General features: G+C 27.1%; 5 protein-coding genes across 6 annotated transcripts in view; 3 read left to right on the plus strand and 2 right to left on the minus strand.

The window, feature by feature from the left end:
- The window catches only part of LOC112598342 (protein stum), a 22249-nt gene extending 5751 nt beyond the window's left edge, over positions 1-16498 (plus strand). The window contains exons 2-5 of the mRNA XM_025344768.1: positions 2427-3120; positions 10486-10609; positions 13609-13803; positions 16410-16498. Of these exons, the coding sequence (XP_025200553.1) occupies positions 2427-3120; positions 10486-10609; positions 13609-13803; positions 16410-16486 (1090 nt within the window). The 3' untranslated portion in view covers positions 16487-16498. The remainder of the gene's footprint in view (positions 1-2426; positions 3121-10485; positions 10610-13608; positions 13804-16409) is intronic.
- An 8360-nt stretch (positions 16499-24858) lies between these two features.
- LOC112598340 (UPF0489 protein C5orf22 homolog) lies at positions 24859-28793 on the minus strand. Of its 2 annotated transcripts, none has more exons than XM_025344763.1 (2): positions 26787-28792; positions 24859-24947 (listed from the first exon to the last, which is right to left on the minus strand). In XM_025344763.1, exon 1 carries the CDS (start codon positions 27956-27958, stop codon positions 26831-26833), a length of 1128 nt encoding a protein of 375 aa, XP_025200548.1. In that variant the 5' UTR covers positions 27959-28792; the 3' UTR covers positions 24859-24947; positions 26787-26830. The 2 variants fall into 2 exon arrangements, with proteins under 2 accessions (XP_025200548.1, XP_025200549.1); XM_025344764.1 differs by lacking the exon at positions 24859-24947 and having other exon boundaries at positions 26568-27966; positions 28058-28793.
- Positions 28794-35086: 6293 nt separating this feature from the next.
- LOC112598332 (cell division cycle-associated 7-like protein) lies at positions 35087-43740 on the minus strand. Its single transcript, XM_025344747.1, has 6 exons — positions 43103-43740; positions 41355-41542; positions 37079-37184; positions 36855-36994; positions 35961-36087; positions 35087-35891 (listed from the first exon to the last, which is right to left on the minus strand). The coding sequence occupies exons 1-6, from the start codon at positions 43196-43198 to the stop codon at positions 35325-35327; spliced, it is 1224 nt and encodes a 407-aa protein (XP_025200532.1). The 5' UTR covers positions 43199-43740; the 3' UTR covers positions 35087-35324.
- A 12940-nt stretch (positions 43741-56680) lies between these two features.
- Positions 56681-60712, plus strand: LOC112598353 (small ubiquitin-related modifier 2-like). The gene is made up of 3 exons (XM_025344778.1): positions 56681-56838; positions 58047-58163; positions 60171-60712. The coding sequence occupies exons 1-3, from the start codon at positions 56827-56829 to the stop codon at positions 60309-60311; spliced, it is 270 nt and encodes an 89-aa protein (XP_025200563.1). The 5' UTR covers positions 56681-56826; the 3' UTR covers positions 60312-60712.
- Positions 60713-67555: 6843 nt separating this feature from the next.
- On the plus strand, positions 67556-71074 carry LOC112598316 (mannose-P-dolichol utilization defect 1 protein homolog). Its single transcript, XM_025344724.1, has 5 exons — positions 67556-68048; positions 69844-69909; positions 70039-70171; positions 70256-70460; positions 70527-71074. Exons 1-5 carry the CDS (start codon positions 67952-67954, stop codon positions 70776-70778), a joined length of 753 nt encoding a protein of 250 aa, XP_025200509.1. The 5' UTR covers positions 67556-67951; the 3' UTR covers positions 70779-71074.
- Positions 71075-72089: the final 1015 nt, after the last annotated feature.

Consider the following 72089-nt stretch of genomic DNA (forward strand, 5'->3'; position numbering starts at 1 on the left):
TAGAAAAAATATATATATTTTACAAGATAATTATAATGAATTTAAATAGGTAATTATTTGCAGTAATCGGTTACAATTTAATTATGAATTTTAAATAAGAATAAATTTAAAATAGATTTATTTTTTATAATTAATATAAATTATGTAGAATCAAGAGAAGCTGTTATAAAGAACATTGAATACATATTTACTAATTCATTTGGTGGGTAGTGATTTTCTTCATCTAGTAAAAATGAAAGAGATGTAATAATTTTATACTTTTTTTTGCGATTTGTTCATTTTCTTTATATATTTTGGATAATCCGAAATATTACATTTGTCACCCCGTGTAGACTAATAAAAATGAAAAAAAATAGTGCAGTGTCCTTTTATCATTTCAAATAAGTAGGTATAGTTAAAGAACATATTTTAAATTATTAATACTTGTATACCATTTAAATTATATTCTACACGAACTTCATTTATTGAAAGAAAACCAATTTTTATTATAAATTGTTTAACAGATGATTTTTTTTATACAAATTTCGATATATATTTAAATTTAGATTTGAATGAGCGGTGTCAAATCAGTATCAACATGACAACATGGAAAAGTTTTTAAAAATAATATTATCACGTGTATATTTAGAAATTTCAAAATATTAGAACTTGAATAAATTAATTATCAAAGGAAAAATAGGGGTGAGCATATTCGATGAATTCACCCGTATATAAAACGAGTATGAAAGTTTATTGTGTAATTTAACTAAAATATTATAAACATATTTACTTCGCAAATGTAAATAAGCACTAATGGAGGACTTACTTATACTTTTACGTACATTTAAGAATTTAAAACACTCTTCATAAACGTTTTACGACTAGGCATAAATTTTATGTATATTATGTAGTGTTAATAAAATCGTATTACGTTTTAACGTTTATAAACAATTTTAAATATTAAGGACACCACATATCAATATAATAATATTAATAATTAATATTTTGTCCATGGGCACTCTTAGAAACTAGAATAATGACCTTATGTATTGTTAAGTTTATATGTACAGTATAGAGTTAGTCAACGTGGCAACATCATAACATTTACATAATATTTAAAAACTGCTATTTGAAAGTTTTATTTGACATTTTTATTATAAAAACATACCAACAACTTGTATTTTATTAAATTATAAAAAAGTTTTGAATAACCATTTATGTTTTAGTTCAGTTATTTAATATTTTTCTATAATTCGTTATTTACTGCAGTAGATAAAATCTGGTCACGCTTTTAAAAAAAACATTTTTTAAGCTTAACCCTGTTTAGAAACATACAACCTTATTGTATACATAATGCGTTATATCGTGAATTTCTGCATATATATAATATATATATACATACTAGTTTTAAATTCGTGTGAACCCGATCGATTTATTCTGTAAAATAATACAAAATTTCAAGATGATTTAACTTCAAAATAATGGTTTCAATGGTTTTGAAGAAAATAATGTACGGATATTAATATATTAAAGACCTATTACTTTATATTTATTTTGGAGATCAGATCGCCAGCCTGTAAATTTGTAATTTTTATATAGGAATGTATTACATTTTTAATTTATATCTATCACTTCAAAAACAATACTCTATTAATATCGTGTATTATAAATGTTTGTACGATAAATTACAAAATTCTCATTCTCAAGAAAAGTTTTTTTTTTAAATTTATTTCACTTCCTACAGAACTTTCTTGAACCGACGGCCAAACTGTTATTGACTCTTTGAGTTGGGCATATAATAAACATAAGTATTAAATCCTATTCCATCCTATTCTAATGACCCTATCTGTGTTCTGTACATATAATATTTTAACGACATTTAAGGGAGGTGGCCGATTTTATTTGCGGTCCATTAGCAAATTGACGTTAACTTTGTGTATCCATGCAATGTATATTAACTATATTTATAGTTCACATCACCCGTTTTCAAATGAAAGTGAGTAAAACTTTGCGTGATGTTGGGGGGGCTGTTAATAGCCGAAAAGCCGCTCGTAATACTATAATATATATAGGTATATGCGATGGCTAATATATTAGATAGGTAAGACATTATATGACGGGCGTTTACCCAATCGCTGTGGATTAAAAAAAAAAAACCGATTTAAAAAAGAGCTCGTGTGTTATGACTCATGAAACAGCCAATAAGTACTCAATAACCCTAAATTCGTGTATATAGATAATATACGAATTTTTTTCACGGGTATACAAAAAAAAAAAAAAAACATTTAAAAACTAACAACACAATAATTATAAGTAATAAACTAAATGCAATTTATTTTTTATAGTCGTGAATATTTATAAATATTTTATTAAAACTAACTGCCTTATACGGTATGCATACGTTTATATTATATTATAACGACTTTACCTCGTTTTTTCCACTGCAGGCCATCCGAAAAGATCATCGTGCCGGCGGAAGTCCCGCGGTCGGCCGAACTGACGGTCACCAAAGATCCAGCTTACAAAAGGTATGCGCGGAAGCTGTGCGGCGGCGGTGGTGATGGCGACGAAAGCGGTGGCGGCGGCGGCGGCCGAAGTGGACGTCGACCAACCGTCGCCCACGTATCTCCGCCCGCCGCCGCTGATGGCCGCGCTTCAAAGTGCTGGGCGGCCGTATGGAAACGGCGGCCGCGGCCGTGCGGCAAGTGTTGTGGCCGAAAAAGGTCGGCCGCCGTGACGGCGTCCTCCGCAGAGGTCGCGTCCGAAGGCCAACGACGTCGGCTGCAGTGGTGGCGGCGGTGCAGCGACAAGTTGCACTGTTGCCGCGGCAAGCGAATTGCCGCAAACAAGAAGAAGCTCGCGGCGGCGGCGTCGTCGTCGGTGTCCGACCACTCGGTCGGTGCACTCGGCATCGCTCCGCCGACCGTGACGGCCGCCGACACGTTTTGCGGCAAGTTGAAGTGGCGGTTGCGCCGGTGCTGCTGTTGCTGCAGTTGGTGTTGCGGCTGGTGCACCGTACCCAATTTCATCAAGCGGATCTGCTGTTGTTGCACCGGCTGCCGGGGCAAGCCGACGGCTCCCAAAAGGAAGTCGGCCGACTCTCAGAAGCGGTCCCCGTTCAAGTGCACCGGTTGCTGCACGGTAAGCTGCACGTCGTATACAATTATAGTATAGGTACCGTCGTACGCGTAATATTATGTTTAGACATTCACGCCATTTTCACGCCGCCACGCGTGTCACGTCCGATTTTACCGCAGAGTCGTAGAGCCACCGATCAGTGCCTCGAGGGTCCCACAAGAAGAACCTTGTAAAAAAAAAACATCTTAATATTGTGCAGGCAAACATTTAAAATGACTATTTAATGTCACTTAAAAAATATATAACATACAAGCCGATTCTACTGCACTGTGTTGCCTGTGGATTTGCCACTTCTTGATCTCTGTTAAATGTAAACTACACAGATTTTTAACACAGTCGTTTGGGTTGTTTTTGCTAAGTATAAAATACAGATTGAGATTTTATTCAATCGTGATAACAATTTTATTTTCTATAATCAATAGCAATAATAAATAAATACAAAACTATGATAAATTTTCGTTAATCAGCTATATATGTTATTCAACATATATAAGTTGAAGAGAAAAAAGTAGCATACTCGTATAAGGCCATAACAATATATTGTTTGATGACAATTTCATGAGAATTGATCGAAAACTGTGTATTTACAAAAGAGTCATCCGTTTTAGGCCTTCGTTTTTATGTAATACTAGCTAACCTGGAAAACGATTTACACGCATATGATCGTAAGTTCATAAGTAAATCCCATCAAAAAAAGTTCACTCAGTAATTCTCAAATTTTTCAATTTTCCGGAAAATTTTTCCAAATTTATCTTTTTATAAAAATGTTATTTTTACGACTATTGAAAATAATGAGATCAATTGTTTTTTTGAACCTATTTTAATAGGCGACCGTTCTTATTAGACTGCAAATAAATCTATGTCATATATAGATAATGTTATTTAGGAGGGTGACTTAAATCACAAAATTCGGTAATAGGAACATATGCATAACATGTATCTTGTCAGTAAGACGATAATTTTGATGTTGTATGTAGTTCACAAATACTTAAACGCAGTGTTGTACGTGAATAAAATGAATAAGATTTCTTATAAACACAATAGGCACCTTCCAACAATCATTTCCGAACCTATTGTAATGGTGGACCGGTCAGATTAAAATAGAATTATTATGCCTATATAGATGTTGTTATTTAAGAGGGTGACCTAAAGTGGAAAATTTGATACTAGGGCCATATCCGTAAGATGCTTCTTTTTGCAAGAATATCATTCCATCGTTGACTGTAGTTCTCCAATATGTCACACCATGTCCTATTTGAATAGGACGTGTGTAATTTCTATTATATACATGGTTTTTGCTGTTTTGCCGGACGAAAACGATTTTTTTTTAATACTTTCAATAAATAATTTCCAAACCTATGGTAGTCGGCGGCTGGCAGATTAAATTGAAGATATACCTATATAGATGTTATTGTTTAAGAGGGTGACTTAAATCGCAAAATTTGGTACTAGGAACATATGCGTAACATGTATCTTGTCAGTAAGACGATCATTTCGATGTTGTATGTAGTTCACAAATACTTAAACGCAGTGTTGTACGTGAATAAGATGAATAAGATTTCTTATAAACACAATAGACACCTTCTAACAATCATTTCCGAACCTATTGTAATGGTGGTCCGGTCAGATTATTAATAGAATTAGTATGCCTATATAGATGTTGTTATTTAAGAGGGTGACCTAAAGTGGAAAATTTGATACTAGGGCCATATCCGTAAGATGCTTCTTTTTGCAAGAGTATCATCCCAGCGTTGATTATAGTTCTCTAAGATGTCACGCTATGTTCTATTTGAATAGAACGTATGTGATTTCTATTATGCACATGATGTTTCGGCTAATACAACTAAATAGAAAATGTTTTGTTTCTCACCAAACCCGGCATATTGAAATTTAAAAAGGAATAAATATTCGAAAAAATGTTTCATAATTTTTTTAGTTGAATTTAACAAATATTTACTATAAAAAACTTATGAATAATAAACCGTGTATTACATTTCATGTCCAAGCTATAAAAGATACTTATCAAATATTTAATAGATTTTTAACTACAAAATAATTTGCAAATTTTCGTGGTTGTATCAATTTGGTCAGAATTTAATAAAATGTTCATAAAGTAATTATACTTATGTATGAACAGGTACTGTTGGATACAAAATACCATTTGAAAGATTCCCGCTGTGTTATCATTGCTATATTATCACGTAGCAACGTCCGTCGATCAAAATTTATGAATACGGAGAGCGGCGAATCGTTATCACCGCCGTTGCCTAAGACAGCGGCCGGCGATAGACCGTTTGCCCATACTTTTTTGTTCGTGTGCTAACTGGTGCGTCGCCGCTGTTAAAATCCGTCGCGATTCCGTGCCTTTCGTGTCGTCATTGCTTAACACAGCCCCATCGTCAATAAATTGTCGTTTCGTCGCATTCACGCCACGCGATTTTCTCTTTGGGATTCGACATACTGCAAATCATAACAAAACCTTGGCAGCCGATTAGAATAAACTACAGATATTATACCTATATAGATGTTGTTATTTAAGAGGGTGACTAGGTGACTAAAAACGGAAAATTTGGTATTAGAACCATATGCGTAACATGAATATTTTCAGTAAGACGATCATACCGACGACGATGTATATAGTCACAAATACTTTAACCCAGAGTTGTACGTGAATAGGGCGAATACGATTTTTTTTCAATACCATCCATAAATCGTTTTGAACCTATTTAGCAGGTGGCCGGTCACATTATAATGTGGATAACTATATAGATGTTGTTATTTAAGAGAGTGGCTTAAATCACAAAATTCGGTATTAGGAACATATGTGTAACATACATCTTGTCGGTAAGACGATTATTCCAATGCTGTTGGTCCATCTGTTTTTCAAATGTTGCGCTTACCAACCAATAGTATTTAATTTGTATACTTATAAATTAATATTATAAATATTTATTAATTATGGCTGATTTCGCGCGACATTACACGTGATAAATTAACACATACAAACTCACTACACAAATATTGCCTTTTATATTATAAAAGATAAATATATAACCAATAATCTAACTTCTAAATATGATATATATTTTATTATATACTTATAAATATTATAATAGGCTCGTAATATAAGCCATGGAGTACTCATGTCTCATAATATGTTCACGATAAAATTAATATTGAGGAAAAATAGTCTAAAACAAATTGATTTTAAAATTGACCCTTGACATTTTTATTTTATTCATAAAAACAATCTTAAATTTTAGAAATATACAAAGAAAGCCAATAAAGTCATTATAGAATGACATTGAAATAATATATGAAAATTAACATGCATATGACAAGAATAGTGTATGCATTTTCACGCCTAAATATGTGACCCCCTCTCTGTTACAACTATCCAATAAGTCTCTGCTTAAAACCTAATCCCGAATCCTTCGTATAATGTACGGTAAAGTACACATTTCAACTATTATTAACTTTTTGTGACATTTTTTTTTTTTTACAAAATTAAAAACTTAAAAGTAATTTTATTCTATCCAGTACCCTTATTTTTCCATACTTAATCAAGTTTTTTAGTTAACCCATTATCCATCACGGAGTCTTGATTTCAAATGGAAACTTTTAATTCTATAGTTTAATGTTGAAATTTTCATTTAAAGTTTTACAATCACTCTACTATATTCACTTTTAATATTTATATATTATTTGTTATGTGTTAATAATGTACAAAACCGGCGTGGAACTATGCATAATGCGTGCATGAAAGTATTATTGTTACGTTCTTATATCATGCCATATTAATCAACAAATATTTTTAAAACTTAATTATTATTATACTATTATTCTATTTTTACTATTAAGTGAAATTTTTTCATATTAAGAGCCTTTTTTTAATGTTTATAAATTATAATATAATAATATTAAAATACTTATTTGATCTTTGTCTTATATATTTGGTTCAAAAATAAAAGATGTAAATAGGTACCCTAAAAAATCTAAACTCAATTTGCTATCTACTAAGAACCACTTTCAAAGTTGAAAAAATAAGCATTTTTACTGCTCAAAAATGTGATGATTCACACAAAAGAAACTCATATCATTGAAAATCAATACATTAATCGCCCTGTTTAGAATCTAAAATATATATTTGTGTTATATTATTACATATATTGTATGTAATATATAGTTTGTGTTAAATATAGATTTTCATAAATTAATTTCATTAATTTGTTTCTATATGCACTTATAAATATTATCGTTAGTGGCGCCAAGTGTTTATTTTATCTTGTTTTATCGATGTAATATGACTTTAGGTCAATATAAACATTTATTCATGTCACAAGTAATTTAGCAAAAGTGGTTAAAACATTCGATATAGTTAAATACTGTTAATTATTATGGTTAATAGAGAATATAATTAAAGTGATTCTATACCCATGTGGTCGAATATCATACTTCTATATTGTTGGTATTTTGTCGCATGAGTTTCACATTACTTCGACACCACGGAGTTTTTAATTTTTGTTAGTTTCAACTCATACGCTTGTGGGTGCTGATGAGGTCGCGAAAAAATAAAATTTATTGCCACTCCACACACTCATTGATACATACTTCTACATAGTATAAAAGCCATTAATAAGTACGCGTTATAAGATTATTTTTTAATTATTCACTATTTTTTTCGATATGCCGAAAGGTAAACATCCATTGTTACGTCAAAAAAAACGTATTTTATCAAAATTCCGTACAAATGCGTTTAAAACCAATGGTGCAATTATTGTCTGCGCAGTAAACAAGGTAAATAGACTTTAATTATAAATATAAATAATAATTCGTATTAGAACAAATAACTATAATATAATGTTATCTTAATAAAAAATGGATATTTTTAAAACTTATTATTATTTATAGTTTCTTATTGTTATAAAATATAACAAAACACTTGTATAAATTTGGTAAATTTTACAAAACGTTAAGCTCCAAACTCGAAATGTATAATATTATCCACGAACATGAAACGTCCCATAATAGATAAAGTTTATATTTAAAATCTGAAATATTTCACGAAATCGTGAAACATTGAATTCTGAAATTATTGTTTATATACTATACTATTTTTTTTATAAGTTATGAGCTATCAATTAATATAATAAATTTAACTAAATTCTTATTAAAAACTTAGCTATATGTCTATATTTATTTTAAATGTATACGTACATAAGTATATAAGTATACTATGTGTCCCCATGCACTTTGTTATTAGTTAAAAAACACTTTTTATATAATGTATGCTTTATTCAATTCGTTACTTAACACTCAGTGTAATTATGTTTACAACTTTTAAAAAAATGATAAAATTTACTTTAACTTTGATTTTGATCTTTAACGCATTTTAGCACATTCTTTATACTTATTATATTTATAATAAATTAAAACTACAGTGTTACCTTAAACTTTTACTGTATGTCGGTCCATCAAAACGATGTCCAATGAACAAGCAGATTTTTAAACCTTACCTTACAACAAACTATATATTTAAAAGTGTCTGACTTAGAACAAGATGATAACAGACCCCTCCATTCCTCTTAAATTTTTGTCTACAAAAATTATTAAGAAAACTAGAAAAGCGAATTTTTTTGAAAATTCGAACACTGAAATGCCTCGCACATTGATATGTATTAAGCTTTACGATTCCCATTTAACAGACACATAATTTATTAATAAATATATGCTAGCGTATTATAACAGTATAAGTATTTTTTACAAAATAATCACATAATCGCTTATATATTGTACATACTTTATACCTAAATGGTAATAATATTGTTTAACATTATAATATACTGCAAGCTCTATAAACGATTGTATGATTAATATATTATAAAACCGTAAAGGATAATGTATAATGATGTATTACATTTCGAAACAACATTGATTTATAGCCTTTCATATTTTTAATTCTGTAGAAGTGAAGAATATATAAATATCTTAAAGTATAAAAGTGTGTTATTTGTATATTTATTATAAAATATGATTAATTTATTAAATAGCCCTCACGACTCTGCGGTTATTAGGAAACTCGACCTTTTTGGATACCCGTTAATATAAGTGTCGAAAGGACGTCGACCCGTCGTTTATATAAACCTAACACTAGTAACACCCACATACTCTATATGGGTACACTACTAATACACTAGCTATTACTCATTAGTTAGACAACACCTATCATTAAAACTGACATAATATTATACCGTTTGGCCTGTTTGGGTCTTGGATGTATAAAACCACAACAGCGTGTATACATCTACTACCCATAAGACATAAAAAAAAAAATTATTGACGCACCATTAAAAATACATCAAATCAATAAGTACACTTGCGCCATTTAGAATACCAGAATACCTAATATGATGCTGATGCATGCGATAACATACGTTATTATATAATAACAGGTACCTACCCTATAATATAATTAAATTAATATTTATTTGTATTAAATTAATTCTTAACTCAATTATTGTTATCGAATATATCAAGTATATGAATAATTATTAGCGAAGCTCAAAACTAGCTGTAGTTAGCTAGATATAATATATTTATGAGTTATCAATTTATCTATATAGATGTATACATCAATGTATCACGCATAAATTGCAGTAATTTACATAAAACTATAGTAATTATTTATAACTGACTTATATAGGTTGGTAGTTAGTACCTTCGGCATTTTTTTGTGATTTAAATTTATTATTTTTTATGATATCAACTTAACTTGACATAATTTCCCAATTATATCCAAATTTCGTTTGTAAACTACAACACTAAACTTGCAATAGCAATGTTTTTATAATATGTTTCTATTTTTTGTTAACATTATTTTAATTTATGTAAAACCTAAAGACTATAAGTGCTCATGAAATGGGTTATAATTATATACTTATTAAATTTATTAAAATAAAAATATCGACTTGTTTATTTATAATTTAAACGCACACAACAATGTATAGATTCCAAATAAAATATGATTGAAATTATTTTTTAATCCGATAAAAGTGCCTAATATAGGTATTTAAAACTTGAGTGTTAAGGCATAACTCATAACCTTTCTGAACTTGGTAAGACTAGTAAGGGCTTATTTCTAAAAGTTCTGCAAAGTTTAATGAATACAAGCACACTAATTTTTAATATAAAGACGTTTAACCTAGTTTCTTTTATTTATTTTATATTCTTATTAGGTAAATGTACACTTTGCGTGTATTGTATAGACTTCGCATTTTTTTTCTTTTTTTTTTTTTACTTTCCTTAAATTTAATGTAATCATTGTACATGTACTTGATGCATAATGTATTATATTTGTTTTTACACTAGAATATACCTAAATTGGATGCAGTTTTCGTCGATCATTCGTCCGTTATGAAAGGTGCTATACCAGTATTACCAGTAACACTGGCATGGTTGTGTTTAGTGTTCAACGTGATTATTCCAGGAGCAGGTAATATTTATTTCAATGTTATTCAGTAGTTTCTAGTCAACATAATTAACTTTAAGATTTTTATAAAATGTAAATGCAATGATACAAAAATAATTATAAAATATAATAATCATTTGAGTATATATGCGTGAGATATACTTACAGATAGGTTATAGAGTGTTATTATAAAATTAAACTGTGTAAGAATATTTTCCTCTCCTAATATTTTCATTCGAAATGCACACTAACCGTATTTTTTTGTTGATATTTTTAAATAAAATAAACGTAAATAATGTTTAGTGGCGCATGTAATATGTATGGGCCACAGGGGATGAAAACACAAGGGGTTTTTGCCCTCCCACCACATTGTTATGGCTAATATGGCAATATATTTTTTTATTGTTACAATAGTTGTTGTATTTGCATTTATTAAATATAACTAAAAACATAATAATCTACGATGGACTTTGAACTGCAATAAAGTTTTTTCTAGTAGTTGAGTACTTATATATTGTTTAGAACAACAAACACGTTATAGCCTATAGGTCAAAACTCAAAATAATACCATTTTTTGGATAAAATGTCTAGTAGAACAAAATTGAACGCTTCGTTGTACAACAAAAGTACGTATCGGTAAAAATAACATAGATTTCATTATTAAAATATTTGGATTATTAGACGAGTGATGATTGAATCGAAAGAGTACTGATGACAGCTAAAACTCGAATATCATATTTTTTAAGTATTAAATATCAATACGAGTGAAACTAATTTACCAAGATACCTACTTAAAAAAAAATATTTAAAAATGTACTATAAAACGTCAGTCATGTACTGTAAATTTACCAATGAAATAAATAAATTTGCAATAAGTTAAATCGATAACTTTACTTAGGTATCAGCTTTGACATATTATTTTGGCATATTAACACAATATAGATTAAATGCACATCGCACCGTTGTCGTCAAATTAATATTTTACTGTATTCTGTGACGGTGACAATAAATACTTACACAAAATTATATTGAATTTTATAATCTATAATATTTAAAATTAATAGACTAAAATGAATCACTTTTATGTATGCTTAATATGCATACGAAAATCAATAAAATGTGCATTTTCCCCCTAAAATATATGCAAAATGTAAATTTTAAATTTTCTATTTTTAAACTTTCCATTGTATAGTTTTAATTTCTAGCGTGGTCTACTATATAAATTGAGAGCATATAGAACAATATGTAACTCCTATAACTTTTGAACCCTAGTCATAAAAATATGACTCATAGGTAATAAGATTTCTATTTTCGATTATTAGTTTCAATACCACAACTTTTTAAAATTTAAAAATGTTCACATAAATTAATAATTTTAATCATTGAATCATATAATGATAATTCTAGTCGCTTACTGTATAGGCTATAGCAACGGTTTTCAAACATTTTTGGTTCACGCATTCCCAAAAATCAAAAAATTCAGTCCCGCCTCTCTTGAATAAAAGAACCAAAAACTTGTATTAGTATATAGCACTATATTAGTACTTATAGTGTATATTATGTACAATATCAATATTTATATTACGCCTTCCAAGTGAGTCGCGTCATACAGCTTGGGAATCGATGAACTATAGCGAATATATCAGTGGCGGTTTGACAATTTTATTTCATCGGAGTAAACCTAAAATATACCTCTCACCCATCCACCCACCCACCGTTACACAAATTTGATATTTAATCAAATAAAAAATCAGTTTGGCCGAGTTATCAGTGCTTTAATATTATAATGTATAAATATAATATATTATTTACTCATAATACAAAGATATTAAAACAAGAAATTATATACTAAGATATTATATTTTATTATAAAATATAAAATATTAAAACTGAATTATTCCAAAAAAGTATAATGAACCATGAGAACTGAGTGTAGATACAGGTCGCCATTCAACTGTGGTCTGTGACTAGTGTGACTATTTAGTGTTTACCGTTTACTAGAGATTTGTCATTACTCAGTTAACACTGTCAAAAATAGCATAATCTTATATTATTATTAACAACAAAAACAATATGTATATCGACTTATCGTATATTATGTATTTTTTATTTTAATATAAAAGTATGCAGTGTACTAGTGAGTATGTGTTTGTTGAATTTCTTATCGAACAAATATCTAAAAATACATAGATTTTACTAATTTCCAAATAGATGTATTTTTATGATACTATATTAATTTAAAAATCTTATAATTTTAATTATTTTATGCTTTTTCTTTCTTATATCTATTACCATTGAATATATATATACTAATATACTCAATGCTATTACCTACCAATTTACAAATTAAATATTTATAATAAATTATGAAATATAATATAATATTATAATATTGTTATTATTCGACTTTTCATATAGGTAAAGTAAATACACCTATTTTAAGAAAGTGAAGTGAAAAATTCAAAAGTATCATAGTTAAATAACTTCAAACTTGTATAGTAAAATACTAAAATAAATTTCATTTTCATCGTAACACTATTGACTATTATATTATAGTCTCTACTCTTAATTATACAATGTTCATTCATATATTTGTAGCATTAGAACAAAATTATTACGCTACGCAAAAATTTAATATATTCTGGCGTTTAATTGATTTATAATGATAGAATTATCAAATGACAATCTAATGATAAAAACTGTATTGAGACAACATCTCTTTACGTCTTGTTATTAGAAATTGTCATAAAATATTAAAATATATCAAAATAATAAGTTATAGCTATTTCAAAAAATTTCAATATTATTAATGATGACCACCTGACCCATCCTAAATTTTGAACGGGGCAAAGCTTCGGTATATATATATACTATATCATTTTAATATTTCGAACGTATTTACATTTTACTCTTAGTTATAACTTTCGAATATTTATATGAAATATTAATTATTATGTACTACATAAATATTATCAAAAATAACAATAAATTAAAATATTATCGATTTTGTTGATGTTGTATAGGCACATTTTCCAGTGGTATTCTATGCCTGTGCGTCGGCAAGCCAAGATTTACGGTCAACGATACGTTCCAGTCCAGAGTAGGCGCATTCTGCGTGAACTTTGTTGTGGCCGCTGCTCAGCTGTTCACAGTGCTTTTCTGTTTAGTCGGCTGGGGATGGAGCATATGGTGGGGTGTGATAATGCTCAAGATGGCCAGTAAGTCAAGTTTGCCACTTGTAGAACTGTACAAAAAAAAATGTATACACTTTATTAGTTTATTAATTATTTGTATTAAATAGTGTGAATTTAACCACATTAAATTTATTCTCACTTCTTAGATTTTTTTTTATCATTTTTTTGCATTCTTATTCTACAAATTATTACTGTATTGGATGTACACGCTTTTTTTTATTGTCTACCAACCTAAACTCGATTTTTGTGTTATTAAGAATACTATTGATGTAAATTACGAATTTTATAATATGCTTGATTCGTTTAATATTTAATGCGTATAGGTCTTCAAAATCCCACATCATGGTATGCCCACAATGATAGTACAGAAAATAAATTAATTTTATTATTTATTGATGTTTGGAATGGACCTGATTCAATTTTACATTTTGTGTAAATTACTATTATTTTTGTTAGTTATTTATTATTACTAGTTATCATCTAGAACTTTCGAATCACGGAAAACATGTCAATACACAACATAATCGTTGACACGCCCTAGTACGAAAATAGTAAATTTTTAATTTAAAACTTTATAATTTAGGTCATTTTTTACTTCCTTATTATTTTGATATAAATGTATTGAAATATGGTTAAGTTTTAATTATAGTCATTTGCAGTGTGCGAAAAACAAAGTTTAAAAACCTTTAATTTAAAAGTGTAATTATAAGTTTTCTTTATACATTGTAGTATAGATTAATTTATTATTATAATTTATTGGTGTATTTAATCTATGACTGTAGCAATTACTTTTCAATAATTTCATTATTAACACAAAAAATAAAATTTCCAAATATTTTAATATAAAATTTAATACTTACAAGTAGCTGTCTGATACAATACTAGTTAGAAAAAATTATTCTTAAAAAGATGAGAAAAAATTTCATTGGTCGAAATATATTCGTAGCTATAATATACACTTAATTATTATTACTTATAAATTGTCATACATTACAATTTTTACTAATTTAAAGTTATTTTGCATCAGAAGAGTAAGTAGAAAAAACCTTTGAAATTTATTAAGTGACCAATATTTAGTTTTAATATTTTAGATGGGTACTGGGTAGTCTATAATACTAAATACTATCATGCATGGTTATACTCACGTCACTCACGATAATTTTAGAACAGATTTATAAAATTGTTACTATACAATTTTGTTTTAATTTATTTTTTTAAATTATTAATGATTATAAATAAAATAAAATGAACAATAAATATACATTTGTACCTAGCGTATACTGTATAGCCATTAACTAGAAACAAAGACACCAAAGTGAACACTAATATTTCGATTATATTAAAACATATCTCACTTCTCATAGATAAATTAGTATTTGGTCGGTAGATAGGTACTTACCAAACTTTTTATTATTTTCTGGAAATATAATATTATAGTGTGACTAGTGCCAAAAGCAAACGTCTAAATACGTAAATAATTATTTTTCCAGTAGGTTAAAGCTCGTATTCTTTATGTAGTATTAATAATTTAAATAATATGTTCCTAAAAATGTAATTATGTTATACTAAAAATAATAGTAAAATTACTAATTTAAGGGTTCAAATAAAAGAATATGCTTGGGCCAATTGGGCCTAGCTGCAAGATTAATGATTATAATTTTTAAATAAGTTGTTTCAATTAGTTATCAATGTTATAATTAATTAAATCTAATTAAACACTGCGAGCCTTGCTAAATAGTAGATATACATATACAGTTTAATGATATAATTTGCAGTTATGATCTATTGACTATACCTCATGTGTTTAAATCGTACACTCAATATGACAATACCTTAAGCTTAGAGTTAAAAAATAACATTAATAACTAATTTATGCCTTTTAATGGTATGATTAAAAATGGATAATATACATTTTTTTATTTTCTAAATTACCAATGAATTTAATAGAAAAAAATCAAAAACATTAAATCCATAGGCAATAGTGTCCTAATAATAAAGTTAATCACACTTTTAAATATCTAAATACCTAGCTATGAATTAAAATAGTCGATTTTAAGATATTTTATCCAAAGTTATATGAAACTAATAGTAATTACTATTTATTCAACATCAACATCTTTATTTTCCAAAAATTATTCTACTTTAGAATTTTAAATTAATTTAACATATTATCGTTTAATAAATAAGCGTATATAAATAATTCAAAAGTGCGTATTTATAATGATATAGCATCATATTGATATTATAATTAAAAAGTAGAGGAAATGGAATTTTAAAAATAAAATATTTTAAGCTACGAATTATTCAATGTAGACACCTATACATCTTAGGTATCGTTTTAAATTTATCACCCGGTATCAGTACCTATCGTAATATGTAAATATTTAATATCATAATTCATGATCTAACTGCAACTAAAAATATAAAATATAAGTTTCAACATATTATAAGTTGTAAATGTTATAAATCATCATCGATTAGTTGCGATGCGGGTCCTGTGTACCTACGTCTGCGGGAGCGTATAAAATTATAATATAAAAAAATAATAATAAGTAATATTTTATGCGATATACATGACACTATGACAGACACTAAACACATGTCTAACGAGTAACAAATATTGTTCGCAGAGAAATATCAGAAAGTCAAAATAATCGATCAACCCGCCGAAGCGCCCGTTGCCGTCGACCACAACCACCAGATCTGATATGGACGTTTTATTGTTGGATCTTATAGCATAATTTATAATCATATTAAACGAAATTTTTTATCTCAATTCATATCGATTATATAGGATTATGATACTGTGTATATTATTATAAATCGGAGGTACAATATCATATCCATATAATATATTTTACTTGTGTTGAAAGTAATGCATACCTAGTGAAATAGTATAATAATTATATTATAATAAATAATATAGTCTTTTGAACATTTTTACCCACCCATAATATTGTATTAGTTATAGGTACCTAGATGTAAAAATATAAATCATAATATTATATGTATGATATGTGTATGTTTTTACAGACTTTTCGCAGTATTTCCAGACTTCAAACGTTATACATTTACAATATCTATTTTCAATAATATATGCAATTAGGTAGAAATTATGCAGTGAGCGTTTTATGGACACAATAACTGGTGACAACATCGGGATTTGCCAACTATATATTGATATAATACCTTAAGAGATTAAACGATACAGTGTGAAAATCGTAAGCGTGATGTTTTAAAACTATGAGGACTGATGAGGTATTATATATACTCTAACCTAATTAGTAATTACATACTTTAAAAAAAAAAATATACAATGACATGATAATTAGCATAGAATTATTGACTAATGATTGTACACGAGTAATTGTGACAAAAATATATATACGTAGGTATATAAACAAGACTGGGCATTAACGAGTTAAAATGATAATTTAATTTTAACTTTTTAACTTAACTATAGTTACTTTTGAGTTTCGGGTTTCCATTAGTTTAATTGATGATTTAACTTAATTCGTTTTTAATTAACATGAAATCGACAAATTAAATTTTCATTTTAAAGAAAAACTAATTTATTTTAACGTTTCAATCAATTTTATTTACATTTGAAAAAATATTTCTGTCTTCGGGCAGTGTTTAGTGAAAATTGTTTTTCTTTAGTAACGAGAAACTTTATAAATATAAAAATAATATATCAACATTACAGTGAAATCTCCCCTAACGGACACCTCCCACTAGCGGACATATTTTCAGGAACGGGGATATTTTCACTACTTTTTAATGGGAATACCTTCGAATAGCAGACATGTTATATCATTACCTATTGTTAAAAATAATGACAAAACGGTAACAGCAAAAGCGGTTTTTTTTAGGCAAAAAACGCATTAGGTTAAATGATAATGAACTCGTTCAATAACTCGTTATCGAACGATAAAATAATATTATGACGACTAACCACGATTATAACGAAAATATAAATATTTTGACTGCTAATGTTTCGTTTGTTTTATTAATCGGTGATTACTATGCGACAAGTAATTAATGACTAATGAGTGAGTACGTCTTTTCGCTAATGCGAAAGAAGTTGTCGCTTCGCGAAAAAATCGAAATTCTCGACTTCTGTCAAAACAACGGAAACGTAGGAATTCGTACCTGTAGTGGCAGAAAAGTTTCTAGTCGGAAAACTCAGATTGCCGATATCGTGTCAAATAAAGACGAAATTTACAAAGCTTGAATTTAAAATATTATTAAATCCTTAAAATTATTGTGTATATACATCAATAAATCTACATAATTATTAATTACATTTATATTGTATACGTTCATATTATTATCGTATCACATTCTTATAACATTAAATTTAATTTAACATAGCGCAAATGTTTTTATTTTACACATTACCCTTTATAAATTTCAAAAATGTATCCCTTCAGAATAACGGAAACTTTCAAATAACGGACAAAAATTCGGTGTCCGCTATTCAGAGGTTTCACTGTATATAATTTTTAATTGACAAAAAATATAGGCTATAATATTTTAAATTAAATAAAAATACACTTTTTAACTTAGATAATAAAAACTTTAAGAAAATTATGCATTAACTAAGTTAACCAAAAATGAAATAATCTTTTCATTTTAATGCATATTAGCATAACTAAATTTAAAAAACAAATTATAAACTTGCCCAGCTTTATTGTAGCTCATTATTATACAAATACTTAAATGATAATAAAATCTGAAATGCATATTATATTGTATTTTGTCACGACATAAATAAAATTATTAAAAACATAATTTATACAATATACTCGTACAGGTAAATTTTATGATTGTTATTAAATTACTGTGAAAATTGATAAATATTGTATATCAATCGGAAACGATGAAAACTATTATCAAACAGTTTCCAACTAAATTCAATTCAAAGGTAACACAATTTTTTAGATTATACTCATTAGTAGGCATATTTAATTAAAAATTCCATTTGTAAAACCATTTATATGACACATGTTATATTTACTACCTTATAAGTTATAACTAAAACACGGATTTTTATGCACTAAAAAGTATTTTGAAATATGCCATATAATATTATGCAGTAAATATCATAAAAATATGCAACAAATACGCAAGAAAATTTTTTTGTTTACATAAAATTCACAAATTAAACAACTTACAACAATTAATTACTTAAATAACCTAAGTATATGAAAAAATTTCGTTTTAATATACAATATATTTCGAATTTTGTAAAAATATACAAATAAATTTCACCATTAGATTCAAATTATTATAATTCGTGATAATAACTAAAAAAAAATCTAAAAAAGTGAAAAAGAAAATAATAAGCGATTGCATATAAATTCGCGCTCTAGTTATTATTTAATTCCAATAAAATTATTTTTAATATTTCTTCTTGACAAAATGTTATTTTACACTATTTTTTTAAATTTTTATTTCAATATGCAATACATTTCGAATTTTGTAAAAATATGCAAAAATATGCAATAACAATTAAATATGCAGAAATATGCTAACAAAAAAAAAAATCACCATTACATTCAAATTGTTATGATTCGTGAAGATGACTGACAAAAATCCAAAAAAAGAGTAAAAGGGAAAAAATATGCAATTGCATAGAAATCCGCACTCTGATTACTTATAAGTTATAACACTTATAATTAATAAGTAATCATTTTTCTATCAGTTCTATCATACCTACTATATATTTTAATAACTCATAATTTCCAACTAAACTCCTGACTCCAATTTAACTAACTTATTACAGTCATTTCTCATCACTGGCGGAGGTCACCATTTATGGTATGCACACAGATTTTGGAGTGGTATAAAATATAAATTTATATTCAATACAACTCTCACGAATTGTATACAAATGATAATATATTCAATTGATTGAGATGGGCAATCGTATAATTTAAACAATAATTTGTACGAAAACAATTTAGCTTATTTTTATTTTTTGTGTAGGCTGTTTATATTAGTCATAAGTAGTCTTATAGTAAACACTTACCTACTTAGTTTTTAATATTCCTATATGTTATACTCCAAAGTCCAATTATTGTTAAATCTTACTATTTTAACGAATATGCATAATAAAACTGTATTACATATTATGTACTACCTACTCATTGATTGTGATTTAAATTTACTGAGATAAAAATAACTAGGTAATAAGCGTATACATATATTTATTTGGATTACCTTCTGCAGACTTACCCGCTATAATATATTAGGTAATCTATACATATTTATTATTGTATTGTCTTAAAATATTTTATTCCAATAAGTATTAGCTTTGTTTATTTTTATATTTAATGCAGTGAAAAAAAAGTTTAAGCATTCATATTTCATTTTATTTCTTTTTAAATGTAATACCTGTTTATTTTTATTAATAAAAATAAAGTTTTAGTCATTTATTTCTTTGTTCGGTGTAAGTGAAATTCAAATCATCATTATTAACAAATAGTACCTACCTATATATAGTTCTAAAAATAACAACATTTTTTTGCGAACCTACCTACCTACATATTTTCTTTTTAATGGTAAATTAAATTAATAACTTTTTATTTTTGTTTGAAGACAATCTACCTCACCTAACATAAATATACTTTTATACATAGGTAGCCGGTAGGTATCTACTTATAACCTAAGTACATAGATTAGATAGTACCAATGCATGTTTGTGAATTGTATTGTTATTGAAATAGACACCGACCGACGCAATTTAGTGTTGAAATCGGCTTAATGAACGAAAGACATGCACGTTTTTACTTTTAAAAAGTCGGAACAAATGAAAATCATACAAACACTGATAGGTCTATTACAGTGGTCGGCAATAGGCGGCCCGCGGACCATATCCGGCCCGCAAAGGAAAAATAATTGGACCACAAAAAATATATTTTTTAATAATTCTGGTTTTCCACACATAATATATATTTTATCTATTTTATGATGTATTTAGAGATTACGATGATGTTTATCGTTTATTGCTTTTTACAATAATAATTGCGATCACAACAATTATTAGCTAATAATATCTGAGTTTTTAGTTTTTACTGGCCCTCGTAATTTTTTTTTTTTTTGATTTTCCCCCTGGTCTATTATAAAACTAAATACATTAATTTTGGTGGAGATTATTTTTATTATTATTATCTAGAGTTTTCTCATATAAAATATAAATATTAAATTACAATTATTAAATATACAAAACCTGTAGATTTTCATAATATTCAAAACACAAACATTTTGCAATATTTCATTATTTAAAAATAAACGATTAATTATACCTATAGTACTATAGTAAGTAGATAGGTAAGTACCTATCTCCATTAAACTATAATACCATTAATACCTAAGTGATTAGAAACTTTTTTAATTTTGGTGTACCTTACAAGTTACAATCATAGTTGTATCAAGTTTTGGTATAGCTAATTGTTAATAGAAATATAATATCAATATTTATAAATCATAAGATTTTTAGTTTGTCACATACTATAATAATAACAACACATCACACTTGAAACATAAATAAGAAAAATGACTAGTAAACCAAGAGGCTTAATCAAACTAATGCATTTAAAAAAAAAGGTTTTACTTGATATATGATTTTAAAAATAGATGATTTAAGGCTTACACATAAATATTATTTAACATTTAAAAACAGTACTTCAATAAAAGGGGAATGTGGGGAGCAACGTCCTTGTTTTCAAAAAATATTTATGCGTATCCCCTTTTATTAAATACTAATTTATCTTTATTTAAATATTCAGTTAAGTTAATTTTTTTGTTAAGTTTTTGTATCCCCTTTTAATTTTTTCCAAGTTGATTGTTGTGTTTAACTTAAACCACCCCATAACCAAGTAGTTACATAATTTTTTCTTCAGTTTTACTAAGTAGACACCTTGTGTGATGTATCATTATAGATGTACAGAATTCTTTACACTTCTAAACTTATTCACGGTACCTTAACTCTCAAGTTAAAAAGTTAATTAATAAATTAATCTCCTCCCAAATATAAGTTAGCGTGTTGTGTTTTTTTATAATAACAGGTAGATATTTTGAACACACCTGAGCAGATTTTTTGTAGCAATAAATAAAAACAATGATTAAAAATAGTGTAATAAACATGTTTTTAAGTACTTAATATGGTATCTAGGTAATACCTATTTTAAGAAGACTCAAAAGGTTTTGTTGAATGAACCAAATAAAAATGTACTGTACGCTGTATGTATAATAAATTATTCTCTGGAAACAATAAGCAATGACAACGAGTGACCACTGTCATGTAGTAACCAAGCGTCCAAACACATTAGTTGTTCTTAATGCTGTTAGTTCAATCCTATTTTTAACCTAGAATTTATTTCCTTGCATTTTAATACAAAGCTTAATCTTATATAGTTAGAAAATATTATTTTATGTAATCAAACCTACATTGAGGTAAATATTAAATAATAATATTCAATCAGATTAAACTAAATAACAAAAGTACTTGCACTTGAACGTTTATACAGATACGGTAGGTACATTAATATTATTTTAGAGAAAACAGGTATTGTATAGAAATGAAATAAGTATTTTGTAATACCATCTACTTTTAAATTTGTATTACTAGTCATATAGGCTTTAAATTATAAATAGAGTTCAACCACATTATTATTTTGAACTCTACATCACACTTCTTAAGACATATCGGTAAACTTATGAATAATAATTTAACAATTATCATTAATGTATAATAGTGGTTCTCAACCTTTTTATATGACGACACCTTAATTTAGATCTATAAAAATGGTGTCACACTTACAACAAGAAAAGAATTTTTGAAGAAGTAAAAATTTCAAACCTTTGTATATTAGCACATTTATATGTTAGTATTTAAATAAACAAAATTTTTAAATTTACTTAAAATCTAAATGGTTCAAAAAAAATATTGGTTTATAAAGGAAATTAGTGTGATACTTTCAATTGGTGAACTGATTATAGGTCTTCGATTCATGGAAAAATAGTTGACAAACTTATGTGTAATTCAGTTTCAATATCATTAAGTGTAGATCTTTTTTTTGGTTTTTGTTATTTCTAATATCAAAAATTCTGATTCACACATGTATGATAAAGAAAAAGAAAGTAAAATTTGCAATGCTTTTTTGTTCACTCCAAGCATATTTTTTTTTTGCAAAGAAATCCAAAATGAATCATTTTCAGACTAATTTAGATTTTAACGTTGTATTTAATGATAATTTAAATAAATGTTCTTTTTTCACAGAAATGATGTTTATATTTCTTATATCTTTTTCTCTGCATGAACCATAATATCATGATATAATTATTATCAATATATTATATTATTTATACTTTGAAAGCATACAGTTTAAACTATTAATATTTTTGCGATACACGCCACAGTAATACGTGACATACCTATTGAGAACCACGAGTATACAATGTGTACATAGAAGCATATCAAAACATACAGAAAAAAAAAAATTAAAATTACTCAATTTATCTTATTTAAATATCATAAAATATTATTGCTTGTAGTAATTTTGTTTTACTTTCAATTCTAGTACATATTTACATGCTATCACAACCTTAGTAGTTATGATTTTGTTTTTAAATTTCCTAGGACGTTAAACAAAGATATACATAACATTTTTCTTGTTACTACCTAGGTAAAACGTTGTACTAGTTTCATTTTGATAACTTTCTATTTTTATTTTTTCATCCAAATTAAAAACAACAAAGATAACGAATAACAATTTTAAAATTATATTTAATAAATATACCATAAGTATCACATTTTACTTAAATATACACAAGATTTATGTGTCGATAAAATTGAACAATATTTAAAACAAAATGTACTAATTATATAATATTTGTCACATTTTTTTTAAACGATAATTATAATAATAGTAAAGATGTTTGGTGTAAAAATAAATGTACATTGTACAATATTTAATTTCGGTAACTAAATGAATGATTAATAAAATCAATACATGAGTACAAGTAGTACGTGAATGTAATAGATTTACATGAACATTTTATGTGTAAACTGATAAAATTAAATTATTAAAATTAATCTTATAGTTAAAAAATAAAAATAGATTTTTATCTAATACCTGTTTTCAATTACAAGAAATTCAAAAAATATTTTAGTATGTTATCAATAAAAAATAGTAAAAAAAATATGTATCTAGTTATAAAATTACAAATGACTTGTATTTTAATCACTATACTTTTGATTTGATATTTTAATATTGATTAATGCTAAAACATATTGCATTATTTATTTAATAGCTAAATGCATGCTTGAAATTTAGAACCTATACTATCAGAATATATCACTATTACAACGTAATAGCTGTCATAACTCACAGGAATAACATACAAGATGTTATTCATAACATATTTATGATTATCATACCCACATAAAATTAACAATTTAAAAAATTCTAAAAAAATATACCCATCACTTGTTGAATTTTGAAATTGTTTAACCCTTTTAAACTAAAAAGTTTAAGTATCATAAAAGAATAACTAGACCAAGGAAATTTTACCTTATGCTTTTATTAATTGTGGACTTTTTTCCTTTATTACTTCGTCTCTTTGGTTTAACTCGTTCGTCATCGCTATCATTTTTAGATTCATCATAAACAGTCTTAAAGCCTTCTTGTATACGCTGTCGAGCTATTCGAGAACTATTCCTACTACTATAAGAATAAGTGCTTTGGTGTGGATTCATACACAATGCTAAATGTTTTGATAATAAGAGACACTTTACAGGTACAAAACATTTGGGACATTCAACTTCCTGAGTTGATCTTGTGATATTAAAATATTCAGCCATATGTACTATGGTTGGAGTGTGACAGCGTCTACTATAATTATAACTAAATCGTCTCGGATCGAGAACTCTTAATTTTAATTCCTTATGAATATTAAATATAGTTTCACACAGCAGCTCATCAATTATTAAAGTTAACATCTTTCTAGATTCAAATGTAAAATTACTCAACAAAGACTTCTTTACAATTCTTAATTCTAAAATATAAGCACATTCTTCTTCACGGAAGTAGTCTTCATCTTCGTCGAATGATAAATGAAGCCGCATAGCAGTATTGTCCATCTATAATGATTCAAAGGATCTGAAAATTAAAATAACATTAACCTTTTGCTCATATTTTAATATTTTATAGATAAACCAATCACAGGAGTTGTAATAATTTGTATATAATACGTCTTATTTGTAATAGCTAATTATTTTAGTTAAATTCTTAAAAAACAAGTATTTAATCCTAAATTGTTAAAAAAATAATAGCTGGTCAATGTTACTTAACAGTATTTAAGTATTATAAAATATACCATTATTAAAGTTTCCCTGTGTAAATGTGTACCTACAGTCATGATTTTTGAATAAATAATTATCATTGCTACAACTTTCAATAACTTAAGAAACCAATGTTTAAGAACCAATTAGAATAATAATTTAAGTGTTTGGATTTATAATATAATTAAAACTTAATAAGAATAATACAAATTAAAAACTGGAAGTTACTTTTTACTGCTGATCTGACTATTATAAATGTATAATAATTTTGAATTTTTGAAAAAAATTCAATATCTATACCAATTATAACATGTTATATAAATCAGTAAAGGAATATGATATTTGATAAATAATTTAATACGTTAGTTTAATAATCGAATATGGTTTTAAAATATTATAGTTTAAAACTCAATACACCATAATTTGTTTGTAAAATCTCATATATTTAAATTTATAAAAATATATAGTATTAATAGAATAAAATTGAATTTATAGTTTTACAACATTTAAATATTTTTTAGTTCAAAAACAGTGAATCTGATACAAATGTTTACATAAAAATTGTTATTTTTCTTTTTTAAAACATGGATAAATTATCAAGATCAAGATCTTAAAAATACTTATAATAGTATCCTATAATATTACCAATTTGAGTTAAAATACAAATTCATTTAAATCTACGGTAATATTTTTTCACACTTTTAATTTTAACAAAAAATAAAAATATTTTGAAGTTTCAATTAGTTTTGAGTAATAAAATAATAATATTAAACTTAACATTTAAGTGCAGACATAAAAAAATATATTTATAAAAACCAATATTGTTTAAAAGATAGTCTATAAACGAACAATTCAATTCTGAGCCACCAAGACTATAATTTGTTTTATATGAATACTTTTCATAGTATTTAACATAGAAAAATATCTATTATTCATTACAGGGGTATTTAATCAAGCAATCACAGTTACATGGAAAATAAACTGAACAGTGAAAACGTGATGTATAGTAAAACAATTACTTAAATATACTTAGAACATTCAATCAACAAATTAGATCATCAATAATAATGACTAACAATTTAATACCATCTATATAATATTTGAAAACAAATTAGTAAAAAAGTAAAAAATATAATTTACAGCCTTCAGTGAAATGGTTAATATTAAATTGTTTGAAAATATACATCCTAAAATTATTGAAGTTATATTTTAGTTTTACATTTTTGAAAGTTTAAAAAAATATATCCCAGATTTAATTAGATTGGTTGTTCTATTTTAAAATCGACAGTTGATAAACATGTAAAAATTGTATTCATATAAGTACCTACTTAAAATAAATTTAATAAAATACTTTAAAAACTAAGCAGTGCTGTCATTAATAAAAAAATTATTATTATTTTTGACCGATACATTAGGTATTAAAAAACAGACATGAGACATAATATCATTAAAACAAACAATAGAAACATTTAGCGAGAATTTCTCATTAAATAAAATCTATAGGTAATATAATACTTAATACTAAACATTATTTTGTTGACATTTAAAGTGTATACATACTAATGCAGGTAGTAGGTTCTAAACAAAAAAATTAAAAATTTAAGATTACACTAGTTGTAAAAAAACATTATGTTGCACACAGAATGAAAAAACTTACTAGCAGTTAAAATTAACTTATACTTTAGATTGTATTTCAGTAATTTAGGAACCGTCAGTACATTTTTGAACATTCAGTTTATTATACAAACACTCTAGCTTTGCTAGTAATGATTCGTTAATAAAACGTGCACTTTCTAATGGACAGTAATCGTCACCTGTGGACAAAGCAATCGTAATGGCAGCTGGTTCATGTATTATAGGTAAAAAGTTGAATACAATATCCATAGATTTTGCAATATCAGCTATGTCTGTATGATGGTTAGGTAATTCAATATTGTCAATCGTGCAACCAGCATTATGCACTATCAACCAGTCAATAGTATCGTAATGTTTCAATAACTCATTTACAATGAACGTTAAATCTTCAGAATTTACGGCAGTTAAATTTTCAGTCGGATACTCATCTAATGATTTTCCATCATCGAGATGCATGAACACAGATTCTAATTCTTGCAACAATATTTCTCTAGAACGAGAACATTGAAGTAAGCTGTTAACGTCTTCTTTATTGGATGGCGAATTAAACGTGTAAATCTTATGTAGATTAGTATAGAGATTTGCTTTGTCGTACATGGATAGAAACGGATTGTTGGTAGAGAAAAAGTCACAGTCGAAATCTAAAATGTAATGAGGGTTTTCTCTAGTATACTCGATAAACTTATTACGCAACAGCTCGAATTTTTCCTCGCCATCGTCAAAAACCGAACTACACATGGTGAACACGAACAACTTGATGGTTTTTATGTTAATGAGATCATTTTCTAAACAGTAGAGGCCTTCGCTGAGATAGAAATCACTAGAATTGGTCAAACGTATGGCGCCAGACATCTTGTGCTTGCCGATACTGAACACGATTTCGCCTTCATTGAACTGCCGTGCCCAGGGAGGCTTTACCCAGATAATTTTATCGAAATGGCCGGCGTACGCAGCCGGCAGTATCCAGTTCTCGATGCTCAGCGAATCGAACAACTGTTCTTTTTCGTACACGTAATCGGCTGGCATGTCTTTTGGAATGGACAAGTCCGGATGCGAATCGAAATGCAACAAAACATTGCCGTACAGGGGCAAGTGTTTGGAACCTATCTCCCGGTAGATATACCGCAACGCGTCGTTGTGGTCGTCGACCACGTGAACGGGCATCGTCGAGTGTTTCTTTATTTTGTAAACCATGTCTGTCTCTAACAATTTATAAAACGAACGTTCAAAAAACGGTTAACCCGGTCTCTACGAGCGTAAACTGTAGCGCTGTACGGACGCGATTCTACTTACTATAGCGAACGTGCTCGTGCGGACGGAGTGACACAGTGTAGGACGACGGTAAGTACGCAACTGTCGTCGGGGCACGACTGGATTTCCAGCGGATCACCACACACCGCGGCGGTGCGACGTGCGACGACACAACGTTCAGGCCCGTTCGGTGGTCGGCGGCGGCGGCGGCGGCCTGGAGACGGATGGCCAAGAGCGGCGGGCGCACGGACGACGCCGGACTTGACGGGAAAAAAGGATGGAAAGTCTAAATCTTAACCCAAAACCGACGGTGTGACTGCCGCGATCGCGTGTCCGGGACGGGTGGTGGTACGTCCTGCGCGACGAGCGAATGAGGGAGGGGGTGCACGGACTACGAAACGGATAGGTATGTCAGCGAAAACCGTACACCGGTCGGCGTTGCGCATCCCCACTACTTTCCGCGCGTCACGTACCAAAAAACGTTTTTCGTGGGACAAACAATGGAGAGATAACAGGCGGTGGTTTAACGGATTGAGCGCGCGGTAGGGTGACGAACGACGGTAACCGGTCGTGATATCGGCAGCGACTGTGGATTACGGCGTGTTTTTGTAGTTCGTGCTCGGTAATATCGTCAATATCGGGATATCGTGTCACTACAGTTAACAACGCCGTGAATCGTGATAGTGCGGAAACGACAACTACAACTGCAGTAGTCGCAGTAGACGATAGTCGTTGTAGTGTCGAATGGTGGTGCCGGAGGTAGTGGTGGTAGCTGCTGTTGTGGTGGCGATTGTGGTAGCGGCGGCGGCGGCGGTGGGACTGTCGCGGTATTCGACGTTCGGTGTAAATGCCAACGACAAAACATCACGACGCTGCGCAGCAGTGGTACAAACGAAAAAATAAAAAACCGAATCGGAAAAATAATATTTGATTTACACGCCGCCCGCCGAACAAACTATTTGACGCAAATGTCTAATACCAGTAATACCTACTTGTTGCTCAAATGTATTATAACCGTAAAAATCCTAATCGCGTAATGATAATATCATTATATTGCATGGTAATATTTGGTATGAAAAAGACGAATATTCACGGTTTACAATTATTGAAATTGTTATTACCAAATACTAATAATAAGTCGTAGGTTCCATTCTCAAGTCTTGGTATTTTTACGTTTTGTCTTACAAAAAAAAAAGCCGTTTTTGTCGTTTAATCGTCCGTTTTGTTGTTATCTCCTCAAATAAAGTGTTTCGCCGAAAAAAACCTAACCTAAGCCCTAATAAAATCTATAGTTAATTACGGTATTTCTATATTGGGAGGTGTACGTACTAAATTAAGATCTCTTGCAAAAAATACAAAAAACTATTTTAAAAAAGACTCAAAATACCACAAAAAAGATTTATACAACATAAAATATATACTACTAGTAAAATAATATTTTACAAAACATCAGTTTCAGTTCTTTAAATAACTAAAAAGTAAAAATAATCTTATTTTTAAAGTACCAACTTTGTACAAAAAATTAAACTGACAGATACAAAACTTATAGCCAAAACAATATTATTACAACGATAATATCCAAATGATTTTTCCGAAGTATTACTAATCCAACTGCTATTACTTTGAATAAAAATATTAAGAAATGAAATAGCTACAGCTGAGTTTACATTTTCTAAATTGAAAATTATAAAGAACTATTTAAGGAATTCCATGAGGCAAGAGTGACTCTCAGATACCACGTTATTAAATAATATAGAAGCTGGAGAAACAAAATTCATGAACGTTTCACAACTTATTGATAAGTGATAACGAATTTAAAAGTTAGTAGAGTTAAATATTAACTATAAATACATATACAACTGTTATTTTTTAATAAATTATTAATGAATGTATACAAAACTATAAAAAGACTAATAAAATACACTATTAAGGTGATACTGCATACACCTAATTTTAATGTTTAATATTTAAACCGAATAAAAGAAAGGGGCCCTTTAACTTTATCGCGTTGGAGCTGAATTTTTATACTTACACCACTGGTAATAATAATTATAATTATAGTTGTATAGATTTATATAATATATTGTATTCTTTTACTGCATGATTCTATGTATATATGTATAATGTTAGTTGTTACAATAGGTATATATTATATGAATAACAAATATACATTTATATAATTACATTAATTTGTTTAGTTATACAGTAGACGCCGCAGCCGCTTATAAGACTCACGGATATAAGGTTCAATCGCTTATTGGACTCAAAATCGTCTGGAACGGTCCGGACGTATCCAAATACATTAAAAAAAAAAAAATCGGTTTTAAGACTCAACACTTCGGTTATAAGACTCAAATTTCGTAAAATAAATAGTAGAAAATAAACTTTTTTGGTTATAATTTAGAAATAAATTGGTTTTGAAAAATGAAATAATATTCGTGTTGATTATTTCTAGTTTCTGTTAGTACCTTATAAAGTATAATAATTTTTATCGCAGATAAAAGTTCACATTTATCGCAACGATAATTATAACGATTATAATTTTAGATTTTTATCGGGATTATTAAATTTATTCAATAATAAAGTATGTAATATTATGTAATATGTGTTAATGTATTAAAATCAAAGCAAAATATGTAGTAAAATAAAATTTATAAATACGTAATTAATTTTTTTTTTTCCACTTCGCCTATAAGATTCATTCGGTTATAAGACTCACTTTGTGCTGGTCCCAAAGTGAGTCTTATAAGCGGCGTCTACTGTATATATAAAAAAAATGTTATGTAATTAATAATTGTTAATTATATTATCTATTCATTAAATTTGTATTTAAAAATGTGAACTCATGGCCATGGGCTCTTATACAAACATGTTTATTGAAGATAATTATCTTTTTAAATTTCCAATTTTTATAGTAGAAAAAAATTACATCAATATTCAACATTGTGGTAGCAATACATTTGGAGGAGCTAGATGACATTTTAGAGTTAAGAAATTCAAAAGTATTTAAATAAAATACGCAAAAAAGGTTTTTGACAAAATCTGTTTTTTTTTTTTTTTGTTATAATTTAAAAACAAAAACAGTTGTAACATATGAAATATTAATGTCAGTGTTTCCCAAAGAGTGTGCAGTGAAATTTGAAAGGTGTGTCACGAAAAGTTGAACTTCATAATATACATTTGTATAAACCATTTATGCTTGGAAAGTAGATAATATTTATCCAAGTGTGCCGTGACTTATAATAACTAATAATAATATATCGCAATGAAAAAGTTTGGAAATGACTGGTTTATACTCATGTAAGTATTGATCGTAAAATACTACCAATCAACAAGCACACTGGCTACAGAGAGTGCGGTAACACAAATATGAGGGTGCTAAAATCAATAATATGTTTATAATTGTAGGCACTAACACAAAAGGAACTTTTAAAATTTTAAGTCTATTCAATCATTATTTGAATATAATACCTGAAAGCAATAACGTCTTTATTCTAAAAATAAAAGTTTAGTAAATAAACAGTATAATATATTTAAGTGTATTATAAATATAGATATTATTGATCACCACAAATATCATATTAGAAAGGAAAACACTCTGTCACTATGGATACTTTAGTTAAATTATAGTTATTACACGTGTTATTTTTGTTACATAGTTTACGTGCCATCAATAATTAATAAATTAAATTTTATTATAGTTAATAGGTATACTAGGTAGGTGTAGAAATTATTTATAGAGCCAATGGCCTAAAAGTTTGATAAATAAGCATTAAACGTAGACCACAGCTTTCAAAATAATTATTTAAAAAGTACCTATCGAACTCTTAGACTTCTATAGCTATATAATAGTATTTTGAAAACAATTAAACTTTATACAGCGTTCTAATAATATCTTAAATTAAATTTTTTTACCATCCATAAAATATTTCCAATAACTGCATTTATTCGTCAATTTAACTTTAATTTAACCACTTCAAAATTTAAAATACCTATTTATTTAAATTACAATAAACTATATTATCGATTGACCTGGATTTAATTTTTAATTAATTTACTGTATATTTGTACATTAAAAACTACATACCGAAAATCCAAAGTTTGAAAATATTTAAAACTTAAGTGTATAATGCAACTGTGCGACTGTGCAATGGCTACAGTGGCAAGTAGTAACTGGATCGCACTGTTAATTTTTAAAGTTTTAAAGATAAACAATACAATAAATTGGAAGACCAGATTATTAACAAAACATTTTCGTTATCAGTAAGCTTTTTATTTTTAGAAGCTCTGCGTTAAATGCATGCAGAGCATTGGTAACGGTTACGAAAATGAATAGCAACAAAGATAATACATAGATATTAGGTAGAATAATATACGGTGTACACGAAATAAAAATAATTCTCTTCAAAATAAATTAGACATTTGATAATTTTCCCTCTCTCTTTTTTTCAAAATCTAAATAATCTTTTTCGATAAAATGGATCACGGAAAAAAAAGATAGTAGGTAAGTTGAGTCTCAAAAAAAAAGTTATAGATAAATCAAATCCTAAGAAAAAACAAATTATATACCTAATATCTAATAATCTTGATTAGAATTTAGAAGTCAATAATTAATAGACAATAGTTGTATTTTATAATTATGGTAAAAACTGTATTAATTATTAATTAAAAAATTAGTTTTTGTTATAATAGTAATATATTATAATAATCAAAGGTAGGAGGAACGGATACAACATATCAACATATCTACTAGGTACTTATTATTTTATGGGACTTAATTCAACACTTCCAAAATGTACAAAAACGATTGCCGACCCAACTTACCAGCCTCTTAAAATTTAATAATCTAAAACTTACTTTATGACTTGTGACCTATAGCTGACGAATGATGGTTATCAGTCAAGCATTTAAAAATTATATTTTAGTATTAAATATGTTATTTATACATCATTTTGGAAATTTTTAAATACGTCTCCCTGTAAGTACCTACTGTATTGACTGATTTTTATTTCATAAGATAATATTATATAGCCGAACAAATAGTGTATTGGTTTATTTAAGTGTGAATAATCAATATATTGTAATTATTGATATTTTATAAAATATGCGTTAATTTTTTTTTTTAATATGGTATTTAAGACTTACGAGAGTGTAAGTGGTCCGTAGAATATAGTTAAGGATTTAGTGATCCATGAAGTCCAAAAGGTTGATGACCATTGAGATGATAATGTAGGTATAATTCCTATCTACACACACTATATTCAAAATTAAAATTAAAAAAATAAACTGAGAGCAACCAATTTTCTTTAGATGGTGAATTAGGTACGTTAAAAAGTATTTCAAACACCTATTATTAGGTAAATCTGAATAGGTGGATTGTTCAACTCGGTCGAATTACTTGGAAACCGAAGTACCTACACTAAAGCTGTAATACATCAGGAAAGCGTTAGATTTTGAATTTGTTTATTATTTTTCGGGAGAATCTAGTATACACAACTTAATTAATATAAATATAATTATTTAATTTACTAGTTAAAAATTAATCGACCGTCAGATCAAATTAAAAACGATTCAAGTATAAATATGATTATGGTTTTAAATGTTTATTTAAAATTTGCGAGTTTTAGTGACCTTGAGTTTAGGAGATTAAAAGCTCAAAGTTAATAAATATTAATAATTGAATAATCAAACTATTGAATTATTTAGTAAAGATTTGCTTATATTTTTTTATTAACATTCATAAATGAATACATCGAGACAGTATTTGTTTTATTAAAGATTATATTTTTTTAAAACATATGGATGAATTTCGGAAAGGAATTAATTATTCCACAATTTTAAAATAAATAAACGAACAAGTATATAACGTATAACTTTGTCTTGATCAATACCTAATTATAAACAGAAATATCAAATTGTAGTACAAACTACAAATTGATATTTCGGGTAGAAATAATAGAAACTTAATAAGTATAGAATACTTAATAGAAACTAATAATTTAAAATTCGAAACTATAATATTGTCATTAATTAACTTATTGCGAAATTTGATTAATATTTTAAATATGTATTTAAAATTGCTAATCTTCTCAAATTATAAAAGTATAACATTATTGGTAAACTTTATCATATGACTAAAAAAATAATGGGTGACCCATCTATTCATTCAATTTTTTAAGCATAGCTATAAACATTTAAAAATTTATACAATTTTCTGATATTCTTGTATTTAATAAAATCATAGCAAAAATACTTGGCACTCTGTAATACTTAATTTATTTTATCTACCCACCCAATTTTTAAGGCAGTTAAATTAAACTGTAATGTTTGCTTTGTACCATTAAATTAAAACATTAAAAAAATATTTGAAAAATAATTGAAGTTTAACACTTATTTTACTTTTACATTAACCGTCTTTTTTGGGATATTGGTATGTTAACTTAAGAATTTATAGATACTACTAATTAATAATAAAACTAATAATGACAAGATATTGATTTTACTAACTTTTTTTTTTAAATGGGCATATTGGAATATACTATACAGTATCCATCCTTCAAAATTAGTTGATTTAAGTACAACAGTCAACAATTCTAATTAATTATTTTTGCATTTAATTTTAATATTATATGTATTACAAGTTGCAACATATAACCCATGTTAAAATTTTCATATTAAGTGGTTTAGTTTAATATCTTTTACAGCTATAAATATCATAATAAATATAGTTCTATACTAATTTTTATTTAACCTACATTTATATTGAAAATGTTTGCCTTGATACTCAATTAATTATAAAACAGTACAGCATTACCAATCATAATTATGAATATAATTAATGCAAATAATAATTGTTAAAATTCAAATATAACAGAAAAAAATAAATACAAGAACTATATTATATGTAAAAAAAAATAACATAACTTGTTTGCTAACTCCTGAAAAATAAAATGTTATACATTTGTGAAATACCTCTTTTAAGTTATATAACCAGGTTAAACCTAAAAAGATAAATAAGCAAAAGATACATTTATATAGAAACAATTAAATAATATTAATTACAAGTACTTGGTAATATCTTGTAAATAGTAATTCCAAAAAAATAATTTTACAATCAAATCAACATTTTCTCAACAGTTAAACTTAAATTTATAGCTTTAAATACTTCCTATATCTTTATAATGTAACTCACGGTAAAAAATAAACAAAGTTTCAAGTTAGAAAAAAATTATATATATATACTTGAAAGAATATTAAACATAGTAATACTACTAGATACTCATGTTTGGACAATTTTTTTGCATTTTTTTTAGTTCTCTTCTTCCAATAATGCAGATAACATAAATTGCTTATAAAGTTTGTCAATAATCATTTCTGAAGTTTCACAAGGCGTTACTGTATAATTTTTAGAGTTACATTGTTCTTCATCCTTTATAAGACAATTATCTTTCTCTTTTGACATAAACTGCTCAAACTTGATTTTAACAGCCATGACATTCAATCTATTTATTTTTAACTGATTACGGGCAAAAGTAACTAAATCTTCATCTAGTATTTTATTGTTGTTTTCAACAGGATTATTATTTTTTGGTTCACATACATCAATAGGGTTTTTATTAGTGCTATCTTCAAGGTTTTTATTAGTGCTATCTACAGGGTTTTTATTAGTGCTATCTACAAAGTTTTTATTAGTGCTATCTATAGGGTTTTTATTAGTGCTATCTACGTCTTCTTCTATTATCCTTAACAGATCACAAACAGACTTATATCCTTTAGCTTTAGCTACTTGTGCCAACTGTCCGGTTGGATCTTTGCCCTGATCACGTCTGCAGATACTACAGTTACAACGTCCACGACATGGTGGACAAGCCCATAACTTTATATAAAAAATAAAAATAAATCAATAAATTTATACTTTAATAATATATTTATAAATATAAATTACCGGATTTAATAAAGCTTCAGCTACATCTTCACCATACCGTCTGCCCAAACAAAAACCACAAAACATACCCCTCATTCCTTTACAGTTCTCATGTCGACAGTATGATTTTTGATCCATAGTTTTCTGCCTAAAATTTTTTTTTTTTTTTAATGTAAATACTAAAAATCAGAATTTACTCAATCAAATCACACAATGTTCTTTGTCATCAATAAGTAACATATACTTTAGTTTAAATAAAAATATATTATGTTTAACGGCATTAATCACTTTTTTTTTTTTAAATTTATATTTTTGAATTATGTTTGAAAACTACAGTTTATTAGTAGCTAATATTTTTGTTTTAATCTTAGTTTAAATCATAATTAAATGTTTATTTTAAAATTAAATCTAAAAAAACCTTTATTTAGTAAATCAATGTTAAAATTAAAAATTCATCATATTGTCATTTAATATTCAAAGAGTTAAGTAAGATTTAAAATATTGGCAAGAAACCGATAAGTTGATTTAATAGTCAAACAAGTATTAAAGTGGTAAAATAGATCAAAACATTCTGTTAATATTGAATATTTATTATAACAAATTTATTGTTTATAAAAACTTAACATATCACAGAAAATTTAAAAGAAACAATTCAAACTTTAGCCAAACAAATAGAAATTATTATCGCTAATAATAAACCACAGAAAATCAAAAATCTTATAGTTTATTGTAAATAAACATAAAATTATTTCCTATTTGTTTTTAATATAATTTATTCAACATAACATTTGTTATTCTTCTTAATAAATCTTATTTCAATACAATTATTTAATAAAATAGTTTCATAATATGAAATCATTTTCATTTTTCAATAAATTATAAGTTACAACTTATTATTTATAATATAAATATTACCTGCATTGGTGACAAGTGGTCCCTTCTTTAGAATCATATTTTTTTCCAGCCGAGCGGTAAATTATGTTGTCTAACATTTCTTTTGTTACTTGAGATACATCCAATCGAGATACTTTTCTGCTAGATTTTTGTCTTGAACCCTGATCATCAAATATAACACAATTAAAAATATACTTTATGCCAACATTTATTAGTTTTATTTAACTGTAATAATCTTGAATTACTTTAGATTTACTCAAAGAAAACTTTATCTGATAGTTGTATTTTTTTCGATGTTTTTTGTTTTTTCCATAATTATTGTCATTTTTAGAATCATAATAAATTTGTTTTCTGAACAGAAAAAAAAATTATATATAATAAATAACATATGTTAGAAATGAATTTTGTTCATTTTACCTTTAATCGATTAATTAAATAAAATAATAATAGAAATAGAATAACATTTTATTACTAACATTAACTTAATGTTAATGCAAATAATTGCATGTAAAAATCTAAACAAATAACAACTATACCTATAAGTTACGAATTCTAAATATTGTATACAAGTCTTAATTTTTTTAAATATTAGAATAATTGATTTAAAAACTTCTAGCTTATAAATAAAAAAAGATAAAATATTGAACTAACATATTTTTGAATAAATAATTTATTGATTAGTCAACTACCAAATATATAAATCATTTTTAAATGAAAAGGAAACTAAATGATTTTTTCCCACTAGTAAAAAATTATCTATTAATACCAAAAAGTACTTTTTAACATATATACATAATTTTTTATTGTAACCTTTATTAAGTAAACTAAAAAACAATAAATACTAAAATATCAAAAAAGTAAGTAAGTGGGGGTATAGCTTTGCGGTATATATTAAATAAGGTGTCAAGTCGGTAACTGTAATGATGGATGTGTTTAATTTAAATTCAATGATATATTAATGTGTACAAAATGATTCTAAGCAGAGACAGCCTGTTAGCCTATATCACTAACTATATTTAGTTTTTTAATATAGCTATTAAAGTTATCTATTTAACATAAAATATCACAGTTGGTTGATTAAACTTCTCTAAAAACAGCATTTATTATACTAATAGTATTTAATTATTATGATAATTAATAATTTATATTTATATCATATTTTATTATTCTTATTAAATTTTGGATTAATAATACTTTAGGTACTGTAAATACCACAAAACAGTGTAAATGTGTGAATAGGTTTAAAGTATAAATATTATTTATAAAAATCAAAGAATTTTAAATATTTCTTTGAATATAGTAAAATTTACATGATCATTTTCAATACAAGATTTTTACTACTCATATTTTGATAAAAATTAAAATAACCCAATACATTATCATTCATAATGTTCTAACCTTTGATTTTAATAAAAAGAAATTCATTCTAATACCTATTTAACCTAACATAATATAATGGATTCTGCTGAATACAAATTTATTGTTGTATGTATGTAAAACGGAGACAATTTGTGCGGGGATATGGTGTTATTTTAAGTTTACGCGAATAATGTTTTTAAATTATAACAAAATGATTAACATCATTAAAGTACATGATTTCATCAACATTTTAACAATATACACAAAACATAATTATGTTTCTATATTTTTTTTATTTCCAATATGAATTATTTAATAGTTTTTAAATCTTAGAATGTAAAAAATAAAGATTTCATACATTTTTGACGACAAAATGTACACATTTTGTAAATTTTTGTGATTCTTACAAAAACTAAATGTGTATAAATAAAATAATATGCCTGCTTTTTATTTATTATATTTCAAAAATTTGGCTATTAACTGTGGGATATTTATGTTTGTTACTGTAGGTTTTTGGAATATGTTTTTTGTATACAGTACATGGTTTCATTACTTATCCAAGAGCTAAAAATACTGGCTGGAGATGGACCATCAGTGGAAACGCAAAATTGTGGAGGCTTTAAAGCATATTGTATACTTTAAATATTTTTACCACCACCCTTAATAAGTAGCAGTGGCCAAAGGACTTTCAAACATGAAGCAATTGCTTCAAATAATCCTATATCCCGCCGTCACTGTGGACCATAGCACTATTGACAATTATTGTAGACACACATAACTAGAGCGGATTTTTAGGTTTTAACATATTTTTATTGGTTTTATGCAGCTTTATGAGAGTGAAAAACGTGGACGATTTATCCATCAGAGTTCGTAGGAAAAAATTTATTTAGCATATTAAAGCATATTTTGGACTTAAGAGAATATTTAGCCTATTTTTCATATTTTAGAGTATATTCTATTATTTTTCATAAAAAATCATGAATTAATTAATCGATTTCTGATATTTTCCAGCAACAATTTTTTCTAGGAAAAAAAATTATTTTATATAAAAATGATAAAAATTAAAAATCATTCAATTACCTACTTGTTTGTAATCAAATTGGTAATATTGGCCATTCTGTTACTCTTAATCCATGATTGTACTTACTACGGTCCTACAATAACATGATAAGAATGATTTCTAATAATAAATCTATTTTATTTTTACTTTTATATTGTTTATTATTTTAACTTTAATGTCTGACGAATTAGTTAAATTTGTAATATTCATTTTTCTTTTTTAAAATGCCGAAAATTAACAAAAGTTTAAAATATTTATATACCTATGAACTGTTTTGTATTTTTTATAATTAAATATTTTATATGTTACCACCAAAAAGGAATGGTACATAAGTTATTTATTGTTTTTATTGAATTATTTTGGAAAAAAAAACAAATCATATTATCTGCATATTTACAAGTTTAAGGAATATTTAGAGAATATTTTAGGATTTATTTAGACCATATTAGCATTATATTTTAAGCTTTTAAGAACCTAAAAATCCGCTCTTTACACATAAGACTACACCATACCTAGCTATGTATTTTTATAAAGATATAAAAACAATTAATGTGGAATCTTGTATATTTTTCAAGAATTTTGATTTAATGAATAGTTTTTTATGAATATTTATAGAAAAATATTGAAAATTTATTATGATTATAAATAGCTCAGAGTTGAAAATTTTAAAAATTTTAACAAACATTGAAAACGATAATATAAGCATTCTGTCAACATTTCAAGTATCTTTTGAATTACATCAAAACAAAATTAATTTGATCAAAAATTGAACTTACATAAAAATCCCTATTTTTTTTTTCTTGAATATTTTGAAAAATACTAAAAATAATTTTTATCTCTCCTAAATACATATTAGATTACTCAAACCAATTCACAAATTTAAAAACAAAAATAATAATATATAAATCTCTTCTAAAACCTATATGGACTTGTGGACTGCAACTTTAGGGAGCAGCCAATAAATCAAACACCAACAAAATACAAACATTCCAAAATATAACACTCCGTAAAATTACTAATGCCCCCTATTTTGTTTCAAATCATATGCTTCATAACGACCTTCATATAAAAACAATTAACGAAGAAGTCAAAACCTTCTTCAATAGATTTACCCACAAACTTTCAAATCACTACAATCCACTCATAAAAGGTCTCTACATCCCAACCCTTCCAGGGAATCTCCAACTCAGGTTGAAAATAACATGGTGTCGTGATCTTCTTAATTTAAATTAAATTAGCAAAATAAAAAATAAAATAAAAAAAATATAACTATGTTTTTCTATAACAGCTAAAGTGTCACTAATGGGTGGCTCCTTTAATCACGTCTTTCTCGTCTGTTTTATTTTTATTTTATTTTTTTTATGTACACTGCTCACATATGCTTATTGTGCTCAATTTTACAGATTGCATATTACCTAATAGAAATAAAAATAAAATAAAAAAAAAGTTATAAGTTTATAACTTATACACAGATTACAGTGAAAATTATACAGAAATTAAAATTATAATTATGTGCGACTATTAACTTAATAATTAGGGATAAAAATGTCAAACTTAAATAATTCTAGAATAATTATTTTCAGAGTTATAAGTCAAAAAACTGTAAATCGAGTGAATTTTGCAGTATTTTGGTTAAATTGCTATAACTTGGTCAATTTTGAACTTAGGAAGTTAGTTTAACTACCAAAATTCATAAAAAAATTAAGCAAAAATTAATTAATGATTAAAATAAGTGGTTACCATTAAAAAAAAAAAAGTTGTATCATGTATGTGCATGTCTTATTAAGTTAAAAATATTCAAAAGCCATAAATATGTGTATTTTTATGTCATAAAAACCAATCAAAACACAGAATTCAAATCACAGGACTCTACGCAAATTTATTGAGTGTTCTCATTTAGCGTTTACACACTGTATATTATGTTGCCAATTAAAAACACAGAAACATAAAAAATTATAGTAATAAAAAAAAAAAATATATTTTTTTTTTGTAATTCCTGAAATAATGAGTACTTTACATTAAATAAATCATTCTATATAGGATGCCTTGTATTTTATGTGACTAAAGTTTTTATAAATTTATTATTTTTTTTTAATAGGTACCTTTTATCACGTGACGAACGACGAATATCTTCACCTTGAATCTCCTTCATATTAGATGATTTTTCTAATTTAGAAAATATTTTAACTCGCCGGCCTGGTCGATGGGCTGGTTTTCTGCCACTTCGGAATCGCATTTTTTGGTTAAGCTTCTGCGCACATTGCTGAGTATTATTAAATAAATCGCCAACCTATATTAAAATATTTAAATAGAGCTTGGTTCATATGAAATAATTTAAACATTATTAATACTATTAGGTAATAAAAAAATAATTAAAATTGAGGAAACAGATTCTCAAATAAAATACTATAACTGAAAATTTTACCAAAATATAAGAATATAAGATATATGATTAAAAGTTGCCAACGAATTTAGTTCATCCATAAAGGTACAAATTGTTCACATACAAGGACAAAAAGATGGAAAGTAGATAATTGTTCTGCTATACAGTGGGTAATGAGTGTAAGTCATCTTATTAAGATTAAAATTTTAATTGGTACTACATTTAATTTTAAAAATGTAAGTTAAAAATAATTTAAAATATTATATTAATAGTAAACATACCTAGATGATGAAAAAAAAACATGCAGAAAACCATAGACAATGTAACTATAAAGACTTTAAACTCAATTTATTTATTTTTTTGGTATGAAATCATTAATAACTAGGTACAAAAATGTATTATGTATTATTTTATTATGAAAGTATGAAACAGATCGTGGATATGACCATAGATAATCAAAAACAATTAATCAAGTACTAAAATAATAAATAATTTATAATTTTTATTCTTTGTTGACCAAGTAGAAAGCTTTTTTTATAGTTCTTAGAGAATGGAATATAGGCAGTAAAAGCACAAAATAAATTTAAATTTAGTAAAGTTATCCTTTCCTATTGTTTGAATTTTTCAATCACAAGTATTTTTTTTTTTTTTTAATTATCAATTAAAGTTTTTCTGTAATTTATATAGTACCTACATTAGATACATCCCTCATTAAATAAAAAGCACAATGAAAAAAGTAACTATAAGAATAAGCAATAGAAACACATAAGTCTAAGTAAAAGAACTAAACAAATTAAAAATTACTTAGACTACCTAGATTGCTTGTTATATTTATTTAGTACTAACAAATTATTTTACTTTCACTAATTAGAATAAATATGCATGATTCTTCTTCAGAAGAATAATGTATAACATGTGCTATTAAGTTGAAACTCATTTCATAATACTTTTCATTAATTCTAACATATCAAAAATATTTAAATTACTTTAAATAAACTACATAATTGAATTAATTTAAGTAAAAATTTTTCAAACTAAACATACCTAATTCATACATTAGAAAACCCCAAGAAAATAAGTCACGAGATAAATCATGAAATTTTTACAATTCTAACTAAATAATGTCAAACCAATGAAAAATAAATAAAATGAAAATTTGTCATCAGCCATACATTAGTTGTCTTAAATTCATAATAAATAAGTATATATGTAAATTAAAATCATTATGTTAATCCTAACAATTTTTTAAACAAAATATGAGTATAGTTCTTAGTTTAGATTAATTACCTAATTGTGGTTTAACATTATACCAACAATAGAACCGACAATAATACATAAGACACTTAGACACTATAATGTAGTTTAGTACTTTAATCAACTGTAGGTATAAAATGTTAGTATGTTACGGTAGAACTATTACGACAAAGATAAGTACATCTATCTACAAAATAATAACCAAATACTCACCTCGTCCTGCAGTTTATTCATGTTTTCTTGCCGCAAAAGTTCGTATTCCGACAGACTGGCAGAAGTGGATGCCCCCTCGTTGATCACCCAAGACATCTTGTGACAGAGGCTTGAACTACTGATGTCAAAGCTAGTAACGATAAATACTAAATAGCAAAAAATGCAAGTCGGAAATCTGAAAGATGTAGCAAAACAGCACACGAGGACGAAACGCGGGAAAACGGAACAACGGCGATGAATGAAAATTTGCGACAACGAAAAACGACTAACGAGTAACGAGCAATGACGCTGTTGCCTGTTACACTATTAGTGTAGGGCGGCGGGTGACGGGCGACGGATAATGAAGTGCTGCGACCTATAACAAGTTTGTTGTAGTTATTTGGTATAGGCCTGGCGGCACGTCTATAATTATCTTAAGAGTAAAGTAAATAATAAACCGGAAAAAACTCCGTCAAAACGCGACAACGCGTTATTAATGTCACGTTATTTGATATTTTGTAATTTTGTACAACGTAGCGTTCTAGCTGGGTATAGCCATGTTTGACGGGCTATACGATCTGTAATAAATCGAACACAACGCGACAATTTGTAACGCCCGCCGCGCGATGTTAATACCGCTTTCATACGCGTGAATAAACTCGTTCTATTACTTCTATTTGATAAAGTCTTACTAGTAATAGCTAATAGTTCCGAGTACTACTAGAGTGCCGTCACTCGCCGAAGTCCTGAGAAAACTCCGCAGAAACAGAAATCCATAAGACTGAATAATAATAAATCATCTATATAATAATATGATTGTATAATATTTAATACAAATAAATTTTGTATAATATTATATTATGATGATTTCTTAGAGGCGTATAAACGGCAACAGTGCAAAACTAATAATTTCAGTTGTCTCATTGGAAATAATAACTCGTTTAATTTCCGGAATTCAAAACGCAATAACATATTATTAGCTATCGATTGTTGAACGATTATTGTTTATTTTAAACACTATATTAGGAAAGACAACGAATCGTCGAATTGTTGTCGGTGTTGTTGTTAGCCAGCATTGTTATTTTTAGATTTTCATATTACTTTATTACCCAGTGACCAAAGACAAAAAAAATTAAAACAAAATTAAAACATTTTTTTCCCGAGATTATAAATTTATAAGAGATTAGTAAAAATAAACTAGTTAAATAATTAATGTACATTATTATTTTTTTCTTTTCGTATGCGTTTTGGGAAATCGGGATTACTATAAGCGAAGGTCCGAACAGCTGCCTTGTTGACTGCCGCAGTAATTTAATAGAGTTCTTCTCATATGCCAAGAGTACCGAAATAGGTACTCGGTACTCACTAGTTTCGTCATATGCGCCGTTGTATTTTTGGACAGATAATAACACAGATCTTGGGTATATTTTTTTTTATTTATCATTATACAGATTAATTCGATTTTTACTCCTCTGTCCATTCCAATACATAAATTGAGCATTAATAGTGGTTCTCAGTAACGTAATTACGTAAGCGATGAACACCAAAATTGACCGTCAAAGCTTTGTAGTAAACCCACATTTTCACACAAAAACGAGGTCCTTAAGTTCAACTACACAACATCACGCCACCTAATCTGGTTACTAATGCTGCCACCTCATAGGCTAACACCAAGTTAGCAAAGTAACAAAATCCGTATTGATGTCAATTATCCTCTCCTTAATCATTGTATGTCTCATATAAATAGGAGCCCCTGTTACAGGGAGTTTCAGAGATTGTTAAGTAGTCATCCCAATTCATAAGTACTTGTATGGGTCACGGATTTCGTTACAGCCGCATCGCCGCCTAGGTATACGAGTACCTCCCAGTGATAGTTAATTACATACTCTCCGGTAGATTACTCATTAAATCTATCGACAAACTTCGTTATAATTTACGTGTTAATTTAATGAAAGTTATTTTATAATTTACATTCGAGCATTAACTTTATTTATAAATCTCTACCTTCAACGTAAGACGTAACAGTAACGTCACGTCACGTACCTTCGTCGTTAAAGAAGTATTGTAGCGACCGAGTAGTGAGAGCACATATCGGTTACTACAGCTTGATACTTGAAAGTCAAATAGTGTGAGGACTGTGAACTAACATTGGTAATCGAAACGTGTAGAACAAAATTTACAAATATGATAAAAATATTGAAGCCTAGATACAAATCATGCGAATACCAGAGTACCTATTGTGGGAAATAGGACGTTTCGGCGCGTAATAAATTCGGCTATATAGCAATGAACTTTATGAACTTATATCTATAATATACTATATACAGATTTGTCTCACACTCTCACTGTGCAGATAGTGGTATAGAAATATTATCTACATTATTATAAATTATTATTATTATTATTATTATTACTATTATTATTATTACTATTATTATTATTATTATTTACACGATAAGATAGTTAAAAATAGTTACGATAGTCGATAATTAATGGTTAATCTGGCTGTAGACCAGTCAGATAATTTTATAAATTTAAGTTACTCGACCATAGCCAAAAGGTGAAGTACGAATTTCCGTGTATAATAAAGTAGTTTGTGCCTTAATTTTTGAGTATGCAGTAACACAAGCTTGTATTATAAAATATCAATTAAAATTATTTAAATGGAACAACTTTATTTTTAATTGATTCTGGTAAAGCTTATTTCCTGAAAATATTGATGATAAAATTATTGTTTTCGATTCACTATTTAATATTATAAAGTTCTCCGAAGTTAAGTAAATTTAATTTTCAAGACCTAGGTTAAATAGTTTTGTTTTCTATTACATAACTAAATTTTGATGTAATCTCATATCTTTACACATAAACAAAAATCTTATTTATTTCTACAAAATACCTATATAGTGGGGAAAATATTTGTAATTTACCTACTAACCTATGACGTATTGTAATTTTATCATAGGTACAATCTATTATAAAATAAATGTTATTATTGTATAATCATATAATTGATTAGGCGCCTACTTTAAATGAAGATACATGTCTTTCCATAAATCTAACATTGACATAATATGTCTAGGAGTCACGAGTGAACATCATAAGTCTAGCGTGACCGTAAAATTATTAATTAAGGATATTGTGGGTTTTGACGTTTTTATTTTATTTTAATTAATTCATTCATTCTATATATTTGTTTTTTTTCTACACATAGAGATCATTTAACTTCGAGTTTTTAGTGTTTTCATTATACGTAGAGTTAGCTTGATTTACTTTGAAACTATATGTCCATATTATAAATTTTCTTATAAGAAGTCAATCCACAATCTGCGTATATTTTCTTTATCTTAAGCATCATGTTGGTATTAGGGAGAGCTCTCTTAAATTAATGAAAAATAAAAAGGCCATGATTTATAAAAAATGTACAGGTAAATTATGTTCTAAGTTTTTTCATTTAAAATTTTAAAACTTGAAAATTAATTATGATATAAGTAATATATTTTATTTTTTATTTTTTTATTTATAAAGCTTTCCTGACATCTGGTCATCTAAACTTAAAGCAGTAAGTAATATAACAACATAACGTATTATTTAGGAAATTACGTTTTTGTCAAATATTTTTATTATCTTATTTTACATCTTGCTTTCGGAGAAAAAAACAACTGTTAGGAATTTAAGAAAACGGTTAATTGTATTGTTGTAATAACATCTATGATTATGATAAAAATGATAATATGACTATAAAATAATCATAGTCCATTGAACATTATTCTATGATATTATTATTTATTTACCCAAATAAGTCTCATGGTTTGACTGCAAGCAGTAAAGACTGGCGACGAGTCTATATTTGCGATAAAGTACAATGTATAAATAGAAATACGATTTCAAACTATAAATATGAAATGTGCGATAATAATACCTTTTGTATCGTTATAATATACGATTATTTGTCTACATGTCCGTTCCTAGTATTCCTATTTCCTATCGGCTACCGTACTTGGTATTATTTTATATTTGTAGTATGCTGTATGCCCGTTCCTACCGTGTAGTTATTAGTCATTACTCATTAATAAATTAACTATTTATCTGTATAACATGATAATATTGAGCATTAAGCCAATTTATTTAAGCATTTTAATTAACAAATAAATGTATAGTCCGATAGGTAATAATCGTAAAATAATGAATATAAAAAAACTTAGTGGTGCCAAAAATATAAAAAGGAAAATAGAACTTGAAAAAAAATATTCAAAAATAACTGAAAAATGTCATTTTTTCAAACAAATTTATCATAAATTAATGCGTCTGATGGGAACGTATGTGAAATTTGGTTGAAAATTATGAATCATAATTATTTTTTGTTACCTACCTTTAAAATACAAGCTCTAGGTTGCTTGAAAATATAATGAAACAGTCTTTAAAAAATAAATAAATAATTTATATTATATGCAATGCAAGGTCGAAGGTCGGTATGTTTTCTATGAGTGAAAATACAGAGTCAAATCCGTTATTAGTGATAAAAGTTTTGACTTTATTATTGACTATACACACCCATCGATGTCCACCCAAAAATGTCTATAGCATGAGCATTAAAACCAAATAAATCTTTGAAATTTTGAATAATGTGATTTAATGGATGGCGGTGACTAGTCTTTAGTAGGACAATGAGCAGACCTCGCTCGGCAGCTGTAAGTCTCAACGTCTGTACTCTGTACGTTGCAATCAGACACCGCGATAATGATCACAAATATTCTATCATGGTCTTGGACACCGTACTTTTAGGCCCATTTCACATGGACGCATTTCATACTTTGCGTTCTGAACTTCTGATTCTGAATAACATAATTTAAATGAACGCCTATGATGCGCAACACGTTTTTTGATGTGCGAACGAAACACGTCCTTGCGCGCGCGCGTACTAGCTATTGGATTTATAAAAGAAAAATTAATGGTAGGTTTTATACAAAGCTTAAGAGGACGCTACTTAGGCATTTGTTGTCTCTGTCTAACAAGTGCGTAACATAACAAATTTACATTCAGTAGATTAGGTCTAGTTTCGTTTGTTTAAAAATTAGAGCAAATTGACCAATAATGAAACTTGATGGTAAGAAGATTATCTGTGTTTGTATGTGGGTGTTTTACGATAGTTAAATTTTTTAGTGAGTTTTGTGCATAGGTTAAGTTATATAGCTAATTAAAAATGCTCATAACTCATTTAAAAAAACAAATACAAAAAATGTTCTTACCATTAGGTTTCATTATAGGTCGATTTACTCTTATTTTTAAACCAACGAAACTAAATAATCTAATCTGCTAAACGTAAATTGTCCATGTTACGCACTTGTAAGACAGAGACAATAACAAATGTCCGTTTAGCGTCCTCATATACGCTCACTAATCAATTTTTTTCAAATTATATTTTTAAACTACATTAATTTCCGTTTTGGACAGAGTTACGCTACCCGAATTTATTGTTCATCAAATATAATAAATAACATACGATGTGTGTGGTACGCGTTTAAGTGAATATGAACGAAAATCGCGTTTTGATACGCGCGGTTCAATACTATGCGTCTGTGTGAAATGGTTTCATTGCTTAAATTCATATGCGCAGACAGAGCTTACTCTGGTCCGTTTTATATGAACGCGTATCGTACGTGACGTAAATTGTACACTCGTGTTTTTAGTTTATATTAAATAAGTTCAATGTAAACTAGGCTCTTACACACTAGGCGAATAATTCGCGCGCGGATGCAATTTTAAATCGCCACAGATGTTCGCCTTAAAATTAAGCATGTGCGATGTGCGATTGATTGCGGACGATGACGGATCATAGATAGTGTGAATAGTCTAATTTAATATAAGCTGTTTAATTTTAAGCGAGTGTTCACGGCGATTTGAAATCGTGTCCGCACGCGAACTATTTGTCTAATGTGTAAAAGCCTACGACTCACGCCGATGTGAAATGAGTCCTAAGGGGAGGGGGCTAGGAGGCACTTTTATATGATTTTACATATCTACTAATAAAATTATATAATTATTCAATAAAAATAAGTTGCCCTTACGATTAATATACGAAGATTTTGAATATACAGTGGAATTCATTTCAGAGCTATAAAGTTTTAAAGAACATATTTACAACTGTAGGATGTAAATTTGAAAAAATAAGCTTCTTTGACATGTTGAAGACGCGTATCTTAATATATCAGTTACTTATCTAGTATACCTTACAATGCCGATTAATTTTTTCTGCTTCCTGTGAACGAAGTTTTAGAAAACTAAAATTAATAAAATCATATTTACGATCTAATACAGAGCTAGGAGCCTAGGAAGACTTAATAATTTATCTATAATATCTACCTATATGAAATAAAATTGTAAGAAAGATTACTTATGAAGATATTATCATATTATCAAACATTTTGCTGCCAAAAAAAGCTAGAAAAGTTCAAATTTAAAATTCCAAATTTTTAGACATTAAAATGTTAATGCCTAATGATTAAATTAAAATCATCAAGAGATCTTTAAATTATGTTTGTTTTTATGTTTTTATACTTGTAAAATTTTTAAACATGATTTTTTATGTAGGTACATTTTACAACGATAAAATAGTTCCAATATCAATATTTTTAAATTATTTTTGTATTGAAACACTCCCTATCTGCGAATAGGGCCCCTATCTAGGCTTCATCTATAGAGTTAAAGGCGCTGCATTTTTATTTTATCCAGGCATAAAATATCCTAAATCCTGGCAATCTAGCCGGTGGAAGACATAAGCGCCAAAAATAGATAAGAAAAAATAAAATCGTATCGTACAAAAGCGCCAAAATCGTATCGTACGCAAGTGTCAAAATCCTTGGTACCTGTGTGCCACGGTTAATATATGTTAAATTATTATTTAAAATTTATTATTAAAATTACAAAGCGAAACATATTTATTTATGAACTCTCCTCCTAACAATAAATTAAGAGTATCTCACGAAGAAATAATTATACAATGGAAGAAATATCAGGATGGTGAAATAAATCGTTTAGAATATGTGAAAAAGTAGGATTAAAAAATCAACCAATTTATTAAATTTATTATTGACATTTTTTATAAATTCTCAACTGATTTATTAAATTTATATTTATTTGCATGTATATCATAATTTATTATTGACAAATATAAAATTTTAATTTTGGCGCAAATTATTTGTAATTTTTGCATCTTTGGCGCTTGTTTCACATGTTAGGTATACAATATATTATATTGGCGCTTATGTCCTACACATTTTGGCGCAATTGATAGGTCATTTTTGTGCATTTGGCGCTTCTGTCACATAGCCAATCTAGCACTGCTTAAAAACATAGACAACATAGAAAATTTGTGTTTAGTAGTTTCAATTTTGTGTTGTTAGATTTAATACTTGACTGAATTGACTAATCATCAATTTTTAAGTTCAGAATTTTATTTGTGTTTACTTTTTGGTTGCTTACGATATTTTAATTTTTAAACATATGTAATAAGTTATGAGTGTAAAGTTACAACATATGAGGGTACAAGTGTACAACGTCGTCTAAAAAACTTATAAGATTCGTAATTAATACGTAAACATATAACTAGTGAACCACGGAAGAAAAATGAGTATAATCTTAATTCTTATTGTGTTCGAGTGCGAATGTTTTATGCATCGTTATAACTGCAGTTTTATGTAAAATATAAAATTTTAAAGTGAGAATTTATTTTCTAGATAAAAATACAAATAAATCTATTCTATAGTAAAAGTGCTTATCAATAAAAAGCCGTACAAATGTATTTTTAGAATTTAAATAGTCTGTAAATGTTTAGCAATTTTAACAAATTTCATCAAATACTTGTAAAAAATTATTTTAGAATTACTCTGAGCTACATGTATTTTATTTTTTTTAATGATAAACTTTTTATAATATATAAAAATTAAACTGTGTATAAAAAAAAAAAAATACTAATTTAAACATTTGTTGAAAAATTTAGGTATAATATATCCAAGGTTATCACCCACATACTTAAAAACTACTTTCCCATTTCGCCCAATTTTTACGATCACAAAATTTTTAATGTAAGATGTAAACAAAAAGCTGTAAAAAATAATCATATACAACCGAAAAAAATTGTTTACAACGACCACGCAACATCGACATTTTGCTGTATCTGATATTAATAGACTAAGAAAAAATATATATAAATCTCAAAGTGTCCTTTCTTCTAATGAAAAAAATAATTACTACTTTAAGTATTAGAGGAGTAATTTACACAAATAAATAATAAAATGTTTCCCAAAGTGTATATTAAAAAATGCTATAATCGGTGGTGGATTTGAAAGGTGACATGGCGATCGCCCCCTTTCTTGGGCTTTTTTTTTGTTACTCGAAAAAGCGCTATGTGACATAATTGTTACCTATATAAAATTCATAAGTCATAACTAGGGCTGCGTCATTATTTTTTTTCCACAATAACCGAATATTAGTAAAATATTCGATTATATTCGAATAATTTAAAATAATTGCACAGCCCTAAGTATAACTATAATTTCAAACTCAATAAATGATATAAAAAAAGTTATTCTTTTGAATATCTAATCAATTTTTATTATTTGACAAATTTTAATTATCAATACAAATTATTGAATTTAAATAACAATACAATATATTGTTCAAAACAAATTGGTTATAACTATAATTAACACAATGGTTATAGTTTTTAATTATGGATACGATAACCGATAAAATAGAATTATTTAGTCAAATTTATTGAAAAAAAAATTTGAATCTCTAAATATCGATGTGTAAAGGACTATTGAACTAAGAATGTATCCGGTTGTCTAAAGCAACTAGGACTCTCTGAAATTATTAAAAAACGCTTTAAACGTAAAAATTATATAAATGTATAGTATATTAAAACATATTTAAATCCACTACTGGCTATAATATTTTTGAACGAAAAGGGAAAGTAATTTTAAAATATTTGGATGAAAAGTGAAAGGTCATTTTTGGACACATACTAGTTGCGGATAAATTATTCAGGTCAATATTATAACATAACAATTGCGGGCACGAGTTTCATTGACATAATACTAATTGCGTACAGAATTTTTTTTTAATGAAAATCAAGAGAGTAGTCTTTCACCACTTATTCAGGACTTAGGCGAAATTTTTTTTGAAACAGTCTGTATAAATGATCTCGACTGATTTCACTACTTGAATATTGCAACATTTGTTTGCTGATAAATGTCTTCTTTTTAACAGTTTTTTTTTGTTCGTTTTAAATTTCGTACAGCAGTAGGTGTAATTCATTTTTGTATACCTACCATTCTGTACTTTATTTAAAGCTTTGATCATGATGCGGACTTGGTGTAAACTACGTTTTTGTCGTGTGGTCTCCGGGGAAAGTTTTGCAAGTTGCACAATGGGGAAATGATGGTGATAGTTAGGGGTAAGGTACTAAGTGTTTCACTTACCGGTGATTCCTGTTCGGGGAGCCAAATTTGATGCGGAACTGGTGTTCCTTAACAGGAAGGGTGGTAATAAAATGAATAAGACAAGTTCGATCGCGTTAGACGGTGTTTTCCTGTTTATTGAGATGAAACGTCACAGAAAACTTAAGTCACAAAATAATAAACTAAAAAATGTTTAGTATACAAAAGGTTCACCGTACGGAAGTCGAAATAGCACACTTCGCATACGATGCGGTGGTCAGAACTGAAGTCGGTCGTAGGACTGGTCGGCGGTCGCGGTGTCGGCGATCAAGACGTTCCGACGCCATTATCGTGCGTCGGCGTCGTCCGTCGTTGGCACTCGGCTGGCGGTTGGATAGAGAAGTCATTCCGCGGTTTTCCGCGTAAGGCCGTTTAAATTCAAACGGATATTACGCGGGACCGCGTCAATCAATTAGTAGGTATATAATAAGGTGACTGCGATAAAACATTTCATTAAGGTTAGAATGAACACTCACAAGCGTTTGCGATTCGTGAAATAGAAGAAAATTGAGTTTTTCACTATATATTTTTATACAGAAAATAGACGATCAGAAAGACGATAAATATCAAGCAAGCATGAGTAAGGTTGTGGTTAAACTGATCATACATATTTTTAGCAGCTGTCTCAATATCGTTAATATCAAACAGTAATTTCCCAGCGCCTACGATTGTTATATCAAAAATAATAATTGGACATTTGTCTGCAATTAGTTTCTTATATTTGTATCCGCAATTCGTATGTTATTTTCTTAGATTTCGTCTGAAACTCACATGGTTTTTATCACTCTGTCCGCAATTTAGAAACACCGTCATTTTTGGGTAAAATGGGTGCCGCCTAAATATACAACACAAGAGATAATTCTGTTGACAACACCTCTCCCGCCGCCATAAGGCCGCCCACTGGCTGTAGTTATTAGTTGAATATTATTTTTACTTCAACATTCAAGTTACAAAGAAGTTTTTTTAAGAAGTTTAAAAAAATAATACAATTATAATACTTACTTCTATTTTATAGTGCAAGTTTTTTTATACTCATAATATTATTGATATGTTAAATTGCATTACTCATTATTAATTTATTCTATAATTTTAGTTTAAAAGGTTAAAAGTTTAATTCATTAATTATTATTTATACTTATTTATGCGTTCCTAATATGATGGTAATAATATTAGATATTGGCAAGGTTTTTTTTATTTAATGCTGAAATGTTTTTTTTTTTTTTTAGGCATATTTTTTTATGTTGATTTTGAGTATGACGTGTAACGTGGGCAATTTTTTTTATTTTGAATGTCACCCCCAGTAATCCCACCAAATTCTACGCTTCTATGAATATAACCACCCCAAGTCATTTTAATTTTTATTTTATGAGCATAATTAACATTAATATCTTACATGCATATAATAGGTATGTTGTAATAAAATTATAATTACCTACGGTTACGATAAAGAAATCTACGGACGTCGCCAGTAGCGGCACAAGCATTTTTTTCTGCGGTAGGGCCACAAAAATGAGATTTAACAAAAAATTATGAAATATATATAAAAAAATATGTAATTTGAAAAACAATATTTTATAATTTTTAAATATGATGTGATATTATTATGGTATAGAGGTATATAAATCTAAATTACATACAGGCTGAACGGTGAACTACAAAATACTATGATAATACCATTATTTTCTGCTTATAAAAAATGAGAATATTAGTATGTCTAATGTTAGTCCAATGGGTTGGGCTAGACATTTTCTTCCGTACTTAGCGCCGTCACTGAACGTCGGACGGAATGAACAATATCCAAAACTCGAAATACTGAGGTTCATAGATCAATAATCTGTGGTATCGTGAAGCTTACAACAATATACACGTGAATGGCTAAAAAAATAAAAACGTAGTACCTAATCGGAACTCGGCGAGACCTAACTCCGTTCACTTTGTACTAGGAATCTATAAGGAAAACGCGTCGTCCGCCTACTGTCGTATAATATCAAGTGTATCGAATAAAATAACGTCGGTATTTTATTGTATCACCCGCAGGCGCTCTGTATACTTCCCGTCGTCGATACCATCGTATTCCTAGGACCCTGGTACTGCTAACATCTTAATACTTAGCGTACGGTTTCTGTTTTTTTTTTTACGGAACGGACTCGACTGGCCTTGACTTTGGTCTTTGTTTTTGATCAGCCACTTTGTATCAGGAATTCATATGCCAACTGCCGAGTGCCAAGTTAGTGTTCGCCACTCGGCGATTAAAATGCCTATTTTTTTTGTTCGCTCGGCACACTCGTATTTTTGGAGTAGGTACCTATCTCTCTTAACATATTTATTATTTGAATATTAATGAGGATTTAATCGACTTCGTGATGATGTAAACCATATGTTATGATCGCAAACGTCATTTACTTGCTTATATTACCATAATATTTTCGTTAAATTATTATTAATATACTCTATACGTAATATACGTCTATAGGCGTGCGCAGACCTAGCTGGCAGGCAGGGGGCAGCATTTTTATAACGTTATATTATAATATATAATTGATTATTATTTTGGTTATTAGTTTGTTCAATCAATAATCAATATTGGCGATGGAAGTATTTTAATTTCATGTATCATTAATTTAACTAAGAATTTAGAATAATAATTGAAACTTCAAAGTTTATTTATACTATATTTATATATAAATCTTAGCTCATCACTTCTTCAAAGAATCATTCTTAAGTTAATATTTTAAATTATTCTATTACTTCGTCAATGTTAATATTATAGGCCAATTTCTGTTCAATTGACATAGTGACTAATGAGTAGTTCATCAATAGTCGATCTTGATAAATTTTACTAGGACGTAATTTTGTTTTAATTAAGCTTAATTTTGATAATGCCCTTTCATAAGAACAATTAGTCACACCACACTGTCACAGAAATAGTAACAAACATTTTTAGCATTTTAAATATATTATTGAATAGGTACCTATAATTTTCCTTCCACTGCCAAACTCTGTAACCATTTTATCTATGTGTCAACAATTTTTATGTTTCTCTTGGGTACATTACCTATATGTTGAAGTAGACTTATTTCACTTTTAACAATTCATCTCTCAAACCAAAGTCTTTAGTTAAAGTGGTGTTAGTCGTCAATATTTAATTCTAGTACATTTCAGCAATATTAACAGTATAATAACACGAAACTAAACATATAAATACCTATTTTACGTTGTTCGGTCCGTTTGCTAACTACGTGTATGCGTATACAATATACATACGTTATTATGGCGCTCCAATGCTACTTTCTATGGACTATGACGAGCGGATAGACTTTGTCGTTCATTCTTACGCTAAAAATGTATAAACGCTATCTTGTCAAAAACTGTACAATCTTTAATTTTTATGTAAGGTATTTTTACTCTAAAGTTAATAGTATTAAAGATAAAATTTCACCTAAAATCCAAGATGGCGGACACTTGCAGACCTCGGAAGGGTGGTGCACTTTTTTTTTAATTTATCAGGGCCCCAAGACGAAACTTTTTGCCAAGTTTCAAAACTTAAGTATTTTTTTCAAGGCAAAATTTGATTGGGCTATAGCCCTAATATGATTCTTCGATATGTATTTAGACTATAGGATAATGTATTTGATATTTATATAGATTTTTTCTTACTAAGAAATTTAATAAATGCTTATTATTTGAATATTAACAATAAATCAATAAAAATTCACTTGTTCAAAAATTTAAAAATTCTTATTTTAAAGTAATTACTAATACTATTGATTCAAGATTTTGTCGTTCTTGTAATATTGGTTCTAGTTATCAACGTTAAAAGGCTTAAACATTTTGAAAATCAAGTTTTCGAAAGCCTCCCTTACGTATTGAGTCATAGCTTAATAATTGGCTTTTCATCAATAATAATATTCCTTTTTTTATGCCTTTCTCCTTTGTTTTACGTCGACGGTGGTTCCAACCTAACGTGTAGACGTGTAGTACGCCATTGGCAACAATGGTCACAATTCATTATTGATCGACTTACGAGCAAAGCATCCACTGCGCCGAGTTGTTTGCTGAGGCTTTCGTCAGATTAGTATACATATATGTTGTTGTTTGTCGCTGTCGTTTGACGTCTGTGTGAAACGTAGCATCAAATATTGTTTGCTACTGTTTGATTTTTATTCGACAATTTTTTTACCGACATTTCATTGTCACAGGCAGTTGTCGCTGGTTATTTTTGACGACCATTAACCAGAAAAAAAAGCTATGGAAACTTTGGTAAGTAACTATAAACTTTCGCGGAAAAATAATACTATGTCATGTCGTAATTCGTAATACTGTCGAATAACAACACCAGACGACCGTTTGCACCTGCTGTTTATCCGTATCTGATAGATGTTAGTGCTCGCCACACACCAACGGCGAATTACGTATCACCTGCTCGCGTCCATATATTTTTACCATATCTTTTTCTTTCCAATAAAATAGGATGTACCCACATTTTTTTCTTTCTTTTTTCTTTCTGCTGCATTTTTTTGTACAAATAGTACGCTATTATAACCTTTTTCTTTCTAGTAAACATTTGTCTAGACTCTATACTCAGCCGCTTCTTGTTGAGAACTGACTAAATTTAATTACAGATAATCGATAAAATATTACAGGCAACGGAAGTATATCCGTTATTTTAACGTTTCGTCAACAAAACCATCCGTTTTACACCGGACCGGTATCCGGTAAAAAAACGGACGTTAACAAGAGCTCTCACCTAGCTTTTTTTTTTATGCTACATATTCCATTTTTAAATTAGGCGTTGCATTTTATTCGGTTTGTTGACATGTTTTAATTCATTTTCGTGCACACTTGTTTATTTTATACATATTTAATAATGTATAAAACAATTATAATTAGCTAGTACCATTGTATATTTTATCCAGTTGAAAATCATTATGTTTGTAGTCCTAGAAGTGGTGATTGTCATCTATAGAACTATTTACCTCGAACCTAAAATTGACAACCCTCATTCAGGGCCGTTCTCAAGGGGGGGCGAATGGGGCAGTCGCCCCCTCCATGACCTATATTTTCTTATTTATTTTATTATAAATTAGTGTATTTTCATATATATATATAAAGGTGATATATGAAGTTCGTCCCCCACTATAAAAGGGTCTAGGGACGTCACTGCCATCATTGATCTATCTGTGTACAATTGAGAATGATTATTATTAATATTGAATATATTTAACACGATAAGTCAACTACCTTTTGACGACAAGCAGATTTTTTTAGTTCATCAATCATCTGATTCTTACAAATCAGTTTCATATTTTATGAAATACAGCATCCTGACATTATGTGTATATATCACTTAACATTTTTAAAATCTTTAAGCAAAATTAAAAATTTAATTATAAACTATTTTGATATAAAATTTTATTTTTTTAGTTATCAAACTTCAATTATTAATTAAAAATGTTTTTTGTATTTAGGTCAGTCCGGATCACATTAATTTAAAAGTACTTGGTCAAGATAATGCAGTGGTTCAATTTAAGATCAAGAAAAATACTCAACTTAGAAAGTTGATGAATGCTTACTGTGAAAAAACTGTAAGTATATGAATATCATTAAAAGTATTTTATTCTAATAATTATAACAATTTTAATTACACTGACTGAATTCTTGATATAATTACGATAAAAAATTTTAATTTAGAAACTATTTATGTATGGAATGTATTTCACTAAGAATTTGTTTAGACATTGATTACATTATGCAAATTTACTTGCTGATTGTCAGCAAACAAAGTCATATTGTAGTCTGATTACAAAATCATTCGGTTGTGGCTATTGCAAATGTTGTTAGCCATGTTAAATGCATGAAACAATTCTATATGCTACATGTTTAAATTTCCAATGAGTAGTGAAAAAAGTAGGCAGTTATCAACTTAATTTGTGTTTGATTAATTGAAAAATTAAATAGATCACAGTTTTTTGATGCGCAGCCCTCGCTCAAATATTTCTTCACTTCGCTTATATCGTAGTTCTCCACTTCTTATTGGCTGACATTATTGCTACGTAAAAATAAAATGTTCTCAATTCATTGTTAATCTACAGAATAATCAAAATAAAAACATTATTATTCCGTGATAGATCTATAAACAATTTTTTTATCATCGTAATTCGTAAATTGTTATCTAATTCATTCCGTGTATTTACTTAGCTACTTTTGTCACTAAATAAAATACAATTATTATGCGCTTCAGCTAGTGCTTTTTGCTAAAAAAATAAAAAGTTGACAAAAAATTGAAATTTGATAATAATATCTAATGATAACATAGGAAACTAATCAACCAATCAGAAGTGGAGAACTACGACATAGGCCGGAGGTAAAGGAGATGCACATTCTGCGTAAAACTAGTACAACTGTGATGATACTTATCTAATTTGTTATATTGTGTTTTGTGTTACACTATGTAAGTTTTTAAGTAGGAAGTAATAAGAATATTTTGTTCAATGTAAATATGTTTAATATTTAATTAGAAAAAAATTAATGTATTTAGTAGTAAATATAAGTTAATTATATTTATACTAATTATATTTTTAGTACTTCTATTAGAAAGATAAGTAGGTATCATAAATTAATATTAACAAATATCACTTTGATAGACAAAAATGTTATTTCTATTATTTTGTAAATTATTTAAAAAAATTTATTTAAATGTTTGGAAAGTATTTTAAATACCTCTTTAGCTTTTTATGTAATATATTATATATTTGAATATAAAATATATTTATGCGAATACTTTTTAAAATTTAAAAGAAATATTTGTCTATTAGTCATTACAAATTGTTTTTTGATAATTATTATTATATTATTTTATTTACAATTAAAATCAAATTATTTGATATTGATTTGAAAACTTATTTATTTTCTATTTAATTAAAAACTGTTTATGTAACCCAAAATGATTTAAGTTACTTGTTCTGTTAAAAATAATTATTTCTTGGTTTAAATTCAATTGTCTGTCTATCTCATTTGTTTTTAAGAAAAGAATTTTTCTGTAAGTACAATTAATAGTTGACAAATGTGTGACATTGTAACAGCTTATAAGCGCTTGGAAAATTTATATTTAGTAGTTCATGTTTAGTTTTGATGATTTTAATTGACATATTAATAAAAGGGACAACATAATATGTTTGGTTGAAACAGTTTTTTATTTTAATTTTAAACTTATTGTAATATTTTACATACTTATAACTTAATTTATGATTAAAATATCGAAATTAAGTCTTAATATTATGTCTATTCACTAATATTAAACCAACTTATATTTTATGTAAACTTCTAAACATAAATTTGCCATGTGAGACAAAGATAACTAATGTGGGTGAGATGTTCTTTTAAATGGTGTACTAAAACATAAAACATTTTTTGTACACGATGTAAATATTAATATGAATTATTGTATTTAAAAACATTATGTAATATTGATTTTAAATGTTAATATAGATCTTTTTAATTTTATAAGTGGCTGCTAGTATTAAATAAGCCTATATTCTGGCTTAAAATTTATAATTTAAATATTTTTACTTATTCAAAATTGAATATTTTAGGGTCTCGTTTTTGATACAGTAAGATTTCGTTTTGATGGACAAGCAATTAATGTGACTGATACTCCAGCCTCGTTGGACATGGAAGAAGGTGATACTCTCGAAGTTTTCCAACAGCAGACTGGCGGTGTTAACTATTTTTAATTTTCTTTTATAAATCACATAATATTTACAGCATATTATCTTTTTAAACCTCAAAACCATACAATGTCTTTTTTTACAAAGCTGACAGTATTTAAAAATGTGTGATAAATTTATATTATTTATTAACCTGACATATATACAGGCTCGAAGATACCTAAAAATAAGACTTAAGAGTATAAGACATAACATAACCAATAATAATGATAAAAAATAAAAAATATTATATTATTCTTAATTTCCACAGAGACATAGACTAAACACTTAAAATGTATTTCCCATGTACCTATGCTTTATGCATAAACCTTATATTGTATGATATAATATTATATCAAAATACATTGTACTAGGCCAGGGGTCACCAATTATTATTTTTGAAAAGCCGCATTAAGAATTTGAAAATTTTTCACAGGTCATCAAAATTTCAAGTACTTATTTTTAATAAATAATAGGTATTATTTTAAAATTTAATGTAGTGAAAATATATTTTTTTTTAATTTATTAGTTGCTATTGTTTATAAACATTAAGAACATAATTAATGTCACAAATATTAAAAAAGTTAAAATTAATAATTTACAATAATAACTTATATAATGTTGTACTATACGTTATTTATATTTTGTCTGTAGGCCGGATAAAATTGTTCGTAAGCTGCCATTTGGTGATCTCTGTACTAGACATATCAACACTGATGTTATAATACTGTACATAATTACATTATATTTGATAGTTACTATCAAAGCTATTTAATAAAAAAGACTAGTCTAGTAGTGTGAGGTTTATGACTATATGGCTAAAATCACGTCAAAAACTTGCTTAATAGTTAATAATTTAATAATTTACTATCATTTTTTGTTAAATTTTCTTAATTTTTTAGGGTAATAAAATTTGAAACTCTTAGCTTTTGTTTGATAGGCCTTGTGTAAATGTGTTTCTCATTTTTGTTTCGAGCCTGTAAATATACTTAAGGTGTATAGAACAAATTTCAAATCAAATACTTACTGTAAACATTTTATTCATACTATTATTTTTATATTTCTGAAGCTCAATAATACTCTTTTGATGTTATGATTGAAGTTTTTTAGTTTGCTTTATTATTTTGATTTCATTTTTAAAATGTATAAATTGCTGTTTTAATATTATTGTGATTATTAAAATGAAATAGTCAATATAATTCTTAAAAGGTGTTCTATATTTTATACATTTTTCTATGTTGAGCATTGATGATACCCTTCAAACAATGAAAAAAAAAAAAATCTTCAGTAAATTTATTCTTCAATATAATAGTATTAACGTTATTTTAATTTCCTAAAATATTATATATATTTTTTTTAATAAAAATAATAAAACAGTTTAGCATTAAGGTTTTAAACTCAAGTTATAAACATTATGAGTGTAGTAAGGCCTCTTATGAACGCTCATTAGTAAATGTAAAATGTATACAACGTTCAAGAGATGGCGTGGTACGCCGTGCCGCTATTGTTATAGCAAGCAGCACCTCGCCAATTATCTCTGCAACGAGATTTTTGTGGCGTAAATATTGGAGAGGTCATGATATTATAATCAACATATTATTCTTATGATCACAAGAAATTATTTTTGGTTCTGATTTGGATAACGTCACTTATTTACCTATATTATCAGGAACATTACCTTGACTTGTTATCAATTATATTTTCGATGTTTTCAATTTGTTCTTCATAATAATAATAGTAATTCATCGAATTTATGTTTTTTTTTTTTTGTGCACTTTTCACTTGAAATAGTTCTTTTTCTGAATGCACGACAAGAATTAAATCAAGGTATAAGTTAATTACCGGCGAGGAGGAAATACCCAGAATATATAAGTTTTTAAATGATCCTATGAACCGGAAGCAGTATCAGCTAATGAAAAACCTAATGCAATAAGTTTTTAATTTGGTAAGAACTAGATCAAATTAAGTATTTTTTATGCCTCATGGTCTTATTCGACATATTAAGATGACTAGATAATTAAATAACATTATTTACCTATTCTTATTATACAGATAAGAAGCAAAGATAACTATTAAATTCTACTCAAATTTGTTTAATATACATATGATTAAATAGAATATTAAAATTGTAATTTAAGTTAAAAAAATTTTATTTAAAAAAAAATTCTAAGATAAATACAAAATCACTTGATACCTATTAATTAGTTCATTAAATTTAAAAATATATTTTATACTTCAAAGGAAAGTTGAAATCTTGTATTTCAGGTACTCCTATCTATACTACCTAATCTTCTTTTACATAATATAATATAACACTTTTATAGCAATGTAGATTCATTACACTTTTTCAATGAAGATTATTTTAAATTGCTGATTCTGAGATGCTAAACTATTCTCCACAAAATTTTAGAAAGATAAAAACTGATGCTATTCCTACTTGAAACTTTCCCAGTGATGAACTAATTTAAGTAAATGCATATATTTATTTGGAATTTATTAATTGTTACATTAAATTTATATTATTTATTAATGTTAGTAGTGTAAATTTATCATTCTTAGAAAAGTACTTACATTTTATACAATTTTATATACATTTTTGAAAATCATCATAGGTTTTAATTTGAACCTCTTTAACTTCATTAATAGCTGATTAACCATTTGATAAAGCATTGATTGTAAGTCCAAAACTTTTATATTTTTTTTTCCTTACTATGTTTTTTCTTCAAAACGGTATTTTAATAATTATTCTGTAAGTCTTGTTTATGATTGTTATTGATTAAAATTCTTATTGTAGAGTATAATTTGTATTAAGTTCTGTTTATAAACAAGTTAACGTCATTAGATATCTCAAAATCAAAAATATGTTTTTCCTTTTCAACCTTTCAAAATTAAAAAATGTAACATTTAATTCATCAAATGTTTTTGAAATGTTAATACTGTTGTTTACTGTTATAGTATTTCACATTGGTAAATTAGACATTCAAAACCATGATTTTGGTAAATTTTTGGATTAAATTTAATGGAAAACGTTACCCCAAAGATTATCAAAATCTTAATTTTAAAACTGAAAAAAATTGTGAAGGTCATGAGAATTTGGTGGAGTATAAAAAAATCATATGAAATACATCAAAAACTTCCATTGATATATAATAATATACACAATTTAAAGGTTTTAAATCAATATTTATTATTAATATGATAGAAAATTAACAAATATTTCTGTATCAGGTAAAAAATTATTTTACGTGTTGAATTTTGATGAAGGTTCATCTACTAATACAATTTGTTATATTTGCTCAATTTCTAGTGCAGAATTTACATTTAATGTTAAAAAAAGTTCAATTGAAGAATATATGATTTTATTATTATATCTGTTGATACTTATAATGAAAATAATAAGTTTATTTTTTAAGAACAACACAAAAATATTAAATTTAAATCATTATCTTATGATTTGATATATTATTATCTGTGGGATTCTTATTGTTGCATAAACAATCACTAAACATTTAACAAACCAATGGTGGGCTAATATTAAATGTTCATTGATTGTAGTTTCTATCCTATTTATAATATAAATCAATTATTTATTAAAGTTGTGAAGTCTATAAAGTAAAACTTTTAGGAAATAAATAAAAACTGTATCATCACTATTCATACAAATTACAATCATACATAAACTTATGCCTGAATTCCTGCATACAATGAGTAGATAAACAAAAGTACTCCTTACTTTTAATAGATAGATACTATTAATATAATTTATTTATTATTAGATAATTCATAACTTATACAAAACTTAAACTTAACTTAGGTAGTTAATTTTATAAATTAATAATATAGGTACATTTTAATTGTCTGATTATAATATGTACTTATATGTATAGGTACATCATAGATACATAGATTCTGTGGCAAATTATCCAGGCATGCTTAGGATTAAAAATGTAATTAATGAAAATACAAAATTTATTTTGTAATTAAAAGAAACATGTATCTATGAAATGTTCAATTTCATAACTGCATATTAAAAAATAATAATAGTTAAATTGTGATTTTTAATTTAAGATGAAATTGATTAAACACCTGATAACCAAACTACTATCATCATAAACATATTGTCTTCTTTGTTTAAAGTTTCAACCATCAGTAATACTAAATCAAAAAACTAAAAATGTTTTCAATGGTTATTCTCCTTATAACTTACTGAACTGAGGTCTGAGACAAATAAATATTATTTTTAGGTCAACGAACTAAGTCGATATGTCTGTTATACACTTCGAAGTTCCATTCAATCAATGATGCGTTATTTTTTTTAATGATTATTACAAGATTACAGTTACAAAGAACATAAGATTCATAAGAAGAAGAAAATATTTTTATATTTTTAACAATGTTCTATTATATTTAGATTATATAAAAAAAATGAAGAGATACTTTAAATATAATAAAATTGATGTAGAATAAACATCAAAAATTTTCATTGCTGAAGCTGAATTTCGAGGAAAATATAATAATAATAATAAGCCATGCCAAAGAAAATCTTATCAGATAATTAATATTTATAATAATAATTGTATGATTTAATATAATAATTGTATTTAGTAATACCATATGTGCTTATAAATCAAAAAAGATATTTTTGTAAGAAAGGAACTTACAAACTTCAATATTAAAAAAAATTTTAAGGAACAAATTATTTGTTAGTTATTATACTTACTTTAAAGGTATTCTAATATTACTTCTTTAACAATATTTATTATTATTATTGAAAAAAGATAGTATACCTATTATGATATGTTTATTTATGAAAATCATATTTTTTATTGATGATATATTATGAAGGCTGTAAAAATATTTGATTAACAACAGTAAAACATTCTTTATGTATTGAATAAAATAAATTATTATTAAAATAATTTAAAAGTATTTGGAAAATAATATTATATCATTACATAATAAGTATGAGTTTTAAATCATAGATATTAATATATTATTATATTAGGTACCTCTAATACATTTTTATCCATCGCTGCTTAATATAATTTTTAATAATAACCTACCCACCAATCGTAATTATTAAAGACCGGATTTTGCATAAAATGCATGTTGTTATTTTCAACATCATATACATGCAGTCAATGAGTGTCCACAAATCATTACTTGATTGATTAAATATCAAAATTTTATACTGCATATTTTTGCATATTCTGACGTTAATGCATGATCTGCATATTTTTGCATATTTTAACAAAAACCGTACAAATATACAAATAAAAACATAGATCATAGGTACGTTTATATAATATTATAATATCAAATATTTTACGTCTCAAAGAATATCTCAAAGGCTCCGTATAGAATTCAATTATATAAAGAAATGTTGCCAATTACACATTTACCACCGCAGCCAATAATTACCCGTTGGGGTACTTGGCTAGAGTCAGCCTTTTTTTACGCAGATCATTTTGAAGAGTTCAAAAATGTGATTGAAAACTTAGAAGATAATACAAAATGCATTCAAAATTGTAAATCAATTTTTAATAAATTTAATGTAAAATATGATCTTGCTTACATTAAAGCAAATTTTTTATGTATCGTTGAAAGTATCAAAAAGCTTGAAACCTCTAATTTGTCCCTTGTAGACTCGTTAAAAATTTTAGAACAAGTGGAAAACTCTGTTAATGAACTTCCTACTAGTGCAAATAGTACAATAATTAAAACAAAATGTAAAAACGTTTTGAATAAAAATAAAGGATTAATGGTTTTAAAAGAAATTTCAAAAATACTTCAAGGTGACAGTGCTAATTTCGACGATTTATCTGTTCCAAATTATTCGCTGGATATAATAGCAAATTTTAAATATGCTCCAATCACCAGTGTTGATGTCGAACGTAGTTTTTCATCATACAAGTACATTCTTACAGATCGCCGTCATAATTTCACGGAAATAAACATGGAACATACTTTGATAACTTATTGTTTTTCAAATTAATAATTTACTACCTTCAATAAAATTGTTCGTACTTTTTTCCTATTTATATCAGTATATCACCAATGTATCTACTATTTAATTTTAATAAAATATTTTTTACAATATATCAATGTTTAAAAATTAAATTACAATTTAACAAAAAATTAAATTGTTGTACTATATTATACATGTAACTTTTTGTTTATGAAAAATGTAATAAAATTAATAAATAATTATCACTGCAAAATTAAAATCAAATATAAAATTGAAATTTTATTTTGCATGTTTTGCATTTTTTCCTTGCATATTTTGACTTTTTTTAGTGCATGTTTGCATGCATATTTTACAATTTAAAATGCATATAAATCCGGTCTTTAGTAATTATATTACATGTTTACATAATGCAAAAATTTAGATTTCTATAAAAATTAATAAGGTTTATGTATATATATTTAGATTTTTTAGTTCCAGTATAAACAATTTATAAGAAGTATTGTATTCAAATCTCAGGCGTATTACCTATTAAATTGAAGATTTTTAAAACTTTTTACTACAAGATATTTTAAGTAAATGTTTATGTGATTTTGACAAATTTGGAAAAATTTAAACTTAAAACGCATGTAAAAAAAAAAAAATTGAGCATTTGTATTTTTAATATTTGTTTACAGATTTAAGAACAATGACATATCTAAGAATTTTGTATTGTCATTAACGACAAATTGTTCATTTCTCTTATAGCTCAAATAGAGATAAAATATTTTGAAAATCGTACAATAAAGATGTTATGAAAATTTCAAGTATTTAGTATTTTTACTATTTACAGCTATTTAATATGTATTAATGATTATCTAATTAATTTTTACAATAAAGATTACAATAATATGAAATCAACGTTGCCATCAGTGTAATCATACGCAATCGACATATTTAGTTATTAAGACGATAAGGCACCGTTGAGAGGGCCTTACCGATATCAACAATCTGCGTACACCGCCGGTAAACGACATTATTTCCGTGCGGCGCTTGTGTTTTTGTATTTTTAGGCTTCGTTAACGCGCCCGACCGGCCGGCCTGCCTTACCGTAGCATTCGCAGGTATGGCGTGTCGGCGTAGAAGCGTGCTCGTCAATAAAACTGTACCGCCGTGGGTCGTCAACCGTCCAGTCGGTTATCCACGTCTCCTACTACGGTCGGTGGCTTGTTTTGGCGAATCGGCGAGCAAGGGGTTTCCACCCGTCGCCGCTCGATTTGTATCGCCGTCGACGAGGCGGAGCGTGATGTGGCTGACTGTGATAACACTGATAACGCGCTACGGGAGGCAGTGGTGCTGATGTTGCCGGTCGCGTACTCGCGTCATCCAAACATTCCAAACTAGCCTTGCAATATTTATTGCTTTATTAATTATTAGGCGTCGCGCGCTATACTTGTTAATTACTCTCGTCCTTGCGCGTCTGCCGTTTTTCCGTTTTTAGCGATCCCCCCCTCACCGTATCGTTCAAAGACGAGTAGTAGCGTCGTTGGTTGCACCCGCGTCCGTCGCCGGCTCATGTACACCGGGATTTCCGCCGTCGAACAGCCGAAGAGTCCACCACCGTCGACGACCTACGACCATTTGCTGTTGCTCACTCGATACCGCCGTCCGTCCATTACTGTCTCGCCGCTAGGTTAGTGCTGCACAGCCGACGAGCGTCGACATGATCTCGTTCACCGAGCTGTTTCAACGGGTCGCTTTGCTCGTCCTCACGCCGAAATGCTACCAAGTGTTCTTCTACGATTTGGATTTCTTCAACGGTAAGTGTGTTACAGTGTCATTGTTGTCCACACGACGAGATACAGTGATCGTCTCGTACGTCATTTCTTTAGACGTTTGCGAACACATTCCAAACGAAAGCACTAACCAAATGCAAAATTTTGGGCCCGTGTCGCTGCTGGACAATGTGTCTTAGAGACAACACGGTGAGCGTCTTCGGTTTTGTACTGAGTGATTGTTCAGGCTTTTATACGTTTGCATAGTCATCAATGTCGTTGTACAGTTCACGTTTTTACATTTTTCATCTGCTTTGTTGAGTATAACTTGATACCCATTCGTTTACTAATCACCAACACTTAAAACGATTGTATACCTAATGGTTGTATTACAGTTTTTTTTGTCTTATATTTTACAGATTACAATTTCTTAAATGTATTATTCAGTCTATCTCGTGATAAGCATTATATTTCGTAGTGCACATAATTTATAAGAATATAGTAATAAAAATAATAATAATTACAATCATTGTAATCACACTTTTAAGTAACCACTGAAATTCCAACTATTTAACCATATAGGTATATAATATTATAGACAATATTAGTTATATTCTATCATGCTTAGTTATTATTTTTCATTTCTATTAAAAAATTTTAAATTAAAAATTAAAAATATTTTTTTTAAGTACCTACTTATATTATAATATTTAATAAATATGATCAATGTCAGCTATAGTTTGTATGAAATATATTTCACTATGTGCTATATAACTACCTTGGTTTATTTAAGACAGGCATTAAAAATAAATAGGTATATCAGTTATAATTTAATTATTCTTAACAAGACATGTTCCATAGACGTAAAAAAAAATGTCAACTATATGATTTTGTATTAAAATAATTATAATGTTTAATATTTTAGTATTAATCTAAATTTAGAGAACTTTTCATTTTTCGTGCGATGGTATCTAGCCTATTTATTTAGTTATGGGTTTATTGTTTATTGAGAAGTTTGATAATTTTGTAATAAATATAACTTCCTATCAAAAGTAGAAATGAACTAAGCTAAAATAACTAGAATGCATACAATTTAATAATAAATTTATATGTACCTAGATTATTATTATTTACATACCTACTATTTGGTAGATAGTTAAAACTTATAATTTATAACTTAATAAAAAAAAAATGATCAACACCTTGTTGCTTTTTTAACTATTTTTATATTTTGATTCAGAAAGTATAAGGTTTGATATAAGTTTAATACTTTTATCACCTTCATAAAAATATTATTTTTGTTTATTATTTATTAAAAATAAAATAAAAATACTGTTAATATAAAATATAAATTACTAATATTAGAATGACAGACTTATTTAATGTCAGAAAAATTAAATAAATTGAAAATTATTGTTTAAAAATCAACATTCAAAAACATTATTATTATTTTTTTTTATTAGTTTCATCCATGGTTAATGTTTAAAATGTTCCATTAATTGTTTTATAAAAAATATCTAAGGTCAATCATAATAAATATTATCTTTTAAAATTTTATTTATAATATTATTTAAATTATGAGTTTTATTTACTATATTTGAGTTATTTTATTGACGATCAATGATCATTGATTTGTTATGATAATTGATACTTACTGCTGACTGTAGTACTAGTACATACTATTAAAATGTAATCAACAATGTTACAATAATAATAATTTTGTATTTAATGTTTGTGTGAACTTGGAAGAGTTTTGAAAATTTAACTAATTAACAGTATAATTTTAAAATGCTGTCATTTTTTCTACAATATGTATTAATATCTTAAACTTTTTTTCCAGGTACTTGTATAAGATCTGCTCTCAGTAAAGGTCTTGGATTTGGAATAGTTGGTGGATCTCTTTTAGGTAATAATTGTTATCCACACATTCTTAATTATGTCTTATTATTTAATAATGTGTTATAAATTATAATAAGCGAAACACTGCTATTACAATTTTGCAATAAATTATTAATAAATATCATTTTTTTTCCAGTCAAACTTCCGCAAGTTATCAAAGTATGGCAAAGTAAAAGTGCTGTTGGAATTAGTCTGGTAAATGTTTGCATGGATCTATTTGCTGTCACAGCAAATGTTGTATATAGCTATTCTAGTCAATTTCCATTCAGGTGATAAATTAATTCAAATTTGTTTAATATGTTTAATATGTTTATTTATGTATTGTGTATTAATAATTTTATTTTATTTTACAGCTCATGGGGTGATTCATTATTTATACTATTCCAAACATTACTAATTGTAATATTAGTTTTTTATTATAACATATCCAAGAGAGCGGCTAGTGCTTTTGCATTTATTTATTGTTCGTTATTGTTTCTACTCGTATCAGATATTGTTCCAAATTCTTTCCTTTGGAATGCACAGTTTGTCAGCATACCTTTAATGTTTTATGGCAAGGTAATTATAGAACATACTCAAAAATAATTAATATTTTAATATTTTAATGTTTATTTTTGTCCATAGATGACTCAAGGTTATGTAAATTATCAAAATAAAAGCACAGGGCAATTGTCAATGGCTACGTCTATTCTTTTATTTTTGGGATCATCTGTACGAGTATTCACGTCTGTACAAGAAACTGGAGATAACCTTTTAATTTGGAGTTTTGCTTTGGCGTCTTTTGCCAACTTTATAATTGTTACTCAATTTTATTGCTATAAATCAGGGTCACCTGTTAAAACTAAAAAAAAAACTAAAAAGAATAAAAGATTATAAATAAAATAATCAGTATGCCATTTATATTCAACTATCACATGTTTACAAAATAAAATAGTGTCATAGTAGATATATAATAACCAGGTGATTGTCCAGTCTTTTAAGTAAATCTTTTAATTGGTATGAATATATATACTGTTTCTAAAAATATTTAGATATTAAATTTTAATTGCAAAATTCCATTAATGTTTCAATAAACTGATCAGAATTTATTTTAGATAGAAAAGTAATGTATGTGTTTATGTGTTTTGTTAGGAAATGTTTGTAAAATTGTATTTTAATTAATTTCTTATAACCAAGACTCAAATTTTAATTTAATTTGTGTGGTAAAAAATTAAAATCCAAAAAATAATTTAAAGTTATTTAAATTAAATTTGAAAAATTAAGGTAATTGATTAAAAAATAATATTTCTTTTTATTGAAATTATTTAATTTTATAATATTTCCACGAGTGTAATTTCATTTTAATGAATAAAATAGTACAAAATGGTTTGTTAATGTTCTTCCCTGTGATGAGTATTAAATGTTGGGGAGAAGAATATCTTCGTATTGTTTGTTTTAGGCAAAGAATTAATTTTATTGAAAATTTTGCCCTCTATTTTGATAATATTTATAATCAAATTTTACTTACGTGTTTTTAATAAGTTGTTATCGACTTAAAAAAATATAATTGTATCATTCTATTAAAAATTAAATAAATATGATTATATCTTCATATTTTTGTTTGAACATCATATATTTTTAAGTTCAGGCATCTAAAATAATTTCTCAGCCCTATTAAACAGGTGTACGACGGGTTTTCCATTAAACATATATATTTATTGTAGATAAATATTTTAAGTATTTTAAAATTTTTAACTTTTGACAATTAATTTTTCACAACCAGCTATAATATTTTAATTAAATTATTCATGAAAAACTAAAGCAAAATAATTTAAACATTATAACCTTACCCAAAGACTGGTAAAAATAAGATAATCTTTGATTTTTATTTATATGTAGTGTATTTTATGTAAATTATAGTTTCAAAAATATTTTAATGTTTATAAATTATAAATTAGTCATTATTATTATTCAATATATTAGGTATTGTTCATAGTAATAATTAAAAAAATTTTTTTCAACCAAGTGTGTAATTTGAATTATTGTTATCAACCTAAAAAAAATGTACTTGTATAAACTATTTAAATTAAAGAATACTTCTTTTCTAATTAATTATGTCTTTTGTATGTTAACAAAAAAATATTTTATGTCTTAAACAAGGTATTATTAATAGAAAGTGTTAATACTTAAAAAATATAGTATGGTTCT

Source organism: Melanaphis sacchari, unplaced genomic scaffold, assembly GCF_002803265.2.
Source record: "Melanaphis sacchari strain LSU unplaced genomic scaffold, SCAv2.0 Contig47_pilon_pilon, whole genome shotgun sequence".
In the NCBI taxonomy this organism is placed as follows: domain Eukaryota; kingdom Metazoa; phylum Arthropoda; class Insecta; order Hemiptera; family Aphididae; genus Melanaphis; species Melanaphis sacchari.

Bases quoted from the DNA above. Each gene is read 5' to 3' on its own strand.
- LOC112598316 (XM_025344724.1), top strand. From the start codon at position 67,952: ATGATCTCGTTCACCGAGCTGTTTCAACGGGTCGCTTTGCTCGTCCTC. The intron at 70,172-70,255 runs GTGATAAATTAA...TTTATTTTACAG, and splicing joins TCTAGTCAATTTCCATTCAG to CTCATGGGGTGATTCATTAT. The intron at 70,461-70,526 runs GTAATTATAGAA...TTTTGTCCATAG, and splicing joins CTTTAATGTTTTATGGCAAG to ATGACTCAAGGTTATGTAAA.
- LOC112598353 (XM_025344778.1), top strand. The intron at 58,164-60,170 runs GTAAGTATATGA...TGAATATTTTAG, and splicing joins ATGCTTACTGTGAAAAAACT to GGTCTCGTTTTTGATACAGT.
- LOC112598340 (XM_025344763.1), bottom strand. From the start codon at position 27,958: ATGGTTTACAAAATAAAGAAACACTCGACGATGCCCGTTCACGTGGTC.
- LOC112598332 (XM_025344747.1), bottom strand. From the start codon at position 43,198: ATGTCTTGGGTGATCAACGAGGGGGCATCCACTTCTGCCAGTCTGTCG. The intron at 37,185-41,354 runs GTACCTATTAAA...TTTTCTGTTCAG, and splicing joins CGTTCGTCACGTGATAAAAG to AAAACAAATTTATTATGATT. The intron at 36,088-36,854 runs GTAATATTTATA...AAAAAATTTTAG, and splicing joins ACCACTTGTCACCAATGCAG to GCAGAAAACTATGGATCAAA.